Source organism: Eptesicus fuscus, chromosome 8, assembly GCF_027574615.1.
Source record: "Eptesicus fuscus isolate TK198812 chromosome 8, DD_ASM_mEF_20220401, whole genome shotgun sequence".
Classification (NCBI taxonomy): domain Eukaryota; kingdom Metazoa; phylum Chordata; class Mammalia; order Chiroptera; family Vespertilionidae; genus Eptesicus; species Eptesicus fuscus.
Window position 1 is genome coordinate 27020077 of NC_072480.1, and position 60948 is coordinate 27081024.

General features: G+C 37.7%; 1 long non-coding RNA gene and 1 pseudogene across 1 annotated transcript; both read right to left on the reverse strand.

Moving 5' to 3' along the window:
* Positions 1-16705: 16705 nt before the first annotated feature.
* On the reverse strand, positions 16706-16987 carry LOC103289636 (UPF0450 protein C17orf58-like; annotated as a pseudogene).
* Positions 16988-33750: 16763 nt separating this feature from the next.
* LOC129150115 (uncharacterized) lies at positions 33751-59987 on the reverse strand. The gene is made up of 3 exons (XR_008556844.1): positions 59952-59987; positions 58869-58974; positions 33751-33790 (listed from the first exon to the last, which is right to left on the reverse strand). It is a non-coding gene; the product is annotated as an uncharacterized LOC129150115 (long non-coding RNA).
* Between the last annotated feature and the right edge of the window lie 961 nt (positions 59988-60948).

The following is a 60948-nucleotide window of genomic DNA, read 5'->3' on the forward strand; positions in this document are numbered from 1 at the left end:
TATTCAACTTCAACTTTCATTTGGGAAAGTATGATTTCAGATCAACTTGTGTATCAAGCTATCAATCTCTTCTTTGTTTTCATAAATTCCAACTTACTTGGATGCGTAGTCTAAAATCAGCTTCTATCACTTCATTTGCATTCATTTCCTTTTTAACCATTTGACATTTGATTTTTTAAAAAATGTTTTTTATTGATTTCAGAGAGGAAGGGAGAGGGAGAAAGAGATAGAAACATCAATGATGAGAGAATCACAGATTCTGTCCTGCAAGCCACACACTGGGGATTGAGCCCACAACCCAGGCCTGTGCCCTGACCCAGAATCAAACAGTGACCTCCTGGTTCATAAATCGCTGCTCAACCATTGAGCCACATGGGCCAGGCTAATCTTTATTTCAAAACTCTGATCAAGCTGCCTTCTCAAATGTTTGGTCTCTCCCAAACATTTATCATGAGCCACCTTTAGTTTCTTCCTTGGTTTCTGTACTACAGCTTTCTACTAGTATTTCTCTGAACTTATGTTCTATTCCTTCAATTAAATCTCTCTCTCCACCACGATTTTAAGTTAGCTATGTCCACTTTCACTCCTTAAGCCACACACCTCCCATGTCACTTTCATCCCCTCACATGACTTTATGTCTTTGTGACTTCCAAATAGATGTGGTTCCCCTCTGAAGTTCCATACTCCAATTACACAAAGAGTATGCAGTTACCCCAATCTCAACATGTCCCAAAGAAAACAGCATTTCCCCCTGCAGACCTGAGTACCATTGCTCAGTTAATGGTTTTACAATATTCTCAACTGCTTACATTTGAATAATTTGCATCATCAGTAAATATTTCCCTTCTTATAACCCCAATTCCTAACACCTTAAATATCGTGCTTGTAACCTCTGTTCTGGATTGTACAATAATTCCATAGCTAGATTCTACAATTCCCAACAATTCTTTGTGATTTTTTTATCAATTCTTCCTAAAGCGTAAGTCAGAAAGTGTCATACCTCTATTAGAAAACTAAATTCAGTGCAGGATAAAGATGAAATGTCCCAGATTTCCATCACCTGACTTCAATTTATCTCCTCAAGGCAATGATCTCAATCAGCATAGTTATGCTAAATAGTGCCTTTTCTGGTGGCTTTTGCTTCCTCCAACACCTTTGATTTCATCCTATATAATAAAAGCCTAATATGCAAATTGTCCCCTCAACTGGGAGTTCAACCACTCGCTCTGACGTGTGCTGAACACCAGGAGGCAGTGTGGAACATGGCGGGCGTCTGCGATGCATTGCTGGCAGCGGGTGGCAATGGAGGCACTGCTGGTCCCGATGGGCCCTGACAAGAGCGGGACTGTGGTGGGATGGTGGAGCAGATGAGCGGGCAGTGCCAGGCCAAGGCAGGTGATTGCCCTGCCAATCACCCCACAGATGGTGACCAGCGGCATGCAAGCCCTGGCATCCCAGGGGAGGGTAGCAGGGGGAGTGAGAGCAAGCTCAGTGAACACCCCGCATTCTCACCGCACCTCCGTCCCTGTCACCCCCATCCCCAGGTGGGTGGAGAGAGGTTGTAGCTCCCGACACGGTTGCCATGGGAAGTTGGTTGCCGCTACCCACCCCCAATTCCCCATCCCAGTCCAGAGCCTGGGCTGGGTTAGCAGGTGCAGGTTTTTCTTTATTCTTCCAGGTGAGCTGGGCTGCAGCTGCGGGACCACAGGGGCCGGTTGGACTCCCCATGGGTTTGCACAAGAGCCGGTCTGGGAGGCTGGCTGGGAGAGAGCATGCTGCCTGCCCAGCTTCTGTGCAGTGCCACTGGGTGGCCCAGAGGCCCATGCTATGCCCAGGACTGCAGTGTCCAGCCATGCCACTGCATCTCTTTATGGGGACTCAGGTTCTGTGACTCAGGCGGAGGGGGCACATGGGGATCCAGGGGCCCAGGTGCTGCCCAGGGCCCAGAGGTCAGCTGGGACCTGCCCTTCCATGCCAGACCTGCCCTTTGATTGCAGGCCAGGCTTAGGACTGCATCCATGCATGAATTTCGTGCACCAGGCGTCTAGTATATATATATATATATATATATATATATATATATATATATATAATTTGTTTGCTGCAACTTCTCTGCTTGTAAATTATCTCCCCCAAAACATCTTTGTACCTTGCTCTGTGGCAACAGTGGTGTGTGTCAGGGACCCCAATTCTTTATACAATAATATCATATACATATATGAAGTTTTTCCCAAAGCTCAGCTTTCAAGACTCAGCTAATTAATATTGCTAAGGAAATCTCTGCTGAGATGACTGATTATATTAAGTCCCTCCATTCCTGTTTTTATATATCCCTTTCTTTATATCTGATTTGCACCCTCAGTAAAACTATAGTATTGCTATATACAAATCTTATGGATTTAAATTCTAAGTTGTGACCTCCTCAAAGACCATATTGATATTTGAACTCTTATCATTTATTAACTAATTATGAGCAGCAGATAATCAATATTTTAATTGTATATGAAAATAAATTAGTTCAAGTGTTAGTGGCAGTTAAGAAACTATTAAGTGTTTCTTCAATGATTGATTATTCGATGTCTGTCAAGTGTCTAGTATTTAGCTCAATCGCCTAACCCTGTTGTTAACATGTGTGAAGAGGCAAAGGACAATAGTATTACTAGCATGAATTTAATAAAATGTAAACTCACTTAAACATCTAACATTCAAATGAACACACTTAAGACTATTATTAAGTGGAAATTTGGAAAAAAGATAATATTATTTCTAGTATGTCAAAGATAAGAAAAAATTTTACTTGTAATGCTATGTAACCAGATTTAAATAATCCTATCTAATAAAAGAGTAATATGCAAATAAACCATCACTATGCTACACCCTCAAGCCACGCCCACCAGCCAATCAGGAGCGAGTATGAAAATTAACCCAAACAAGATGGCTGCGGCCACCGAGCGAGCAGGAGGCTTGGGTTTCCCCAGCAATGGAGGAAGCCTAGCTTTCAGCACACCCTGGCCATCCTAGGCCTCCACTCAAGGCTACAAAGTTTCAATGATAGAGGATAAATAAATCCCAACAAAAATGGCGGCAGTCATAGAGCTGGAGAGAGCAGGAGGCTTGAGTTGCCCCTGGCAATGGAGGAAGCCAAGCTTCCTTCACTCAAGGCTACAAAGTTTCAATTATAGAAGATAAATAAAACCCAACAAAAATGGCTGTGGCCACGGAGCAAGCAGGAGGCTTGGCTCTACTGAAGGCTACAAAGTTTCAATTATAGAAGATAAATAAATCCCAGATACCAGGGCCTCTGCTTGGGTCACCAGGGGGTGTGGCCAGCCTGCAAACTACCACAGGCCCTTCGTCCAGGCCACCCCACACCCCAAGGGAACCCCCACCCTGATCTGGGACACCCTTCAGGGCAAACCAGCTGGCCCCCACCCCTGTACCAGGCCTCTATCCTATCTAATAAAAGAGTAATATGCAAATTGACCATCACTCCAACACACAAGATGGCTGCCCCCATGTGGACACAAGATGGCCACTACAAGATGGTCAGCAGGGGAGGGCAGTTGGGAGGGACCAGGCCTGCAAGGGAGGGCAGTTGTGGGCAATTAATCCTGCAGGAGAGGGCAGTTAGGGGTGACCAGGCCGGCAGAGGAGGGAAGTTGGAGATGACTGGGCCTGGAGGGAAGGGCAGTTGAGGGGTGTCCCAGGCCTGTAGGGGAGAGCAGTTAGGGGTGACCAGGCCTGCAGGGGAGGGAAGTTAGGGGCAAGCAGTCTGGCAGGGGAGCAATTAGGCATCAATCATGCTGGCAGAGGAGTGGTTAGGGGGTGATCAGGCAGGCAGGCAGAAGCAGTTAGGGGCAGTCAGAAAAGGAGGCAGGCGAGCAGTTGGGAGCCAGCAGTCCTGGATTGTGACAGGGATGTCTGACTGCCCATTTAGTCGGACATCCCTCGAGGGGTGCCAGTTGGACATCCCTCGAGGGGTCCCAGATTGGAGAGGGTGCAGGCTAGGCTGAGGGACACACACCCCCGTGCACGAATTTCGTGCATTGGGCCTCTAGTATTTAATAATATTGCCTAGAAGTACAAATTCCTTCCAAAATAAATATATAGCTTATTCACTAACTGGTATTTTAGGTACCTGTGCAGAAAAAATAGAACTGTCATAGTGAATGGTTTATCATACAACAATTCTCCTTAGTGTTATCTATTCATATACTACTTTTATCCACAATGCATTGTTTATTCTTCTTTAATTGTTCAGCATTTCAGCATATGAGTCTGGGGTGTGGGAAAACATCATAATTTGAAAGTGTGGCTGTCTCTGTACATTAAAAATCTGCAATTATTACGCAGATGCCAACCATGCTGTAATCCCACAAAGGCATGTCAACTGGAAATTTTCCTGTGTTTTAGCTTCATGTAAAAAAAATGTATTATGCAAAATTGGCAGCCAAGAAATAAATGCTTCTAAATGTCAATTGATCATATCATGAGCCCTTGCACATGGGAAACTATATATTTTTACTGGATGACAGTATATTAACTGGAAGAACAACCTGTACTCTGATTTCTTGGAAGCAAGATTCTTTAGAGAACAAAAATTGATTCGATGAAAATTTTTCTCACACCTGTTAGGGGAAGTTGTCTAAGTTTTAATGATATAAACCAAGATTGTTACTAAATAATTGCATTAATACATTTTGGAAGAAACATTTGTATTTAGAAGAAAGTATGACATTTTTTATGAAAACTATTAAACTGTGATAATCACTGTAAGAGACTAAAAATGACAAACATATAATTTCTGCCCACAAATAATTTGAAGCTTAGAAAGTTAAAATGCATGAATAAATATGTTTTTTAAATAATTATAAAAATTCCATGCTAATACTCAGCCACATTTTATTCTAGTTCTTATGGGGTTTCAGTTTTATTCAATTTAGAAATGTATTTCGCAAACATAGTGCTATTCAGGATACTTCATGAAAGAATTATTTACTGATGACATATATTTCATAAACTCACTGATATAACCTGAAATCTCTTTCATTATTTTTGGTTTAATTCTATTGTCCTGGGTATTTTTTATAGCACCAGTATCAACCTCTCCTAAATTATTTAAAGTTTAGAACACATTATATGTGGCCTTGTAGTTCGTCATTGATATCCTACCTAATAAAACAGTAATATGCAAATTGACCGCACCTTCACTATGCCCAAGCCACGCCCACCAGCCAATCAGGGTGAGTATTCAAATTATCCAACAAAGATGGTGGTTAATTTGCATACACTGAGGGAGGGAGGAGTGAAGACTGAAGACAACTTAGAAGGAAGAGGGAGGAAAAGCGGAAAGCAAGGTGGCTGCCAGAGGGAAAGCCCGGGCAGGGTGGGGTGGGGCGGGGCGGAGCGGGGTGGAGCGGGGAGGGAGGCAGCAGCGTGTGGGTGCAGGCATGGCAGCCTCAATGACGGCGGCAGCGGCTGTGCATGCGGCTGCAGTGGCCGCTTGCAGGATTCTTCCTGCAAATGGGCTACTAGTTCTTTTATAATATTGTATTTTTTTTAATTTCACATTTCTTCCATGTGACACTGCTATTCATACAAAAACACAAATAAACAAAAAATTTGGATTTTATTGAAATTGTATGAAAATGTGATATTCATTTGAAGATAATTTTGTTCTGGTTATCAATTAATGTATAATAAACTATCCCAAAATTTGGTGAACTAAAACTTTGTATCATATCCTATGATTTTTGCAGGTCAAGAATTTGAACAGGGTTTGTTAGGTAATTCTGCTCCATGTAGGTTTGACTAGGTGCCCTTGGTGATTGTGATGGTCTGAAGGTTCCAAGACCGTTTCATGAACATACCCATGATTCAAACTCAGATGGCTGAAAGCTCCCTCTTCATTTAGTGTCTGGGCCTCTCCCTATCATTTCTTTGGTGGGGTTTTCAAACTTCATACATGGCATACCAAGATCCAAGAGACTGAGGCTGAAGCTTGCAGCTTCTCAAAGGCCAGAATGGGATTCACTTTTTCTTTACTCTATTGGTCAAAGAGGCCATGTGCCAGCCAAGAGTCATGGGGAAGAGAACTAGATCCCACTCCCAGAAAGAAAAGTGGCAAGGAATTTATAACTATCTTTGATCCACCACAGTTGGCCCTCTGCCCACAAGTTATTTGCATTCTTCCAACATATCAAATACAATTATACCCCCCCCCCCGCCCAAGACTGCCAAACTCTGATTCCACTACAGCTTCAGATGAAATTAATTAAAAAGGGAATTTTCTAACATGAGATATGGTACATAATCCTACCTTGACTTTTCCAAACAAGTCTGAACCCCCAGGTGTTCACTGGAATCTTTCAGATGTCCTTACTTAAAGAACACTACAGACACATGTGTCTTCTCAAATATGTTTATCCTGTTGATAGTATCTAATAGTTAATTTTAGTTCAAGCTGTTGCTACAATAAAAGCCTAAGGAGGCAGGTGAATGGGGCTGCCTGGTTCCTTTAGCCAGGCAGTCCCTTAGCCCTGTCTTTTACAAAAATGTGTGTCTGAGTAATCATTCATCCATTGCTCAGGGTCTGCTGATCAGCTTTCATGTGAGGACCAAAGAATGCAATGAAAAGCAATGGAACCCCCAAAAACAAAGAGGGAAAAAATGAAAGTAACTGCGTAGTAAGTCATTGGAGCCCAATTGGGATTTCCAAATTTGAGGTAATTGTTTCTCAGCTAAAGAATTTACTATCTCTGTTATGCTTCATAAAAATGTAAGTATATTTTCCATTGGAAAAATAAGCATATTTCTAAAAATAAGGAAAAAAAGGTTTTTCCTGTATTTGCCTAGGAAGAAAAAGGTTTTTTATATATATTATTAAAATGATTATGTTATGTTAATCAGGAAGTTGATTACTTTAAAAGAATAGATTATTTAATACTGTTTAATAATAATAATAATAGTAATAGTAATATAATCTTTTAGTTTAATGTATTTGACTACCTTCCCAGGGTTTGAATTTTAAGAAACTTTTCCTTGACCTAGAATTGGCTTTAGGTCATTCCAATGGGCCCTGGAATGCATCAAGGATTTGCTTTCTCCCCTTATGAAGGAAAATTTTATACTTAAGGTCGATGGGAAGCTCTGTCAAATAAGAAAATAATAATTATATTCTATTTATATATGCATATTAAATAGATTCTGATATACTTTCATTTATAATTGCTATAAGTTATAATTTTGTGGAATATTGTGTTTTGCAGATAGGACAAGATTCTATGTCATGTATATTTCCCTATAAACTATCTAAATTTATAGACATACTAGCAAGAAAAATCAGGAGAAAAATAATTTAATTATAGGACTAAATGAACTAAAAATAATTATAGTTTTGGTAATTATTGTTTGCATGAATCCAATAAAAATCTGATTTCTTCATAACAGGACATAAGTCAGTTTCCAATTGTAGTTTTATTAACCAAAACTTTACTGGAATATCATGTCTGAAAGAGAGACATGCCAGGACTCTGGATGTCACCAGAAAGCGCTAAGGAATGAAGATGGACTTTGAAGCCTATAAGCCCTTGATAAGTAGCCTAGTACCTTGCTTAGTCTCATGGTTCATGGCAGTCTTTCCAGGTAAGGAACGAAGGTTGCTTTCCTGAGAGATGTCATGAAAGAAAATTCAAGACACCTGTAGGGACCTCAACTTGAGGAATGCACCCCAATTCTGTAGGTATTGAGGGCAAAGCCTGATAGCAACTGTGTGGCTTGGCTTCTTTGCCCTGGGAGTAAACTTTCTCATGAGATTCCAACAAAGCATATTTTTTAAAAAAATAGCCTATGTAATCAACTGTGATTCTTGTTATGTTCATGCAAACAATCAGGCTAGATTATAACTAGACTTAATACAGTAAGTAAATTGGTCTTTAATAAAAATGAGGGTGATTTTAGGGAGAAAAATTGTTTCAACAGGAAATTATTAGAAACTGTTCTAACTTGTGCTCAATAATACTAAATTTTATAACACAGTTTGTTTCCACCAGATTATAAGCCCTACTTACACCTAGGGAATAATACCACCTCTAGGCACCATTGCCACCTCCTTCTGTGCCCATGCCTCATTGTCCCTCTGACAGAGGGCAAGATTTCTCTTGGCTCTGAGAAAAACCTCTGACCCTCATTATCATGAAGCAGTTTCAGAAGAAACTGGCATCCTTTCTCCCTGAAACAATTAGAAGCCAAGATCCTTGAGGGGGATAAAGTAGGCAGTTAGACAGACATGAGCAGAGCAAGGACAATAGGCCAACTAGAAGAGAGATAGACTCTGAGACATACTTTTCAACTGCTCTGAAGATGGGAATAAAGAAACCTGTGTAGAACTAACCTTTAATCATAACTAATTAGAAGGAATTTATAGTTTTTGTCTAAAGAAAGTATAGAGATAAAGGAAAAAGAAAATGAGGTAGACAAACTGAAAGGATATGGGTAAGTTACAGAAGGTATATGTAAGTTGCAGAAGTTATATATAAATTGTAATAGGTATACTAGTATATAAGTTACAGAGGGTCTGTACAAATAAAGAAGAACTAGAGTTAAGGAAGTAAAAATTGTGAAAAGGGATATAAAGAAAGGAATATAACAGAAAGAAAGGAAATTAGAGTAGGAAGACTTAAGAATAACTGTGAGAGTTATAAGAATGTTTATAAAAGTCATACAAGGTTTATAAAGAGAAATATTTAAAGGAATTATAAGTATACTGAATAATAAATCTGATAGAGCACCTGAATTAATCTGAAAAGTAATCATATTATTTTAAATCTTAGAACACATCTATATATATAAAAGGCTAATATGCTAAGTGTCTGACCATCTGACCAGTCACTATGATGCTCACTGACCACCAGTGGCAGACACTCAACACAGGAGCTGCTGGGATGCGCACTGGCCATTTACAGAGAAACAGCACCACAGACCTGGAGCCCACAAAGCAACACTCAGCTTCCCCCAAGTGGGACACAGGCCCTGCCCCACCCCGTAGCAACAGCCCACCAAATCACAGCTGACACTACCGAGACCCCATGGTGCAAAATGCGGCCCACAGCCCATCCCAACCAAGAAATGGTCGCTGTGGACACCAGGTAATAACGTCACATGGCAATGCCTGGCTTCCTTTCCCTAGCGACAGACCATTTAACAATAAACTGCACTGTTGCCGAAACTGGTTTGGCTCAGTGGATAGAGCATCGGTCTGCAGACTGAAAGGTCCCAGGTTCGATTCCGGTCAAGGGCATGTGCCTTGGTTGCAGGCACATCCCCGGTAGGGGGTTGTGCAGGAGGCAGCTGGTTGATGTTTCTCTCTCATCGATGTTTCTAGCTCTCTATCCCTCTCCCTTTCTCTCTGTAAAAAATCAATAAAATATATTTAAAACAAAAAACAATAAAATGCACTGTGGACCTGGTGCCCATAAAGCAACACTCAGCTTCCCCCAAGTGGGACACAGGCCCTGCCACCACCCCGGAGCGACACCCCATGAAATCGCAGCTGATGCTGCCGAGATCCCACGTGCAAAATGCAGCCCACAGCCCAATCTAGCTCAGAAATGGTAGCTGTGGGGAGCCGGGTAATGATGTCATGTAGCAACACCCAGCTTCCTCTCCCTAGTGACTTGCCTCCTTGGAGTTTCTTCAGTCCAGGAACACAACTTGCTTTATAGCCAGGTGGAAACATTTTGCACTTTAACCAAATGTCTGTGAAACGTTTTCCCATGTCTCACCTCATTTAATCCTCGCAGAAGTCCTGGAGTAGGTGGATAGAAGACTCGGTGGAATCCTATTTTCTTTTCATTACCTGGAAGATGGAGATTTAGAAAGTTTAGATAATTGACCTGACTGAAAAGAAGTAAGAAATGGTGGACCTTGAATATGACTTCAGGTTTTCTCACTGTACAGAGTATAGTCAAACACTGCCGCAGTTAAATATTTTACCCTTTGTTCTCCCTGTGTGATCTACAATAATAAACTGCTTCATATTGATATTTACTGCTGTGTTGCTGACAATTACCTGAAAGAGAAGTTGGGTTGCTTCACTGGGCTGGAAAAGGTTTAGCTAAATCAGAAAGCAGGTCTAATTAAGCAAGTTTATTATATATATATATATATATATATATATATATATATATATATATATAAAGCTAAGTTGATTCGCGCATGCATGATACATATAAAGCTCTCATTGGCACCAATCGCATGCATATGTTTTGATCTGTCATTGTCAACCATGAATTTGGTTGACACTTCTATTATAGAGAAAGGGCGAATAGTGATATTAAAATATTTCTTCTAATTAATTTCCTTTCAATGTGCACGAATTCGTGCACTGGGCCACTAGTATAATTATATGTGAATAGAGGGCTAAGTTTTTCTTAAAGTTTTCTTTTCAAGGCCTGTAAAGCTATTGGGGAGGTAACTCAGCTGTAATTCCAGCAAGCAGAACCGATGAACATGGTCAGACTGACCCACCAGGAGTCAAAACATCAACTCATCAACATCATCTCTTCGCCTGACAATAGCTGATGTCTACAGACCCCCAGCCTGCATGTAGCTACATTCCTCCCCCTAGCCCCTCCCCCTTTATAATCCTGTCCCCTATACCTTGCTAGAAGACAAGATTTAATGCTTGTAAGCACCCTGTTTTCTTAATTGATTAGACTAACCATTGCTGTCATTGTAATTCTCTTTGTTTTTCTTATAGTCTTCAAAATCAGAACTTGAGCAGTAAACACACTTCTCAGACCCCAACATTCCAAAGCAGAAAGTTCACTGCCTCCCTCTGTCTTCTACAGCCAGCAAAACAAAAAAGGAGGAGAGATGTGGGGAAGCATGAACTTGATTGGAAAGTCTATAAGGAGGAATCTCTGAAAGATCTGGGGGGACCTTGCCAAAGGTGGGAGACCCTGCCTTGACTTTTCCAAACAAGTCTGAACCCCCGGGTGTTCACTGGAATCTTTCAGATGTCCTTGCTTAAAGGACACTATAGACGCATGTGTCTTCTCAAGGATGCTTACCCTGCTGATAGTATCTAATAGTTAATTTTAGTTCAAGCTATTGCTACAATAAAAGCCTAAGGAGGCAGGTGAATGGGGCTGTCTGGTTCCTTTAGCCAGGAAGTCCCTTAGCCCTCTCTTTCACAGAAACGTGTGTCAGAGTAATCATTCATCCATCGCTCAGGGTCTGCTGGTCAGCCCCAACACTATATAATGTAGAACTAAGTGCTGTTTGTGCAAAGAATATCAGTGACAGAGACCTGGGTCAAGTCCCTGTGCTGGTACTTAATAGCCATGGATCTTCAGGCAAATAAGGTTTAAAATTTTGCATATCTCAGGGTTGTCTGAAAATTATCTGAATTACTATATTTAAGCCATATTCCAAGTGTTGAATTAATGTTAATCATTATTATTAAAATCTGGTTATGTCAGTTAGGTAGTATGTAGTATTCTGAAAGACAGCATTAATATTAGTAGAATTACTTTGCAATAAGTTGTCATTAGAGAAGAATTGAATTTTTTGTTCATCGATGACTCAATTCTAGTAATTAATATTAAGCGAGATTTAGAAAAAGATCACTCGTAGATTTAGATGATACAACCATAAGATTTTAAACTCCTAGTGCTTTGTAGTGAGAAAACTTAATAGCTCATTAAAGTACATTAGCAGTTTCACATGTTTGTAAGGAGACTATCGTTATCTGGGTGTCTATTACTCTACCGATGTTTACAACTCGATTTAGTACATCTCCTTAGGCTATCATTTTATCATTAAATCTCCCATACTGGGTACAATGTTGGCAGATAATAGACACTGAATAGCTACATGTAGGAAAAAAATATGCTTCTTTAAAACAATGATCTGCTTATCAAAAACTCAATTTACTAAGAACCACGCAACACTTACTATAAACAGGGAAAGTTTGTGTACTTAATATTCTTTGATTTACATTAATTAAAATAAAGATAAATTTCTCAAACTGCTTTTATAGTTGTTGTTACCTTGGTTTTTCTTAAGCATTCCTATGAATTTCATGAAGAATAATGGAAGTGAGAATAAAATCATGAAAGAGGATCTTTTAATTATATTTCACCAAAAGTATTTTAAAATTGTTTTTAAACTTCCTGATTAAAAATGTAGAAATATGTTTAATCATGAGAATTAAGGAGAGGATACATTTTGGATTTCAATAATTATAAACAAATATATGTATTACCCAATAAAGTATCTTAATTTAAGAAAATATCTTTCAGAATATTGTTATGCTTGCAAAAATGTGAAATAAAATTTAAAAAGTTAATGAATATAGTCATTAAAAGAAGAGAATGTCATTGGTTAAGAAAATACAAATTGCAAGATAGCCTGCCTCTTTTTTTATTGAAAGAGATAAAATATTTTTACTTTTTAGCTTCTCAATCATTAACAGGTTTTTCTTAAACTGTAAAGTAATCCCTGTAAGAAGATGATATTGGTGCATATTCTATTGTATTAGATACCTAGAACATGTTAGAATATCCATGTACAGATTGGCATGCAAATATGTACCAGGTAAATTAAGTAATTTATACTGGAAACATTCATTTTATCATATAATAATTTAATCTGCATTTATTTGGATGAGTGATCATAAATTCTGCTCTAGATGGTTGAGATTTGAAAATTAAATTATATAACTGAACAAGGAGTCATGCTTTAGAAATGATCTGTTGTAAGTAAAAATTAGAATACAAAAATATCATTGATGCTTATTAAGGGTTAAGGTCTACATTTTCTCAAGAAATCTCATTTTTAACTAGATCCCTAGCACTTATTATAATGCTTGACATATTATGAACATTTGATACACATTTATTAAGTGGATTCATTTATTGAAACAATTTTAAGCAAATAAACAATTTAATTAAGCTGAATTATAGGTCATCGTCATAATCATTATTATTATAGGTCATTATTATTATTAAATGATTAATTAATTAATTAGAAGTTTATGTTTTGCTTCACTGGCAAGGACTTATCAAGATTGGTAAGATAAACTGGAATCAGTCACTATTTACCAGATAACATCGTATAGAGGGGGATAATTATTTTTGGAATGATGGAATATTGTGAAAAATCTTAATTTCCCTGATGTGAAAATAAGCATAGGTAACTAACTATACCTGTGTTAGTGTAGCTAGTTATTAATAAACAAAGGGAGCAAATGGAATTAGACAGTGAGCCTGATTAACTAGGGATCTGTGGCTTTCCCAGACTCCCCAGGGGGCAGCTGCATCCTTTGCTACACTGATGTTACTCCCCAACGGGGCAGGAAGAACTGGCTTTCCATCTCCCAGGAGCAATCAGCCCTTTAGGGGGATTACTTGGGTGGGGTATAAAAGAGAAAGGGAAATTCCTCTGGTGAGGCATGGACTGTAGAAGCCAAAATAGCAACTATAAAGGGGAGGAGTCTAGCCTAGGAAAATTGGAAAAAGACTGGATAGGATAAGGGGACAGAAGATCTTGGAAAGGGATTGGCTAGGGCCGTGGTCGGCAAACTGAGGCTCACGAGCCACATGCGGCACTTTGGCCCCTTGAGTGTGGCTCTTCCACAAAATACCACGGCCTGGGCGAGTCTATTTTGAAGAAGTGGCATTAGAAGAAGTTTAAGTTTAAAAAATTTGGCTCTCAAAAGAAATTTCAATCATTGTACTGTAGATATTTGGCTCTGTTGACTAATGAGTTTGCCGACCACTGGGTTAGGGGGAAGGCCTAGCACAAGCCCAGATGAATTAGGAACAAGATTGCTGACTTTGAAAGAAAGCTTACCCCTTTCCAAACCCAGGGAGATATACTAGTAATCAAAGCTTAACAAAGGCTCAGGGCTCTTTGATTCATGCTTCTCTCTCCAGGTAGCAGCTGTGAAAAATCTGGAAGCTGCAGGGGGCCCAAGTGCCAGCCAAAATATGGGCTGAAGCCTGGCACCATTGGGCTGGAGGGCAGTCAGGAACAGAGACTATGCTGGACTATCAGAGCCTCCTGGTGGGCACTTGTGCTCACCAGGCCCATGACTTCTGCTGCAGCAAGCAGAGCTGAGCCACCTGATCGTGGGTGAGACATAAGGCCCCTGGGGCAGGCCTTCATTTTTGCTCCAATGAATCTTACCACTATGCCTCAAGTCCTCCTGTGCACGGATCCCCAAAATGCAATTCTCCTGACTCCATGGAAGAATCCTGTTTCCACTGGTGTTAACGAAAAAAAAAACCCATTGAAACCTGTAAAGAATTTTAGTGAGTTTATTTGAGCCAAACTGCCGACATATGCCAGGAAGCAGAACTTCAATGAATTGAGATAATGCTCCAAAGAATGGAGGGTTACATTTCTATTTATACATTGCAATCAAAGGAGGGACATAGGTGGGTTACATGAAATTCATTGGTGACGGATTAAGGAGGTGGGATAAAGCAAAGCAGTGGGAAACCCCTGGGATTGGATAAAAAGTAAAATGATGGACACATACTTAGGTGGGTGCAGGAACAATTAACATGATAATGAAAGAATTTGAGGCATCTGTCCTGGCGCCCACAACATTTGGTTGTGCCCCAGGGGCTCCAGAAAAAAGGGAAGTTACAAGTTACCCAGACATCTCACAGATATGTTATCTTAGAGGCAAAAAGGCAAAGGGGCTCAGGAAAGATCTAAGTTGATCTTTGTCAGGGAAAATATCAGCCTAGGACATGACTGCCCACTATAACCTGTTTGTGGTTAAATATTTAATTTTCAGACCATCTTTTGTGGTTATTTTAGGTCTCTGAGTTTTCAAGACTGCCACACAGGCCTCCCCTGAGCTTGTCAGGTTAGCATGTGGCTCCTTTTGTCCACACTGGCAACACCTGGGAGTCTCAGAGAAAACTTCATAGTAGACACTGATGGATGAATATACTTCAAAGTATAAGCATGGAAGAGGGTGAAGGATATTTTAGGCAAAAAGTGCTATTAAAAAACTATTATGCTGGTAAAAAGGAATATGATGTATTCAGAAAAAATAATCAAAACAAAAGAAAACTATAAATTGTTTTTATATGAGGAATTGAAACCAGAAAAGTTGGTGTTTCTGCTACCTGTCAATACCAGAACCAGTAAGTTGAGACAAGGACTGAATTTTTTTTTTTTAATCCTCACCCAAGGACTTTCCACCCCCCCCCCCAACTACTTTTAAGACAGAGTGGAAGGGAGGGAGGGGAAGAGAGAAAGAGAGAAACATCAATGTGAGAGAGACACCCCAATTAGTTGCCACCCCCACAAGCCCTGCCAAGGGCCAGGTATGGAGCCTGTACACTAAGTACATGCTCTTGACCAGAAATGAAACCCATGACCCTTCAGTGTGCGGGCTGACACTCTAACCACTGAGCAACACCTGCCAGAGCAGGATTGAATCTTTATAAGCGCTTTATTCAGATGGCCAGTGATCTGAGAATATGGCAGTTTATGTACCCTAAAAAGGCTGTCTCACATCTCATCTCAAGCTGATCCTTTTTATAAGGAGAAGAAAAGAATAGGTAAGAGGTTTAGAATTCAGGGACAAAGGTTAATCAGATAAAATCTGCAATCTGGTGATTTTCTGAGTATCAATTCATCTGCTGACTGGTGATTTTATATATATATATATATACATATATATATATATGTATATATATATATATGCTTTTTTTTTTTTAAATTGATTCCAGAGAGGAAGGAAGAGGGAGCGAGAGATAGAAACATCAATGATGAGAATCATTGATTGGACTGTCTCTTGCACGCCCCCTACTGGGGATCGAGCTCACAATCAGGGCATGTGCCCTGACTAGGAATTGAACCATTGACACTCTACCTACCACTGAACCACATCAGCCAGGCTGAATGGTGACTTTTTTTTTCTGATTTCTAGCCAAGATTTACTACTTTACAAACACAAACTTGATCCTTTGTCTTAATATAAAAATGACATCAGATACACCCTGAATATGTTTAGCATTAGGATAGCTGCCAGTTCAGTACAAAACATACCTTTGTAGGAGCAAGGGGGAATGGAAATAAGCTATCTTACATGTTGGTACATCAGAGACACTTGTTTGAATAGTTTGCTTGAATTAAGCTATTTGGTGTTCTTTAAGTGTAAAACTTTACAACTTGTCTTAGGCTCTGACCCATCTGTTTGATCTATGTGACATCATACATGTCTTTGACTAGAGCACTTACTGTTATGTACAGAACTTAAAATGTGATGGTGTATGTATAAAATTTGGTTTGATACATGACATAAACTATTCAAAATTGCATATAAAATAAAAATGTTTTTTTGTGAATTATTTCTATTAAGAATGTATTTAAATTAAAGTAATTAAAAATAAATAGCATGAAGCAGTGACCTGTTAATGGGACAGGTCAGTAGCTGTGTGCATAACTGGCATTAGAATAACTTTGCCACCGAGCTCAGAAGCATACCATTTAAGATGCATCTTGTAAATAAGAAGGTGACAACTTCAGGATTAGAGCTGGAACTAGGCAACTAGTTCATATAAAGGAACCATGTGCCCTATTCTAAAGGAAGATCCCATTACATGAAGATAGACCTTTCCTGTCCTGTTGATCAATTCCAAGTCTCTTATGATCCAGAAATACTGGGATGGGAAATTCAAATGCATTGGCTGTGAACTGCACCTTGAACTTCCACATCCCTTTTTCCGATAAACCTTTTCACATAGCTGCTGCACGCAGTCCATCTCCGGGTCGGAGGCACCTTCTTAGGACCTGGAGCAGAGCTGTAGGGAGCTGCCGTTTCTTATGGTCGATGTGGCCCATATATCTGCTGCCAGGTTTCAATTCTGGTCATGTCTTATTGCAACTGGAGGAGTCTAGGGCTAACGTGTGGACTCAGAAGAAAAAAGCCATCCGAAGTGATGTACAGGCATTTCATCTTGTACAGCCCCACCTGGTCCGCCAGCAGTCACCAGCTGGATCCCTGGGCCGACCAAGTCCACATCATGCAAGATTGTCTTCATTGCGAATTCGCTGGCGCGGTAGGATTCCTGCTCGTCCAGGTCCACCCTACAGGCGTGCCTGCAGGACTCAGCGCGAGCTCCGTGTCCCGCCACAGGCGGGTGGAGGTGCGGCAGTGGTGGCCTGGGTCCCTGGACGGTGATTCTTTATCTGCATCCTGGGCGGTGGACAGTCTCTCCCTGGAGCACAATGGCTCAGATACCATCTTGGTCGCTTGCAGTCCTTCTTGGGCACAAGGTCGAATTGCCTGTGGATCTCCTAAAGTCAGGGCAGTCCACTCAGACAGTTCCTGGAACAGTAGCTTTCTACATGCATTAATTACCAAGCCTATTAAGTATACTATAACTTAAGCAAAAAATTTAACTTTTTGAGTTCCCCATGAAGATTATTACGGATGTAAGAAATGGTTCTGGATTGATCATCTAGAGCCAGACTACAAAAAACTTTGAATGTTAGCCTTTGTAAAGGGCAAATAATAAATATTTTAAGCTTTGTGGGACATGTGATCGCAGTCACAACTACTCAGTTTTACTATTGTAGTCTGAGGCAGCCAATACAATAAAGTTAAGTGCTTACCTAATGCTGTTGATAGTTTCTTGGAAACTGCGACTTTAAGTAAAACAACATATAAGGAAACCAATTTTATAATAGGCCAATTGATGTAAACAAGAGAAAGTTCCCATGGCATATCTCTAGTCATAAAAATATCACCAAACTTATAAAGTCTCAAAACACTTCTAATATTAAACATTGAAATAAATGTTAGCTATACATACATTTAAAAAAGATTAACAAAAACAAGAAAGATAATGATTTTCCAACCTCCTGATTACAATTCAGGCTCACTGGTGGCTGTGAGGAGTTAGATGGGATCAGGCAGTTTAGGGTAGGGGCCACAGGGAGGAAAGATCATACATAAAGAGGAAATAACCCAGATGGTCAGGATGTGAGCAAGATGGGCAGGATATATCAGTCAAAAGTAGAGTTGCCCTTCCCCCCTGAACCCAAGATTGGGAACTAAAAGCAGGGAGATGAGGGCAAAAGGAGATTGGCTGGTGTTTTTTTTTTTTTTTTTGAAAGAGCCAATAGAGGGCAAGAGCAGGAAAATATAAACCCCTAGACTAGTGAACCTCTGTGGAAACCCACTTGGGGACCCCTCTCGTGTGCCAAGAGCTTTGTTATTTTCGCTGTAACAGACTTCACTTCCTTTTGCTTACCCCTTCCTTATCAGTGAATTCCTTCCTCGACTTCTCCAAACAATGAACCCAACAGCTCAGACTTGTGTCTCAACTGGCAGCACAAGGTAGGACCCAAACCCAGACAGGGCACCCTTTGATCAGATGGAGTGCTCAAACACACTCAGGATGGGACTATGCAGATGTGCCCATTTGCCTAATGTGCACATGTTGGAGATGTGGGAGGAATCCAGAGAACCAGGAGGAAATCCATGAAGATGTGAGGAAAATGTACAAACTTGGACAGTTGTCCTGGCTGGTAATTAATTTTGTTTTTCTCACTAACATTAGGACAAAATGATAATATTCAAGGACCAGCTGTATGCAAATGTATGGATGTGGTTCTGTTCTAATACAACTTTATTTACAAAAATGGGAATTGGGTTGTAGTATCTTAAGCCCTGATCTAACATCTGGGTTAAAAAAAAAAATCATCACATTTTATTAAGAAAGTGTTATGGAGAAAATAATTTAAAAACATTAACTTGATCTTTTACTTATCTTGTTTTGTGCTGGTCTCAGCCTATAGATAATCAGTGTTGTTATTTGTGTTATTGGATCTACCCTTGTATTTCTTAGGATTGCAAGTCACTCTCAGCAATAACCATCATGAAATTTTGAAAAGAGCAACAATAAGGTTTTATTACTGGTTCTGGAGGGTAGAAAACACACCTGTAAGGAGATAGGCGAAGGCTAGGCAGTCAGGGATAGGACCATGGGGTGGAGGGTGGGAAGGAGTGGAGCATTGCAGACATGGGCAGAATGCAGCTTGCTGACCTCACCCTGTTCTGAGAAAAACTACAGAGGCAGATAAAATGACCTAAAACTGGAACCAGCTGGGCAGGAGTTACTAAGGCAGTCCAGCTGGGTGGGGAAAGAAGGGCCCATGAGCTTTAAAATGTATGGATGTTGCTAAGGCAGAATTCTTTGAAAGAACCAATCAGGAGCTAGCAAAGCATATAGCTACCCCTAGACAAATAAGCACACTCTCTTCTCTCTCTGGCACACTGGGTTCCTGGCTCTCTTGTGGCGCCCTCATGGCTTATGGCTATATGGGGCTCCGCACATGGACTCATAGCCTTTAATTAGCTTCAATGCTGAGCTAAACTGGGGTGCAACATGGAACAGACACTCTGGGGACGCTGGCCTGCTTTCGCTCTCCTGGAACCCCAGCTGCACCTTTTCCAGCACTGGCTTAAGGGACAGGGGATTTTTGGAACCTGAGACAAAGAAGCTTCACCGGTAGCATGCTTTAGGCCCCCTTCTTGCTGCTCCCTGCTATAGGAGTCCATCTATCTCTCAATAAACTTTGCTTCCACTTACCATCTTTGTCCATGAATTCATTCTTCAATTTTGTGAGACAACGAACTTGGACTCGAACAGACATTTTGGCATCACCGGGGCCACACAATGCGGTCACAAGTAGAGATAAAAAGAGCACAAGCCTGGGTTTCTGCTTTTGTTGGGGGTCAAGGGTGGGGGGCTAGGTTTGAGGGGCTCACTCTTTATCAGTGAATTTAAAACATAAGAGTGTGAATTTATAACACAGGAAGAGAAAACACAGGGCTCAAGTGGTCAGTTATTGACATCAACCAAGATTTCTAAAACAAAGGAACATTGGGGACTAAGAGTCAGGGGAAGCTCTTTACCTATTCACATGCCTGGCAACTTGTTTATCAGACATAGCTGTTTCGGAGGTGGAAGCCTGAACAACCGGAGCTTAAGTTGTTCATTTACATTACAAAAAAGAAAAATCAACTGCTGGGGCTTCACTACAACTCTTAAATAACATTCTTTTGCTGGCTTTCACCTCCACCAAACCATGAAATTTATTATCTCAAGGAAGAGAAGGTTAATATCTATGTAACAAAAAATGACTAAGCTAAATTTCATTAGCATTCTTTTTTTTTTTTTTTAATCAAATAATGATTTGAACTGGCAAACTTGATGAGAAACTTTTAGGTAAAGGAAGACCTGATCAGGCAGGAAGTAGAAACTAGAACAGCTAGGCTTCCACTTTGGGGGTTTGTGTTGAAAATAAAGGAGAGAGAAGAAGAGCAAGGTGCTGAAAACACTTTCAGGAATAAATAAATAAAACACATAAAAACCAAAAAACTATACATTGCTTCAGGCTCCAGGATGCCATGAGACACAGTGCGACAAGGACATGTATGAGACTTTAGGAGGCGATCACTTTCTAGGCTGTTCCCCAATGCAGAGGATGGTCCCATTAGAGTACAGCTGTACATACATCACGGTTAACTGGAATCCAGGTTTGATTTTCCTGATTGCCTCAGTGCCCAGATGCAGAAGATAGCCTGCAGAGCCCCCTGGGGCTCCATAGAGGAGACCTAGAAAGTAGTTGAGGTCAAGGCTAGATAGCCTTCCTGGAGCCTGCTGTTTCAAAAGGGAATTTTTACCCAAAAAGTTTTACTAAAGATTGCACAGCAATCAGAAGAGTTGAGGATTCAGGACATGGAAGACACCTTGAGAAATCTATAATGTGGTCAGCTAAAGTTTTTAAGAGATGCATAATTTTTCCCCTAAAAGAATATGTAAAATAGCCTGCTTAAATTATTACACATTTAAATTTTCAAAATTGAATTAAAAATTGTTTTTATTACATATTTAGAAGGGCTTATAATATTGAATCAGTTATAGATCAAATAAAAAAGCTCAATTTTTATGCCTGTGTGAATAGTTTCAGTGTAGTAATCTATTGTGCAATTCTGAGTTTTAGAAAGCTAAACTCAAATGAAATGAGAACAAAAAGCAGGGAGAAAAGATAAAGAAGGAAGATTTCTAGGATAGGGAGAAAAATTAGGAGCTTTGGTACATTTTTATGACAATCTCTACTAAAAAAAAAAAAATCCAGTATATAAAATGAAAAAGAGATGGATTAAAATGAATTCTAATATATTTATTATTTTAATAGTATGGCTTTATGATTTAGTAAAGGATCATACAATAAGGGACTATGATTAATGAAATATTTTTATTTAATCTCATGATCAGTCTTTAAAAGACAAATTCAAATACATCATGACATTTTCCTCAAAGTTTATGATTCTCATTTTGTTTTTTTCTTGACTACATGTTCTACAATCTGAATTGAACTCAATATCTACACAATGTCTAGATGACAATTTTAAGCTATATCCCAAAATCTATTTACTTGATGAAACGGTATGACATTTTGATGGATTGATTGTAAGACAGGTAGTGGAGATTGAGGAGAAAAAAGCAGCTGAGGTCGATTCTACCATGTCTTATTTGTAAAATTAAGTAAATGATGATATTAAGCAAGACAGTGAGTATAGAAGAAGTAGGACTTAGAAGTCAAAGCTAGTTAACTTTGATTGAGTCATATCAATTTTAAGCTGTCTATGACATACACAGACGGTAATGTATCTCAGAACAGAGGGAGAGTATAGATATGGCAATCATCCATAGACTGGAAATCATAAAAATAGATTATTGTGAAGGTGATTCCACTCAGGAAAAGGATTGGAGCCAGAGGTTGGCCACTGAATGACAGAGAGCACAAAAATTTATTAAGTGTACAGAAGAAGGGAGATGTGTTAAGAATCCTAAGAGGAGTAGTTATATTTATGATAGAAGAACATGGAAGAATCTTACCTAATAATAGACAAACATGTAAATCGACCATACCTCTGCTACACCACCAGCCAATCAGGAGTGATATGCAAATTAACCCAACAAAGATGGCGGTTAATTTGCATATACAGGCACTGAGTGACAGGGGTGGGACACTTGTGTTCTGCCCCACCCCCGGTCTCTCAGGGCCTCTGGGCAGCATGGGAAGGCGGGGCCGGAGCAGAAAGGGGCTGGGCCAGAGTGGAAAGGCAGTGTCAGCAGCCAGGGAAAGGAAAGCCCATTCTAGCACGAATCTTCGTGCATTGGCTTCTAGTAAACTCATGAGATGCAAGAGAGAGGAGAGGTTCACAAACACAGTGGGTGAGCAGCAATGTCAAAAGCTAACAGTAGGTCAGATTAAATGAAAACTTAAGATGGGCCTTTGCATGGATGACTTCAGCAACATTATACTTTTGGAGTGAAAGTCAAAGACGGTGATTCTGATGTGAATTGATTTAAAGAATTGGAAAGTTTCTAGTTTTTTGTTGTTTTTGTTATTTTCAAAAGTCAGGAAGTGAAGAGAAAGAAAAAGAAAAAAATAGACAAGGTTGAGGCAAGAAGAATGTAAAGAAGGATTCAGTTATAATTCAGTTAGGGATAAGTTTGATCTTAGGGCTCTGAGGAAAGTTAAAGGTTTGAGCACTATGTTTGCTCTATTTACCCTGGACCAAGTTGAACAAGGAGAATGTGCAGAGTGAAAATGTGGAATAGTTGCAATAGGAAATATGAAAAAAGACTGATTATGGACAGTACGTATAAGGCAGGAAGGTACTGGTAATATAGGTGATACTTAGAAATCATCATGTTATAATTATTATATTTACATTATTAGTTCACTACAGGCCCAATGCATGAAATTCATGCAAGAGTAGGCCTTCCTTCCCCCAGCTGCCGGCACCAACACCCCTCTGGCATCCGGGACCCGGGCTTCCCAGGCTTCGTTCAGAAGGACTTCTGGTCTAATTAGCATATTATGCTTTTATTATTATAGATAATACTATAAAAGAGTATTCTAAGAAACCAAAAGTGAGAAACAGATTTTTTGGAATTTTCCTTGAGTTGATCTCATTTGCTTGTAAAAGGAATGGTGCACTAAAAGGCTTATCTGCAAACACAGTCAAGAAATCAGGTTTTTTGTTTGTTTGGTTTGGTTTGGTTTATAAGGATCTGTAAGAAAGAACAAGAATTGTATCAAGACCTTAATGAACTTTAGTAAAATTAGTATAAACCAGCTGCATTATTTAGTCAAATTTAAGTTACTTCAAAGCCTCTTTGAATTAAAAATAGTTTTTAATCAACAGTTTCTTATAAAACTGGAAGGGGTTTATTTACCACCTGCAGAGGTGGGTCTCTTAAAATAGCACTCTTGATAAAGAATAGGAACACTCTAATTTAAGAATACTTACAAGGTAACCAAAATTCAATGATATGTTATAATAGCTACAATGTTATCCTTTATGTATTATGGAGTATCAACATGACACAGTTTTTAAAGTTGAACTTAATATGAGAAGATTTGGGTTCAATTGTGATTTAATTCCAACTCTACTTTTTAAATTTGTAATCACTTTAACAGTTAAAATCAATTGTTTGCATGGCTATGGCTGCACTAGACCATACTGAGATGGTGAATTTTGGTTTTGTTCTTTTATCTCTGTTTGAATGAAAGTCAGTACAAAGGAATAGGTAAGTAAAGTGTTTAGAGCCTAGCTGGTGCTAAATAAATGACATTTATTACTGTTGTTGATTGTTTTTGTACATGTTTTTCTAAAAACTTTTAAGGTATCTGTATACACCAAATTCTGTATTTCCCACACTTTTTATTTCTTAATCCTCATTCAAGGATAGTTTTTCTATTGATCTTTAGAGAGAGAGTGGGAGGGTGGGAGGAGGGGGAGAGAAAGAGAGAGGAACATAACATGTGAGAGAGACACATCAACTGGCTGCTTCCCAAACGGTTGCCCCCCAATGTGCCCAATCGGGCAACCCAGGGCGGCTCCCTTGACCAGGAATCGAACCTGCAACCCTTTGTTCTGGGTCCGGGACGATGCTCTACCCTCCGGGCAATACCAGCCAGGGCGTCCACACTTTTAATTTAAAGAGAATTCTCTTCCTACAATAAAAATAATAGCAATCAGTACATTTTTATTTACCCTAAATCGATTTATAAAGTAATCCACATATATTTTTAAAATATATTTTATTGATTTTTTACAGAGAGGAAGGGAGAGGGATAGAGAGTTAAAAACATCAATGAGAGAGAAACATCGATCAGCTGCCTCCTGCACACCCCCTACTGGGGATGTGCCCGCAACCAAGGTACATGCCCTTGACCAGAATCGAACCTGGGACCCTTCAGTCCACAGGCCGACACTCTATCCACTGAGCCAAACAGGTTCGGGCAACGCATATATTATTTTTATGATCTATTCAACTGATCAGCTACTGTGAAGGTGCATGGATTTACTCTTGTAAAAACCATGACCTCCATTTGCAGCTAGGAAGTTAAGAGAATGACATGATTTAACAAAGAGAGTGGTGTTGCTGTGAAAAGTAATGCCATTACAGACATTTCAAATCTTTAGAGAATGCTTCCAATCCTTTTCAAGCTGCACACAAGCTTTTCTTTCCTCAGAACAAATTAATTAAAATTAAATGAAAAAGCAAACCAAAGCAAAGTTTTGCTTTTCATATTGATGTGGTATACCTAATGAGGAATTTATTATGTTATTATAGTACATGTGAATCTCTTTGCCTAAAATAAGCTTAATTTTTCTTCTTGACAGGAAAGTATATTCACAAATTTTTAACATGATTTTCTTAGATAAAAGAGCAATAAGATGCCTACATAAGATTCTCTCTACATTATATTGAAACATAAAGTACCAAACACACATAGCACTTTAGAGTTGTATTTATTAAATTTCATTTTTGGAACAAGATATAGTTGAAAACTCTGTTACAGCAATATTGCAATTACAGTTGTGTTCACACCACAACAGGGGAATTATAATTCTCAATATAAATGGTTACATGTACAATTGGTAGTACAGATGTTTATCCTCTAGTTAGTGGTTCTCACAAAAGCTTCTCCCAGAGTGGCTCCGACCTCCTCAAAGGAAACAACAGCAAAAACAAAAGCAAATGCTGCCTGTGGCCTGGAACACAAAATTAATCTCATTTACTTGTGAATGGAACGTTGACCCATGGTAGATTGTCAGTTGCTAACATTTTAAAAAGCCATGTCAGGACAACCATTATCAAGTGGATGTAGCAATCCAAAGCAAAACTTCTTTGCTTATTCTGCCTTGCTATATGTGGAAAGAGAGGTATAAACACCATGCAAACCTGGAGATATTTCAGGAGACAGATTATTGATCAAGCACCGGGGAGCCTACCTCAGATTAGACCCCTTGAGGATTCTGAAAGTATTTTCAGTAGAGCAATTCTAATGCCTCTGGCATTTGAAGGGTTTTGGTATGTTAAACACCACTGCAATCATCACTGAGTGAGTAAAATGGATGTGCTGGAATGCTTAATGTCACAGTCCGTAGCTGCTAAGAAGGCATGGATTCTGTTGTTTATTCCTACATCTACTTTACCTGACCAAATCCTACTTATGTCCTAGGGTTTTAGAGTCATGAAACACAATGGAAATTATTTATTTATTTATTTATTTATTTATTTATTTATTTATTTATTTATTTATTTTTGGCAGCTAGACAGATCTTATATTTACAAATGGAACTGAAAATAAAAGACAACCAAAAGATGGTACAGTTCTCACATTATCTTTTGGTACAACAACCTTGTATTTCGTCTAATGTGAGATGACTAAGCATAAAGTGATTACTAGTACTTTTCCTTCTATCATTTAAACTTTTTTAGATTTCTTGAAACAATTTATCCCATTTAATAATATTAACTACTTCCATTACTATATGAAATCCCTCCACTACAGATATATCTTTCTAAGAAATCACTGATACTGACAACTGAAATAGAATAACTTCCTGACCTTGAGTTATCTGCATTGGAGACTTAAAGATAAATAAGATAATTTACCCAAGAAGTTAGGAATATAAAAAACCCTAATATGCAAATTGACTGAATGGCAGAACAACCGAACAACCAAACAACTGGTCGCTATGAAGTGCGCTGACCACCAGGGAGCGAGCACAGAACTTGGTGGGCATAGGCCACGGCAGGATGGTGGAGCAGGTGAGTGGGGGGCACCAGACCAAGGCAGAGTGCTGGTCGCTGTCATTGGAGCGAGTCTCTGGTGGTTACTGAAAATTCTTTGCTCCGGCATGCTGCAGTACCACTAGGTGCTCGCACCTGTTGCTGGTGCTGGACCCACTCGCACCTGCTGCTGGTTCCAGAGCTGCCACTTGCACCTGCTGCCAGCGCTCGGCACCGTCAGCTGGTGTGAGTGATGGCTGCCAGCCCCGATCACCCCTCAGGGCTTCTCCACCTCCCCCTGCTCCTGAGGGGCAATCAGGGACAGCAGCCACCTCTCGCACCTGCTGCTGATGATAGCCCTGCTCTAACTCGCTGCTGGCACCAGCCCCAGTCGCTCCACACCGTCAGCAGTGTGAGCAGGGCCGGCACTGTCAGTGCTGGGGAGCTGCAGTGGCGAGAGTGGGGCTGCCGACAGACAGAAGACCAGGGGCCAAGGTGGAAGGGGCTGGGCAGGGGCACAGAGGATGGCCAGAGACACACCTCTGTGCCCACCACAGCCTCGCGGCCCACAGTTCCTTTCAAGGTGCACGAATCCATGCACTGGACCCCTAGTGATAAATAAACAAATAAACCAATAGTATTCTCTACCAGTTTGTTCATATGCATGGCATTCATTGCTTACTGCCAACTAATTTAAGGTGTGAGGATGGGGTGAAGAATTAGAATGGGAGTAAAAGAGAGAGCAGAATGAGAACACATTACTCATTTATAGAGAAACAGTTACAATGTAATTAAAATGCACCAGAGTTAACCTGACTACCAACTGAGCTCTTTCTAGTACCTGCCCGTCAAAATTATTTAACATCAATATTCTGTAAAATGTAGGAATGTTACAGTCATACACAGAATAATAAGCAAATAATAGATACTTATTATGTAACTAGAAGCCCAACAGGCAAAATTGAGTGGCCCCGCCCACCCGTGCATGCCTCGCAGCACTCACAGCCCCGCCCACCTGCACTGGTCTTTGGTCATTATGGCCTTAGGGCCACGAGGCTTTTATAATATAGACTAGTAGCCCATTTGCAGGAAGAATCCTGCAAGTGGCCGCTGCCACTGCCATTGAGGCCACCTCGCCTGCACCCGTGCGCCGCTGCCGCCCGCCCCGCTCTGCCCCGCTCCGCCCCGCCCGGGCTTTCCCTCTGGCAGCCACCTTGCTTTCTGCTTTTCCTCCCTCTTCCTTCTAAGTTGTCTTCAGTCTTCACTCCTCCCTCCCTCAGTGTATGCAAATTAACCTCCATCTTTGTTGGGTAATTTGCATACTCGCCCTGATTGGCCAGTGGGCGTGGCTTTGACTGGTAGGCGTGGCTTGGCCGTAGCGAAGGTGTGGTCAATTTGCATATTACTATTTTATTAGGTAGGATTGTTAAATGCCATTTGCTGCTGCTGGTGGTTTTTCTTTTTAATATTCCTAAATTAATATTTTCTTCTTCTTACCAATGGTTGGCTTAAGAAGCTTGTCTCTGTCCATTTGCAGGAAATGTTTGAACACAGCTATTTTAACAGTATTTTTTCTGAGGATTGCCAAATCTTGATACAACTTCTGACCTTTCTTTACAGATGCTTTTATAACACAAGCATAAAATATTTTTTTGTGTTTGTTGCTAACCCTATCAATACATATTATAAATGTTCTCATGTTTAAAGAGATTTTATTTTGCCCCCAGACACAATTTTTCTGATGCAGAATTTGATGTCATTATTATTTTTGTAGTATTATAACTAACTTGACTTTTGTCTCTGGATTCTTTTAGAATTTTTCTATTTCTTTAGTGTTCTAGAATTTCTCCGGGGTATATTTAAGAGTGAGTCTTCAAAACTTTTCTGCTGCTTTTATTCAATGAAACCTTTTGATATAAAGACATATATTATTTCCAGTCAGGAATGTTTTTGTATTGTTGCTCTGATTGAATTAATAATAGACCATCTTGGTACCTTCTCCACATTTTTTGTACTTTTAAATTCCATACTTTTTTTCTTTTGTATTTTCAAGTTCTTTCTAATTTTATAATTATAAATCTTTGAACATTTTTAAAGAGTTCTTTCAAACTCCTTATAGTAACATTATATTTTCCCTTAACTTGGTTTTTAAGATCATTGAAACCTAATTGGCTCATTTCTAGTTGTATAGTCTTAGTCTAGTTAGCCTCTTTCTGCCTCAGGTTCTTCATCTGGGGACTGTAAATGACAAGAGTATCAAATTTATAGCTTTGTTATAAGAGTTAGATGAGTTAAAAAATATCAAGTTTGAAGAACAGTATTTAACTCATATAATAGCTAAATAAACATCATTTATTTGATCCAGAAATTGTTTTTTAGCCCTGCTAATTCAGTTAATTCACTGATTTTTCCTATTTCAAAAATTAAGCAATATTTGTTTGTTTTTTACAGTTAGGTCTGTTTTTCAATTATATTTTAGCCTATCAAATCTCCTCATAAAAATGTATTAAAAGGTAGTGTTATTTTTTTAAAGTAGTGTTCTGGCTGTTTTTAAAATGTTTCTTCCTGAATTATTTGGTTTCAACATTATGTATATATAGTCTATGTAAGTCTGGTAACCTTTATCTTTGTTTTTTTTTTTTTTTTTTTTATGAAAATAAGCCATGTTGTTTGACATAAGGCATTCATCTAGGTTCCTTTTCCGTTCCCTGGGTCTCGTTCCACAGGAGATCACTTTCACAGGAAGGCTGACGAGGGGCTCCATAAAAGAGGATGCCATGGGGCAGGATGCTTCCCTGCAGAATACGTGAACGTAGCACAGCTGTCAAAGGAAGAAAGATTTTACTGTTTGCGATATTTTCTTAAATTTTATTTCTAGGCAAAGGTGGTCTTGTGGGCTTTTTAAAAATTTCTCCTCAGCAGCTCTGAGTCCTTTCTCTGTGGGCCCTGACTCCCAGATTTGGAGCTCCCTGTGGCATGTCTGTCATTTAATTTACCTGGCCACACTTGCTCCCTGAGCTTTGTATGTAGGGCAAAGGGATGGGAGAAGGGAAACTCGGGCTTGCTCAGAAATTTTAATTAAAGTTCTGTAATAAATTACTCAGACAATTTTTTCTTCTCATCTTTTGTTCTTTGGATTTATTGACCATGAACGTAAACTTGTCTGAGGGGCTTGGGAAGGAAGGTTTATCTCTGATGTTTGCAGGTGTTGGTTGCTTTCCAATTTTATCTTCCTAAATCCAAGCCCAATTTTATTTTCCATATTTAAGGAACTTTCTAATCAACTGCTGTACACATTTTTTAGCATGTTATAATCAAAATTTTTATTTTCTTTAAATATAAGAACTTATTATAAAATCAGTTCCAGAATATGTTAAAAAGTCACTCAAAATAAATCCACTTAAAGCAAAACCCAAAATGTTACATGGAGAGTGGACAAGCCATGGTTTGGGAGATTAACTTAAAAATAAATAAATAAATTGTTAAGTATCTTGTTAAGATACTTAACAATTTTTTTTTTTTTATCATTGCTTAACTATTTTAGAACTGGAATGTTTTGTTACTTTCAATTTGATTCCAGCAGGTGTAGTTCTGTACTATCACCTCCTTGGCTTTCATTAAATTCTCCATCTTTCTTCAGAGTTTCAGTTTTGAATGTTAAAAATATGCATTTCATTTATATTGTATTGCAGGATGTTTAAAATATATGATTGTGAAAGAGAAAATGGCTGACAAAATGTTGAGGCAATAGACCAAAGAACTGCTGATATTAAATGGGAAAAATATTTGTTATAAATGACCTTTGTAATGACAATTTAGCTTTCATATGCAGCCTCTTAGGGGCTTCACCAATGAAGACTCAGAAGGAGAAGCCCTGCCTATATAGCTCATTAATTCAATAGAATCAAAGGGCTTTAAAGTTCTTAATACATTTTATTTTTCATTTTAATTTTTTGATGAAATTTTTCTCCTTTTCATATCACAAATTCTGTTTTCTGGGTTCTGCAAAAAATAATGATCTCAAATAGTTACTAGGTAAGTAGATAATAATATACAAATCTTATTGAATGTTTTTTTCACAATCATTTTTGTAATGCTATTTTAAATTAAACAAACGATGAAGTTTTCAAGATGTAGATAAACTCTTAAGATAGTGGTTCCTAATTTTAATGAATGAATTAATCATCAATGTTTTTTCTATACTATTTCTGTATATTATTTACATATATACACATATTCCTTTTTTTAATTGTTGACACTATTGCAGATGTCCCCTTTGTTATACACATATTCTTTATTGTATACTTAACATAAACCACCCTGAAAGGCACACTAAGATAATTCTTTTATTAAAAAGAATTCAGAAACATTTCCTCATTATCAGTTCTTATTAATAGCATAAGACCTGAAGATTGCTGTTTTCCTTGTAAAAGCCTCCTATCCATGATAAGACTTTCTAACTCCATCCCACCAACATTAACAAAGGTCCAATACCTTACCAGTCTGTTACTTTCTTTAAGCTGATTTCTTGGACATTTTTAGGAGGCGTGAGACACAACTGCATACCATTTCTTTTTCTCAAAATATTTTAGCTCTTCCTTGATTGAAGTACATGTTGTTGAAGAATACGTATCCACAGGTATTCTCTGATCTTATATTTACAAGAGTGCCATAGGATCTCAATTTGGCCACTTTATTTTCATAACCTACTTTTATACAAATGGATTTGTTATATATTTGTTCCATACATAATCTTTCTATAGCATAGGCCCATAGTCAAGTGGTAACAAAGATTGTTATTTCATGGTTTGAAACAGTAAAATTTCTCTGATACTTGATTATTTATGAAAATCAGTATCTCATGAGCCCTGAAAGAAACCTGCCATGTTAATAAAATACATTCAAATGATTTAAACTATATGCTTTGATCATGTTAATAGCTTCAGTAAATATTGCCAATGATGACTAAAGCTAAAATAATATTTTCAAGTTCCAATCGCCATTGATCTTTTTAATATTATTTCTAAGTAATTCTAGCCTATGATAATCACATATGAATATGGAGTATGTTAATTTGCTTCATTTTCTATAAAAATCCAATTTGATTATTATGTTCTTCCCTTCAGTTAGGAAGAAACAACTGAAGTAATAGTCTTATTCATTAACTAGGATGATAGAATGATTGATTGATTGCTTAATATTTAAAGTGTTCTTCCATGTGCATTGAATTAACTTCTCTGTTGATAGGGTAGCTGTCATGCATAATACTTAGACAGCTTAAATAACAAATCGTTTCATTAAAAGAACTGCAGTATCATTGTTATTTGTTATTCATGCAAATTATGCTAATGATTTCCACATCATATTTTGAGAAGCTTAAATGAAGTCCCTTACAATTAAGCAATAATTTTAGGACAATAAAATAATATCTAGAACATCCTATTTGCAAAAGAAAGGTTGTGTGAGCCATGATTTCAGAAATGGTTCTCAATGATAACTGTACATATCATTTGTTTATGTATTTTATAATTTTATCCTATCTAATAAAAGAGTAATATGCAAATTGACCATCACTCCAACACACAAGATGGTTGTCCCATGTGGTCAAATATGGCTGCCCCCATGTGGACACAAGATGGCCACCACAAGATGGCCAACAGGGGAGGGCAGTTGGGAGGGACCAACTGCAAGGGAGGACAGCTGGGGGCAATCAATCCTGCAGGGGAGAGCAGTTAGGGGTGACCAAGCCAGCAGAGGAGGGAAGTTGGAGGCGACCGGGCCTGCAGGGAAGGGCAGTTGGGGTGACCAGGCCTACAGGGGAGGGCAGTTAGGGGCAAAAAGGCTGGCAGGGGAATAGTTAGGAATCAATCAGGCTGGCAGGGGAGTGGTTAGGGGGTGATTAGGCTGGCAGGCAGAAGCGGTTAGGTGCAATCAGGAAGGCAGGCAGGCGAGCAGTTGGGAGCCAGCAGTCCTGGATTGTGAGAGGGATGTCCGACTGCCCGTTAGGTAGGATCTGCCCTAAAAGGGCAGTTGGGCATCCCTCGAGGGGTTCCGGATTGGAGAGGGTACAGGTTGGGCTGAGGGACACACCTCCCCCGTGCACGAATTTCATGCATTGGGCCTCTAGTGTATATATAAACATACATAACTCATACATATATGTGTGTGTGTGTGTGTGTATATATATATATATATATATATATATATATATATATATATATATATATATATATACTGGTTGTATTTATTTGATACCATTTATGTATGATGATTTATAAATAACAAGATTTGCATACTTTTTTCTTTCTTAATTTATAGGCTTAAATCTTACATAGCACTATTAAATATGTTTTCATCAGTCCATTGTTAACTCAGCTATACTAATGTTATTTAGACCTGGTTTCTGGGCTAGCTAAAGTCAGTTGAGAGTCAGTAATTGCATAGCTCTCCTCTTGTATTTATTGTATGCTAAGCTAACTAGAGCCAAGTTCCTGCTTATTCAGATGGTCAACTAAGTATTCTGTCAGAAGGACCATAACACTGTTACAGGCACTATCAAGAAAGGGATTAAGTTAATGCTCATTGAGGGAATGCTATTTGCAAACATTGTGCTAGATACTGGGGTACACAGGGATGGGAAAATTATCTTTATCCCCTAAGTCTTTATAATTTTCAAATGAAGAAGAGTGATAAAACAATTAAACAGAAATAATGATACAGAACAAAATAAAATTGTGTCATAAGAAATTATAAATAAATTTCCATAGATTTAGGAAAACATAAGTCATATCTAAAGAATGACAACTAGTGTAGAGTCAGAAATATATGATTGTATCTGATTTCAACATGTATCTGATTATCACTATTGCCTCTACAGGAACAAATTTCCATCTGAGAAGCAAAACCTGGGGAAGATGGGCCAAGTACATAGTCCTTTCTCAGTTGTATGACAACAATCCAGTAGGGCGTGTGTGTGTGTGTGGGTGGGTGTGTGCATGCGTGTGTGTGTAAAAGCCTCTTTTATGTCAATCCTAAATGAATATATACTTTTCTGATAAAGCTTCCATGTTAAAACGGTAATGTGATATAGCAGTTTATCAACTCTTCTCACGAATTCTCCAAAAAAAACCCAAAAACCCACAAGCAATAAATTATATAAATGTATTTCCCAACTGCTTTCTAGAAACCTCCATGGGTATCTGCTGGATTGAGTGTGTGAGGAATATTACTGAAGGGCAGCGTCTTTGCCTGTCCCACTCCATCACCCCTGCCTAGGAGAGGAATTTTTCTGGTAATTAAGGGAAGGGACTTAGCACTCTACTATTATTCTTATTCCTGATTAAGTAGTGGCCAAAATTAATTGTAGGATTATTTAGAGATCATTAAGGTGTTCAAGTCTTGAGGCTCTGTTACTTCTATAGGGTCCAAAAATTTGGTTACATCAAAGAGTTTCAATTTGCCCCTGTACTTGCTTCTGTATGCAGTCAAATCCAGGATGGAAAATGGCAACAGATGGGGGGGGGTGAAGGGACAGACCTTACTTACTATAACTACCACCATTCCACATGCATTTGTCCACTTCTCACTTCCTAAAGACCACTGGATTCTGAAATTGGTCTTGGTTTGAGTGGCTTTCTTTGAAAGATCTGAGACAAATAGGTTTGAATAAAAATTAAATGTTACTTGAATATAAACTAATGTATTGCTAAGCTAATGTTTATATTACTTTAGGGAAAATAGTTCTATTGAAGAATTTATACTCATTTGTAAAATTAATAACCATATTTCACTAATAACGAAGATAGAAAAGTTTTCATTCTCTATTCAAACCCTGGCTTTGCTACTTACTAGTTATTGACCAGATATTTATCAGTTCACACTAGTTATTTCATTTCAGCTAAACTATATCAACTGTATAAGTTGGCTTTCTTTTTTATCAAGTGGGTAGCAAGAATTGCCATTTTCATTATTGTTTATGTTAATATCCATACTTTATAGATGAGAAATCTAAGTCAGGATTAGAGGTTAAATAACTTCCCCAAGATCACATAGCTAGCAAGTTGTAGACACATATTTGGACTGAGGCAGTATCTCCAGAGTCCCTGTGCATACCACTATGGCAAGGGGAGAAATATGCCAGGGAAACTGGGAAAGAGCATCATCATGGTAGACAGTAAGATGGAATATTTAACATTTCTAGACTCACTTCCAAGATTAAATTTACCATACTGTGTTTATAAATAGAACAACAAACACCTAGTATAGTCTGTTATCACCATAGCAAGATTATGAAAGTGATTTTGAAGAAAAAATTTAATATATGTAGCATGGGTCTGTAACACTAAAATACATATTAGAAATTATCAATTCATACAACAAAAGGATCAAAGGGCAAAGATTTTGAAGACAATATTTATTTCCTTAGTTCTCAGTTATAACTGCCTTAGGTTGGAAGAAGCAAGAAAATCCATGTGGATCAACTCCAGCTACCACTGTTCCACATACACCTTTTTAAGGTAACTGTTCAGAGGCAGGCATTTACGTAGTGGTTCTTTCCATCAGATGAGTCAATGTCTTCTGTACAAGGTGCTTCATGTCTCTCATTATAAAGACAGTTTAAAAAGTTGTTTTTCTTAAATTATTGCTTATTGTACATATTTTCAGATAATTAATGTTCAAAACATTATGAAAATGCTACTTCTGGAAACAGCACATTTTAATGTATAACATAATCCTTTCCATTCTTGAAGTCACAGAACACTAAAAAAAGAAATCAAATTACTGACTTTTTTGAGTAGTGTTAAGTCAATATAAAAAAATGGGACTCAGAATCTAAATATATTTACACAGTAGAGTTTTGATCCATTAGTATTTCTGTTCCTGATCCTACTATTATTGGATGCCATGACCTTTTTTATTTTCTATGCACCACATGCATTGTATTTAATATACTATGACTTAATTTGGAATTCACTTAATCATACAATTAGCTGTATAGATGAATATGTTTGGCCTGCCTTTTTCCCCAAAAATGATTCTAAGAGATTTACACATTAAAAGCAAATTAAATGTCCTTGAGGAAGGTTCTGGAACTGGGCATTAGTAAACATTGTAAAAATAATAATTTCTTCATCAGTATGGGGAATCAGTTTCAAAAAGCCTGAAGAATATAAATTAAATGCTCTCTGTGAGAAATGGAAAAGGTTAAAATTTATCATTTTAACTGATAGGTTTTCTGGTGGAAAATATGTAATGCAAAAACTTCCAAATATAGTTTTAATTTTACAGTCTTCCCAAAATAAAACTTTCTCAGGGGAAAATAATTTAATTATATGATACTATTGATCAGGGGTCCTCAAACTTTTTAAACAGGGGGCCAGTTCACTGTCCCTCAGACCGTTGGAGGGCCGGACTATAGTTTAAAAAAAAATATGAACAAATTCCTATGCACACTGCACATATCTTATTTTGAAGTAAAAAACCAAAACGGCAAAAACACCCGCATGTGGCCCGCGTTTGAGGACGCCTGCTATTGATATTATATTTATTTGTCCTTAATGAGGTATATTTTGAGTTTAAAAAACATTAAATGAAAAATGTTAGTGCCTTTTTTCTTTTATATGTAGTGCAACCTGTGAGTTGTAAGTTTAACTCTTTTATGCTTGATGTGGTGAATCTTGTGCTTGGATTAGGTTTGAGACTGTTTCATGGATGCAAGGAATAGAATTAACTTTAATTACAACTTAAAACATCAAGGTCTTCTCAGTCATATGAAATTAGATTTAAAAACAAACAAACAAACTTCTATTGCTCTTAACTTCCAGCTTTTCTCCATTTGTTGAGCAGTGATGTAAGAAAAAGTTCGAGGTCAACATCACTCTCCTAGTTTGATTAGAAAAAAGAAAAATAGAAAAGTATGATACCATGATGAGAATTTTTTTCTTAGGCTCCAACCTTGGTCTGATGAATGCCATGCCAAAGATTGCTCCTGTCATAATGAAGCTCTGACATGATTCCCTTCACTTAAGCAGAAATGAGAATGGTCCTCACCCCACTACTAAATATCAAATTATAGATTATCAATAGACAACAGGAGTCAGAGAATTGGTATATTGCATGGACATTGTTGTTGAAAGTTTGTTTCTCTTGTCACCTAGTTTCTTAATATAGAGGCCAAAAAGCCCATAAGAAGGCCCACAAACTGTTTCTAGCACAGAGAAAGAGCACCAAATTCCGGAAAATAATTATTGAAGGGAGCATGACCTTCAGGGACATTAATGTAAAAGCCGTGGTTTTGTTTCAACAAAGAAGAACTTGCATAAGTGATCACAAAGGGAACTTGTAATACTTGGAGGAGGAGTCTAGACCTCAGGATGGAAAGAAGGAACCAAGAACATAGAATTCCTTTCATATGGGGTCTATATTTATAACCAAACTAGAGGCCCGGTGCACGAAATTCGTGCACAGAGGGGAGTTGTCCCTCAGCCCAGCCTGTACCCTCTCCAATCTGGGACATCCCTCTCACAATCCAGGACTGCTGGCTCCCAACTGCTTGCCTGCCTGCCTTCCTGATTGCCCCTAAACGCTTCTGCCTGCCAGCCTGATCACCCCCTAACCACTCCGCTGACAGCCTGTTTGCTCCCAACTTCCCTCCTCTGCTGGCCTGGTCACCCCTAACTGCCCTCTCCTGCAGGGATGATCACCTCCAACTGCCCTCCCTTGCAGGCCTGGTCCTTATCAACAGCCCTTCCTTGCAGGCCTGGTGCCTCCCAACTGCCATCTCCTGCTGGCCATCTTGTGGTGGCCATCTTGTGTTCACATGGGGGCAAGATCTTTGACCACATGGGGGCAGCTATATTGTGTGTTGCAGTGATGATCAATCTGCATATTACTCTTTTATTAGATAGGATAGAGGCCTGGTACAGGGGTGGGGGCCAGCTGGTTTGCCCTGAAGGGCGTCCTGGATCAGGTGGGGTTTCCCTTGGGATGTGGGGCGGCCTGAGCGAGGGGCCTGTGGTGGTTTGCAGGCCGGCCATGCCCCCTGGTAACCCAAGCAGAGGCCCTGGTATCTGGAATTTATTTTCCTTCTACAGTTGAAACTTTGTAGCCTGGAGCGAAGCCAAGCCAAGCCTGGGGCTCCCTCCGAGGCCCGCAGCCATTTCGGTTGGGGTTATAATTGAAACTTTGTTGCCTTAAGTGGGTGGGCCCTGCCAGGGTGTGCAGAAAGCTTTGCTTCCCCTGTTGCTGGCAGCAACTCTGGCCTGCTCTCTCAAGCTCCATTCTGCCGCCATTTGTTTGAATTTGTTTACCTTCTATAATTGAAACTTTGTAGCTTGAGTGGAGGCTTAGGGCTGGCAAGGGCAGGCGGAAAGCTTGGCTTCCTCTGTTACCTAGGAAACCTTGCTCTCTGTGGCTGTAGCCATCTCGGTTTGGGTTAATTTGCATGCTCACTCTGATTGGATGGTGGGTGTGGCTTGTGGGTGTGTCGGAGGTATGGTCAATTTGCATATTTGTCTATTATTATATAGGATGGAGTTGTGGGATTCTTTTTTAAAGGTGAAAGAAGAATTGGAGGCTTGATTTTTTTTTCCCAAATGAATTTTTGTTCATATGAGTGGGAGAGAGATTTGAAAGAGTACATACTTGATTTTGATAGCAGCCCAAAAACCCCAGCACTAAGGATGATCAGAAAGTACTGAAGGAAAGGTTGGGCTGGACAGACTGTGATTAAATATACAGATAAATCCTCAGGAGGGAAATTCCCAGTCTGTACTTGTGGAACTTCAATACCTGTTTTAAACCACATTCCTCTTCTCCCCCACATTTTTTTATCTAGTTTTCTATACCTTCTGTGATACCACAACATTTAAAATAAATGGACTCCATTTATTAAAATATCAAATGGAGCACTTAAAACTAATATTTTTCTAATCTTACTTTTAATTTTAGATTTGTTTTCCAAATATAGCCATAATGTAAAATATTAACTAGGCTATTACTAACTAACTGGATCATCTTGGAAACTTTTAACCTCTCTGAATTTCTCATTTGTAAAATGGGGATAATCATACATGAAAATGCTGTTGAGAGGATTAAATGCCATGATGCATGTAAATTGGTAATTAGCCAGCAATACATAAATGATAATTATTATCATTAATGGTAAAGTTCTGTCTAGTCTTTTGGTTTTTGCATTTCTTTACTTCTGCAACTTGCTAGGAAACCCAAGATATAAGATCAGTTTTAGTGATATTTTGAGCTTATAAACTTGATACAGCCCATTTTCCTAGTTATCTTGGAAAATTGGCACTGTTGTGGTCCTTTGTTGTGGAGCCAGTTTATTTTATCCCAGTGCCGGAGAAGAGAGGATCGAGGTCAATAATGTCTTCTTAATGCCCTCAAGCTATTCACCATAATGAGCAATTAATTTCCACTTTTGGGTGTTTTCATATTAAGTCTCCACTGGACATGAAAATAGCCTAAACCATTAACTTGAAATATTAGCTACTAAAATGTCTAAATAAATCAACATAGATGATCTCCTCTTATAAATTTATATTTATAATTTTTATTTTAATAGAGATTAAAGTGGCTTTATTGATACCATTGAAGTAGTTTTTGCTGTTGTGAGAGATTATCTTTAAGATACTTAAGTACAGTTATGCTGAACACATTTTAGCTGACTAGCTTTTATGCATCGTCTACTAAAGGCAAAATTAATCACATGTTCTGTTCGCAGTACTGCTCATCCTTTGTTCACACAACCATTTTTAAAGTTCTGTTTTAGTACTACCGTGTCCATTTAACTCAGTTGGTTGGCGCATGCTGCTAATGAAGCCGAGTGATATCCCTTTTCAGGCCAATTAGTTTTACTTCATCCACAGACCATAACCCTAACCTAAGGCAAATTGTACTAAAATTGAATACCCTCCATTACAAAGCAGCTAGCACAGAGAAAATGTGATGTTTTTATCACAATTGGAAAAACAATTTGGGGTGTAAGTCTATAGAATTCAAGTCACTATATTCTTACATAAACAGTACATTATTATTTTTTTCAATTACCTTTACCTGTATATGTTCTTACTTTTTTTCTAAGATTCTTTTGAAACAAATTAGTTTATTGAGTTTTAAATCCTTTTGTTGTTTTTTAACCCTTGAATGTATATCTGAATCACAAAGAGACAAATTGGTGGTTCTTTTTATGGGTATTCTATCTGGATGTAGAGTTACAATCTTGCAAAAAATAGTTTCAACTTACATTGTATCCTCCATGGGTCCACAAATAAAATATTTAAACTTTTAGGTCAGTTTCTGTTTTACTATTGTGTCATTGAAGACCTCTTTTTCATAGCAGTGGCAGGAGTTAGGTTTATGATTTTCATAGAGGTGTTGAGCCTTTGAACTGCACATATACCTCTTACCATTACCTAAAAATGTGGCTAAACATTTTAAAATAGCTTATAAATCATTACAATTAACATTGTTCAAACTGTCCATCCAAAGCAACTGGCTTGACATGCCATCTGTTATTTTTTCCTTTAAAAGCTTCTAGTCTGTTTGTCTAAGACAGCCATTTAACATTTAAAATGATGTTCCTTTTAAGGAGTGTGATGGGCTGATGAAGACAAGCTTTTGCTTTAATTATCAACAATTTCTGTGATGTGATATAATTTTTGCAGTACTCATGGCCCTTTACAAATCAAAAGGAATTTGACTAAAACAGTAATTAATGTCAAATGACTAGTCACAAAAGGCCCTATTTAATTAAAAGGTTCTAATCTTTGATTAAACCTCATCACACATTCTCCTGATGGTAAACTGTTGTCTGAAAAAAGAATGTAATTGGGTACATAGTTTATTGTCTCTCTAAAGCAGCATCTTCAAATGATTATGGTCTGCTTAAAAGTTTAAAATGATTATGGTCTGCTTAAAAGTTAAAAATCATTCTTAAGTCATATTTTTGTATTGATTGTTTTTCTATTTTTTTCACTATAATTAAAAGCTTTGTTTTTCATTAAGTAATATACTCACTAAAAAATAGAAAGGGTCAAATAAATGTACCTATAATTTATTAAAAATCTGTTAATAAGGATATTTTGGAACAACTATATTTTTGAAGTTGAAATTAAAGAGATTAATCTTATTCTTATAAAACCAATAGAAAAGCTGTGAGAACAACGCAGTGTTTGGTCAAATCACTATGACAATTTTTTTTTGGTTAATATTTAGAAATATTTCAAATTCTAAATGATTAAAAAATTTCTACATCTTTTTTATATTTCTCATGTTCTAAGGCATATTGTCTGTTATTGCATATTGAAATCACTAATTGTTAATTCAGTTTTCTTCTATATATTTTTTTCTATTGCACTTATTTTGTGATTATAGTTTATATTTATTTATGGTTTTTCTAAGTTTGAACATAGATAAAGTATTATTTTAATTAAGTAATTAAAATAATTATAATACTAAATGGACTGAAAGACAAAAACTTATTGGCTTATTCTGGGAGGTAATTATTGTCATGTTTTTTTTATCTATTTCAATGACAAGAAACAAAACCATATTCAGGCCAATAACGTGTTCATTTAAGATTTATGATAGGTTCACAAATTCATTTGTAATACAGTGAGTGTTTTATTGTCACTGTTCAATTCATATTGTCATTGTGTTTATCTATATCCAACCCACTTTTTGGCAATATTATGTACCATTCTAATCTAACTTGTGTCATTCTGTTTCTATTTTTCCAAATGAATGAATAAATTAAGAAAAGCTAAGGCAATGGAGAGCAAAGCCATTCACTCTATGCCTACTACTGCCCTATGTATGGCATTTAATGTATACCATTTCATTTAACCTACCAACCAAATCATTCACCATTTACTAGTATACTTTAAATTTAAAATATCCTTTCATATATTTAGCAATTGGACTGTGTGCAAAAGTAGAAGAATATGTAAACCTTTTTCATTATATTAAAACCATATGAAATTAACTAAAACTTTAATAGCAAGCTGGTGTGCTTATGACAATTTGGTATCTCATAAATTATTTTTAATCCTAAGATCAAGCTAATGACCAAAGGAATGAAAGTGTTTTCTGGGTGACTTCATCTTAAAGTAGAATTAAGTCCTTGATTAATTATCATAATACATCTTAAACTATAACATCAAGTCATTTATATGTATGTCATATGAGTGAAGCACTTTGCTAAAATTTGTGAATCTGACACTTGAGTAAAATATGGAATTAATTTTATGTGGATAATTGGAACAATAAAGCAAGTTAAAATATATCATAAAGTGATTCCAAAATTAATCCTGTCAAGTATTTAACATACAGAGTCAAAATTGATAATTTTCTACCTAAATAAAAGTATAAACATGAATTCTTACTGAATTTTGATGACTCTCTTTGAAAACTTAACAGACTTTAATTCTTTTATACACAATAATATGGTAAATTCTCTAATTCTGGAGACAATTTCTGTGATAAGATGTATAAAGGAAAAATTCCACTAGATCAGTTGAACAGCAATGAGGACTTTAGTAATGACTATTGCAATAGGGGAGAAAAATTAACCTGAATTTCATTGAAACAAAAGGCAGGAGACTTTTTAAACCCTGGGGTGTGCTAGTACAAAATTACTAGAGGGCATTAGTGAGGAGATTTGTTCAATGTGGTTATCTGTATTTGCTAATTGTCACTTATGCAAGATAGGTTCTGAACTCCCTCAGAAACTGGGAGATGGGCCCCATCTTTCTAGATGATTACATTTCGAAGAGATGACTCCCAGGTCCTTGAGGAAGCTATTCCTCGGTGGAGAAGATTACATCTCTAAGTTGGCAGAAAAAGAATTTACAGTTGCAAGTTTCCTCAAGTAAATTCTCTAAGAAAACAGAGGTTAGGGGCCTAGAATCAGTAAAAAGCCTTTCTGAACATTAGTCAAGCTGAGGGGAATGTTAAGACCGCCTTGTCAGATGAAGTTTCACAAAAAGAACATTTTGTGAAGAGGTGTGTCATGATACGAACAATAGTTTGTTAACTTCTCTACTGCTGACTTTGAATTCCAATGAGTCCCTCTTCATTATTAATGCATCTTAAACAACAGGATTTTAAAAATATGACACAAACACTGAACTGGCGCATGTATTGTAATAACTTGTCAAAGACACTTTAATGTACATAACACCCACCAAAATTAGACCTTTTCTATCATGTCCAATTTATACTTGAGGAAATAGATGTATAGAAATGTTTAAGTATCTTGCCCAAGTTCCCAAACATTTAGCATTTACATGAGCTGGTAACACAAACCCAGGTAATACAAGTATCAAATGCAATTCTGGGCTTAATTGTAAAAGCATCATTCAAATGATGGACTTAGCATAGACTATGAAAAGCATAGAAGAGATCTAAATTTGCATGTAGAGTTTTACTTTGTATTAATTTTACATGTTGCTTTAGGCCAGGTCATATAACTTTTCTTTATAAGATGAAAATAGATAATGATGAAGATAAGATGATGATGATGATGATGATGATGATGATGACGATGATAAAACCTGAACTTTTTTCGTCGGTTAAAAGTTATACACTTCCTGGGGTAGATGATTTACATTCAATAGCTGATTTAACATTGAAATATCATCATAAGCTATTTTCTCCAATGATGTTGATTTAAGATATTTCATGAGATCAATGCCATTTACTTTTATTTTAAATCATAATAATACACTCATGAAATATTTATTGGGTATTCATTACTTGTGAAGATTTGGATCACGGCTTTTGCATCTTTAAGGCCAGTAACTACATACAGAGCACACAGACAGAATAAGAAAATAGCCTACAGTGACACAGCAAGTAAATGTGGAAGCAGGATTTGGACTGAAGAAATCTAGCTTTGTAACTTCACTCTGAAATGCAAAGTTCAGCTGCCTTGTCAAGTATTCCCAGTTTTTCATTATTAATACATATTAAAGAAAAATAAAATAGATTCAAAAGACCATGAATGCTTTGGTTACACTAACTGAATCATAGTCAGGCCTATCTCTGCCATCTATAGATACTATCTAATAGCTCTGTGACCCTGGGAAAGTTATTTGATCTCTGTGATGCTTAGTTTTTTATTTGAAACAGGAGAATAATTTCTGACATACATGTTTCGGAAGGGTATTTATTGCATAATTAAAATAAAATAAATACAGTGTTTTATAAATTGCAAGATGGTATACAAGTTCTATTTAAGTATCTAAATAACTTAGACAACTAGATCCAGAAAATTGCAACTGAACCCCACATTTTCTTTTGGAGAAGAAATGCTTTATTTTGGCTATAAAAAGTTAATAAGTGCACTTAAATATATTTAATTTAAATTAAACCACCTGTTTTTGAACCCTTTAAAGTTTTGCTACATTTATATTATATTTTTAAACTTAATATATTATTATTTAATTTAATAACTTTACTGGTATATAAGCAAACATATTATTTAGACTGCTTTTCTACTTTATCAAGATATTCAGTCTTACATAGATCAAAATTTTAATAAACAAAAAACAAACTTTCTAAAAATCAAGCATATAATTGATTTTTAGAAATGCTTCCCTTTGTAAACAAAAATGTAAATTGCTAATAATCAAATTATAAGCTTTCATTTGTTACTTTGGCAATGAAGAAAAATATTTTATAATATCCCTAATGGAACAATATGCAGAAATAGACAGTGAATACATTGTGGTGAGGTTCTAATCTGGTCCTGCTTTATTTCTATAAATTGTATTTTGACAGTTTCAGATATAAAAAGTAATTTCAAGAATAGTGAAAAATTACCATGTGTCCTTTATTCAGCAGACCTAGGTTTCTCAGTCAAGTCCTTTGTCATAAAAGTTTCAACTCGGAATCACCATTGCACCCAGTTCTTTGTTGCAGTCATTTAATTTGGAAGAGTCCTTCCGTTTTTCCTTGACTTCCTACAATTTAACATGTTTGACTATACTAGTAAATCAAACATTTTTTAGAATGCCCTTATATCATTTCTTATTGCTGCTATAACAAATTACCATAAACTAAGTGGCTGAAAGCAACACAAATTTAGTGTTTTACAGTTCTGGAGGCCAGAACCCAATGGGTCTCACTGCATTAAAATCAAGGTGCCAACCAGACTGTAGTTCTTCCTGAAGACTCTAAGAGAGAATCTGTTTCCTTTCCCTTTTGAGCTAGAAGCCACTCTCATTCCGTGGCCTGTGGTCCCTTCCCTTCCCTTGGTGTAGTGTGAAACAGTGCTCTTGTCATCTCAAGCTTCTTGAGTGTAGCCAACCCTCCCTTCGCTGCCGGACTGCTGTACCCTCACAAGGCAGCACTGACTGGAGTCTGCTTAGCCCAACACTGCCGACCTCATTCGAGTTTCCTAATGAATTTTTGACAATGGAAGCCAGGAAGGAAAGAAGGAAAATGGAAGATAAAGGGAGGAAAGTGATAAATTATGTTTAAAGAAAAGAGAAGGATGGGGGAAGAGGAACGGGAATAGTCTGCGTTTGTGAGAGCAATTTGTAAATGTCTATTAATTCTTATGTTTTACTTAGAAATAACTTCAAACATACAGAGCACTTGCAACAATAAAAATGGTACAAAGAACACCTATAAGATCTTTACAAGATTTAACTTTTGTAAACACTTTGTCATATTTGCTTTCTCTTTCTCTCTCTCTCATTTCTCTTTATAGCACTTGTGTACATTCACATGCTCCGTAAAAGCATATATGTATAGATATACATATGAAACCATTCATATGCTCAAACAGGGTTTTTTTTCTGAATAATTTGAAAGTAAATTTTATATACCATTAGAGGCCTGGTTCAAGAAATTCGTTCACTGGGTGGGGGGTGGGGGGCTGTCCCTCAGGCTGGCTTGTGTCCTCTTGCAGTCCAGGAGCTCTCAGGGGATGTCTGACTGCTGGCTGTGCCTAAGCTGGCAGTCTGACATCCTTAGCGCTGCCGTGGAGGCGGGAGAGGCTCCCGCCACCACCACTGCATTCGCCAGCCGTGAGTCTGCCTGCTGGTTGAGCGGCGTTCCGCCTGTGGAAGTGCACTGACCACCAGGAGGCAGCTCCTGCATTGAGCACCTGCCCCCTGGTGGTCAGTGCGCATCATGGCAACTGGTTATTCTGCTGTTTGGTCGATTTGCATATTAGCTTTTTATTATATAGGACTAGGGGCCCAGTGCACAAATTCGTGCACCTGAAAGGAATTATGGGCCACAAGGCTGTGGTGGGCACAGGGGTGGGTCTCGGCCCATCCTCCACGCCCTTGCTGGCCCCTCCCGCCATGGGCCCTGGTCCCCTGTCTGCCGGCAGCCCTGCTCCTGCTGCCACTGCTCCCATATGCTGACAGCACCGGCCCTGCTCGCACCCGCTGACGGCATGGAGCAATTGGGGCCAGTGCAAGCAGTGGGTGTGAGTGGGGCCAGCACCATCAGCAGGTGCGAGCAGCAGCTCCGGCTCCAGAAGCAGGTGCAAGTGTCAGGCGGGAGCAAAGAATTTTCAGTAACCGCCAGAGGCTCACCCCGATGACAGTGACCGGCACCCCGCTGTGGTCTGGTGCTCCTGCTCACCTGCTCCACCATCCCACTGTGGCCGATGCCCACCATGTTCCGCGCTTGGCTACCTGCTGCCCATGCCGGCCGTGTTCCGCGTGTGCCCCCTGGTGATCGGTGCATGTCATAGCGACTGATTGTTCAGTTGTTCCACCGTTTGGTCAATTTGCATATTAGCCTTTTATTATATAGGATGGCTATTTACTTCTAAATAGTTTGCTGTATATTTCTCATAAAGAACATTGCCGTACATAATTCCAGCACAGTTATTGACATAAAAAAGTAACAGTGATACTTTTTCTCTAATAACTATGTGTATTTTAATGTTTTTACTTTGTCCAATTATGTACTTTTATAGCATTTTTAAAATTCAGCACAGAATTCTGTCCAGGATCAAGTATTACACTTAATTGTTATATAATTGTCTTTTAATCTGAAGTATTTCCAAAGTCTTTCTTTGTCTTTTATGACATGGACATTTATAAAGAATATAGTTTCCTTAGCCTTTAGTAGAATATAGCTAATTGCTATTAAAATATTCATTTCTTTTGATATAGCTAGTTAATTTCTCATAAATTAATTTTACGTGAAAAAATGTCCACACATATATAAAAGTATGTTAATAACTGTGTCAGCTTCAACACTTTAAAAATAAAACATCAGAACAGATCAATATACCTATTAAAAGTGAATTCGTTATATATGTGATTATTTGTCTACACCATAAAATCTTACATATTTGTTCAAAAGCATAATGTTCTAGTATGGAAAGATGCGCTTAATTTATTAATACTAGGAGAAAAATAAATTATATTAAGTGTGATTAGAACTCCAATCGCATACATTCATACCTTACCTATAATGGTATACCTACCAATGTGATAGAGTATTGCTGCATCTATGACTGGACCACATTTTGAAAATTTTATATTAATATTATCTTGTACTAAATATTATTTCATAACAAACACAAATTTAGAATTTTATTCAAGTTATATTTAATAATAATCTAAATAATTAAAACCTCTCATATTAAAAAAATTAGAAATTTAATTATTTAGTAGTTTTCCCACATTAGATTTCCCACTTAAGAATTTTAGTGACTCTAAAAATATTATTATAGCCTCAAGTAGTTTATTCAATGTAAGATTTCTAATAGAAAATTCTCTTTACAAACCACTAGTGGTTTGAAATATGTATGATTATTAGTAACTAATTTAACTGACAATTTTTGGTAATATGTTTAGCATGTAGTCAAATTACATGTTGCAGCCAAATGTGTATGTATCAGATAACTATCTAAATAATGTGCAGAGGTTATTTTTTGAATCAACTTGTAGGTACTCAGCAGAAAAATCCCCACATAAAAATGCCCTCTATATATTCAACAAGCATGTCAGTTTCCCTCCAAAATCATGCCAGAGGCAGCAGAATATTGCTGCTAATTGGTATGTTTTTCTTCTAGAAGTGAAAATTCTAACCTTTTACTTGACAGATGTTTTGGTAAAATGCCATGTAACATTTTGAGAGCTTATCTGTGCTCTTTACAGTTGTGTTTATGCTGCCACACATTCAGGAGCAAACAAATGGAAAAGCAAACAAAACCAAAACTTGACCTTGTTAGCTATTTACACGTAAACATATAAATCAAAGCCAGGTTAAGTTCAACTATGTAGAATAATGGATTAATGAAACAAAATTTTAAAATTGTACATTTCTAAACATTTGGAACATTTGATAAGAAATTAAATGGCATGTAGGGTGGTCAAGAGGTAGTAATTATCCTATCTAATAAAAATGTAATATGCAAATTAACCATCACTCCATCACAAAGATGGAAGCCCCCATAGTGGCCAGGGCAGGATGCTGGCAACATTGCCCCAGCGTCCCGCACCTCGGCCGCGCGGAGAGATGGAGGGGCCTCTGGGGGTGATGCGAGCCCAGCATTCCGTGCCCCAGCCAAGCGGAGGGAGGGGCCTCTGGACAGAGGCTGGGGTGTGGGACACTGGCATTGCAGTCTGGGCTGAGGGACCACCCGCCCCCACCCCTCCACCTCACCTCTTGGGCATGAATTTCGTGCACCGGGCCTCTAGTAAATAAATAAATACAATTATTATATTTAAAGACAAATTTATACTTCTCACTATGTCCATTTTTGTCATAATTTATAGTATTTTGACTAATAGTATAAAAATAGTGATGACAATTGTTTTTGTAGAGTTAACAAAACCCATCTCATATGTCATCTGGTCCCCACAAATTTGGGAGGAAGGATCATCAGATATTTTATTAGAATTTTTGAGATGATAAAATTTAGTCTCTGGAAAGGCAACTAACTTGCCTACTGAACCAAATGAAACCAAGGTCTTTCAATAACATTTTCACATCATTAATAGTACACCCTATCCTGAACAGCCCACCACTGCCCCACAAGACTGTAAGAAACTTTTAGGCACAATTAAGACTGTCAGTGAACCCATGTATTTTATTATATACTGTGATTATATTTATGAATGTTTTGTTGAATACATTCATTGTTGCTTTTGTTGAAAATGCTCACTAAGTCCATATAAACCAATGAGTTTTGTTTAGTTCATAGGTATTTAAAACCCATTGGAATGAATAATAAGTGTATTCAATTGTATAGAAATGTAGACAACTATGAGTTTCAATTAGTCAATCTATACTTTTATAAGAAAAACAGTATTTTACTAATATGGTACTAATCTAATTGATTCACTAAGGAAACCTTTCAGGTATTGGACTTTACATATACTATATAATAGAGAGGTAATATGCAAATTGACCATTACTCCAACACACAAGATGGCCGTCCCCATGTGGTCAAAATGGCTGTCCCTATGTGGACACAAGATGGCCACCACAAGATGTCCTGCAGGGAGGGCAGTTGTGAGTGATCAGGCCAGCAAGGGAGGGCAGTTAGGGGTGACCGGGCCTGCAGGGGAGGACAGTTAGGTGTGACCAGGCCTGCAGGAGAGGGCATTTGGGAGGGACAAGGCCTGCAGGGAAGGGCAGTTGGGGGGCCAGCCAAGCCTGCAGGGGAGGGCAGTTGGGAGGGACAAGGCCTGCAGGGGAAGGCAGTTGGGGGGGACCAGGCCTGCAGGGAAGGGCAGTTAGGGGTGATGGGGCCAGCAGGGGAGTGCAATTGGGGAGTACCTACAGAGGAGGGCAGTTGGGGGTGACCAGGCTGGCAGGTGAGGGCAGTTGGGGGTGATCAGGCTGGCAGGCAGAAGTGGTTAGGGGCAATCAGGCAGTCAGGCAGGTGAGCGGTTGGGAGCCAGCTGTCCTGGATTTTGAGAGGGATTGGGCCTAAATGGGCAGTAGGACATCCCTCTAGGGGTCCCAGATTGGAGAGGGTGCAGGCTGGGCTGAGGGACACCCCCCCCCCCACCGTGCAAAAATTTTGTGCACAAAGTCTCTAGTTCAACAATATTGAAACAGAAATTTAGTATGCCTTATTTAAAGATTTAAGTCATATAAATAAAAGTGGGATGTACCAATAATTTTTTTAATTTGAGATGTCACGTTATGGCATACCAAGTCAATAGATTCTTATTTCATTTACCTATATAATGGGTATAGTGAGCATTTCCTATCTTAAGCATTGACTGGCTTCCCAACAATGCAATAGAAAGGAAAAAAAAAAGAGAATGTTAGTCATGGACCTACAGCAAGGATGCTGCTATTCTATTTGAAGGATAAAGTATGTACGATGAATGTATCACTGGAAAAAAGAGAAAGCATTTATAAGTAACCAATTGTTTCTTATTGAACTCTAGAGTTTTGAAAAACTGAGTAATTTCTCTTAAAAAAAAAGACTTATTTATGGGGAAGTAGCACAGAAGCAAAATTAATATGCTTACATGAGAAATAGTGAAGTGATTAAAATTAACTTATTGGTAAGGGGAAATAGTGTTCTTAGGTTATTTATGTTTTCTTTAACATAAATTATTATGTGCTCATAATAGAAAATTTATAAAATCGAAGATATTAAAAGTCATCTATCACTCATTCATAAGTGTTTATGGTTTATCCTTATAAATGCTTGATGCTTATTTGGCCACTCAATTTTTATGTATAAATGTGTATACACAAGTTTATAAAAAGTTCTAATATTGTATACTCTGCTTTTATTAAATGATGTTTAATGTAAATTTTAAGCATTGTTCCATTTTGTTAATTTTTGTGAATAGAATGCTAACATATAGCTAGCTGTTCTACAATGTATTTACCCAATCCCTTTGTGGCAGGCCGAATGCTCCCTGAAGAAATGTCCATACCCTAATCTCTGTAATCTGCAAATATGTTACAGTTCATTGAAAAAGTCACTTCTTGGTGTAAATAAGGTTAAATAATTTAATTTAGGGAGATTGTCTGAGCTGTCTGATTGGACCGCATCTAATAACATAAACCCATAAAAGCAGAGAATTTTACCCAGCTGGAGGTAAAAGAGATGCAGCAGAAGGAAAAGTCAGAGAGATTCAAAGTTTGAGAAGTCTGCTTTGCTAGTTTTGAAAGGGGGAGGAGTACATAATAGGTCCAAGGTACCAGTTGGAAGATGGCAGGACAACTTAAAAAGGAATGTAAATAGCCTTAAGGAGCTGAGAAAATCTGGCTGACAAAGAGCAAAGAAATGAGACCTCATTCCTATAGTCACAGAGTGAATTTGACCAACAATCTTGGGTCATGGACAAAAGTCTGTTTTGGTCTTCCCTTTTCACTATAATAATTCCAAAACCTAAAATGTACATTTCATTTGCTGAGTGAATTAATGACTAAATGGATGAATCATATTTCTGCTTTATTAATTGATTTTTAATATCAATTGTAAAGGTGTTTTTTTTTTTCTTGAGAGATAATTCTAATTTTCTTGATGTGTAGGAGCTAGAAGTTGTATATTAAATATATACTATTGTTGCGGGGCATTTATACAATGGAATACTATGCAGCTATAAAAAGAGGGATCTCTTACCCTTTGGGACAGCATGGATGGACCTGGAGAATATTATGCTCAGTGAAATAAGGCAATCTGAGAAAATATCACATGATTTCACTTATTTGTGGAATCTAATGAACAAAATGAATTGACCAATACAATAAAACCCAAAGCATGGAGGCTTGGAACAGACTGATAAGCCTGTGGTGGTGGTGGGTGGGGGGGGGCGGGGAGAAAGACGAGAAGAGATAAACAGAAGAAATTATATACCTATAGGCATAGCCCATGGACACGGGCAACAGGGTGGTGAAGATCTGGGGGTGGTGGTGGGTAAGGGCTGGGTTGAGGGGAGTAAAGGGGTAGTAAATGGGAGACATCTGTAATACTATCAATAATGAAAAAATATACAAATAAATATATAATATTGTTTGGATGAGACATTTAGAAGAGAAATCTATTTGATAGGAGAATGGAAATGCACCAAAGTGAGTTACCAGAAATAAAAAATTAATTCAGTAAAATCAGAAAAATATTATATTGTTTAGTGAATCATAAAAAAAGAAGAAACATAGGAAGAAAAAACAGGCAGAACTGTGGAAATTGCCCATTTATTCTCGTGCAGGGGTGGACAAAACAAAGAATGCCAAAGGACTTTGAGTACATGGGGTCAAGGTTGTATTAAAACTGAAGCACCACTCCTCATTCCAGAGAGGACTGTAGAATGATTTTGTTCAATAAGTAAAGTCACAAAGAAAGAAATGTATATTATTTATAAAAACCTTAAATTGAGTCCAAATGCTGAAGAGCAGCTGAGATACTGTAGAACCCGGGCTTCTTCCATGGTTTGCCTACAAGTCAAGTAATGAACTTTTCATGCTGTCTTGCTCTTCTCAGCAGCTTGCTCCATAAAAATGTCACTTATCCTAGAAATGGTAGATGCCCACTCTTTTGCTGACCAGTGGGTTTGAGACTTGGGTAAATGTAGCAGGTTGCAGTTTATCTTGCTCTCTCTGCTCACAGGTGCAGCCCACCCACAGCAGCACTAGGGAGCATAATTGGGAATTAACGGAACAGTAATTGTTTCACTATCCTTGAAATTCAAAAATCAAGGAACTATTTCTTTCTTTTTTTAAAATATATTTTATTTATTTTTTACAGAGAGGAAGAGAGAGGGATAGAGAGTTAGAAACATCGATGAGAGAGAAACATCGATCAGCTGCCTCCTGCACACCCCCTACTGAGGATGTGCCCACAACCAAGGTACATGCCCTTGACCGGAATCGAACCTGGGACCCTTGAGTCCGCAAGCCGACGCTCTATCCACTGAGCCAAACTGGTTTCGGCAAGGAACTATTTCTGTGTTGGTTTTTACTTTTTGCCTGGTAGTCAATGAAGCCATTTTAATTAATAAATAAACCAGGGACTTTTTTTTTTTTACCCTCAAAACCTTTTTTCCTATATTTTTATGGTCATAGATTTTCCTCATTTTTCCCATTTATTTTGCCCTCTCTTTTATAGTTTCTGTTTTATTATTTATTATTGTGTTCTCTTAACAGACATTCTGTACCTGTCATTATATTTATTTTTCTTTGATTTTATTTATCTCTTCATTGGCCCCTATTCTCTGAGTTATAGAAAAAATAGTTGAACTATTTCCATACATTTCACTAAGTTTTCTGCAATATTCTTTCTGCTATTGACTGCACCTACTGTTGTTTCACATTCCACAATCATGACTTTTAAAATTCTACATGATTTCCCATTCGGGGCCACCTCTTCAAGTTTCTTGGATTCACTACCTCCAAAAATATTTTTGAGCATACGAACTGGAATTTTGGAAAGACTTTCTTCTACTTCTGCATTAATTCCACTTCACAAGAGAATACATGTTTTGATTCCTCAGTGTGACCCTGAAACTCTCACTGCAGAACCTATTTTTTCAGAATGATCCATGTACCCTGTTCATCTTCACAGGGGGAGGTCACTGGAGGTAAAGACACTTTCTTTGAGAGATTGTACAGATTTTGATCAGATTCAGATTAAAGTAAAGGCTCTGTCACTTGGTGCAATTCCAAAAACAACTGATAAAACAAAATATGCAACTCCTTTCTCCCCACGATCCCACTCTTTTGACTTCACTAGGGTACATGATATTTCTCCAGGTTTCTTACATTTATTTACAGGGAAGTGGCTCTGGGGAGTTAAGATTTGAAAAGTGTCCTTCAATCTGGTTCCATCTCAACCATATCTATAAAACACCATTAGTTATTCAAATATGCCATTTGCACACTATTTGTCTTTATTTTTCTAGTGATATTGTTAATAACAATATAGTAACGTTTGAGGCAAGAGAGGGAGGGGTAAGTGATATCTGCACATGTCACCAATTCACTTTCACACTAGGACAATGTTTTAGAGTGATTAACTGTAGACACTTTTTTCTTCTTTTAATGTTTGCATGCATTTAAAACCAAGTACTTTGGTTTGCCTTTCTTAAAGGTTTTTATTCTTAACTAAACATCTTGGAGTGATACTCTATGCTGCCCCAAATGCTCAGGGTTCTTGTAATCTGGAGTTCATGAGGCACCAGCAACACTATGAGCTGTTTCTTCTTAAATGCTCCCTTAAGATAATGTAATCTTTTAAATTTACTTTCTTATAAGCACATGTATTAGAAATAAGTTTCAAAACATTCAGTAGATATTGGCAGTGTCCATGGCTCAAGAATCTACCATTTTTTTTGGAAATTGTTTAATTTATACTTCTTGAAATGGCTGAGCCATAAAATAAACTTTTAAACCCTCACCATTTTTATGCCCTTTGCCAACTGTTCTTGCCTGTTCACATCAGCAGAGCCCTTTACCTCTAACTAGACAGAATTATATGTCCATCTTTCAGCAGTCAGTGAAAAAGATCTCTATATCTCAATGGACTTATTGCCGCTAAACCTGAACAGTACAGTGGAAAGCCTGCTCCTTCGGCAATCTTTTACTTCCCTGCTGCTCATGAGATTCACTTGTATCACAATAGTTACAATCAATTACACTTCCCACTGCAAATCAAGCTTCTGCTCAAAGCACAGGAGGGTTTTCTTTTTCTTTTTAAAAAACATATTTTTCAATTATTAAATTATAGCTTATATATTGCAGTGCATCAAGCAAATTCATCTCACATCTCTTAAAATTTAACACTACCAGAGCAAAGCTGATTTTAGATAATTTTCCAAACAGTTACTTCAATGTTTGTACACAATGGGTATGCTAATCAGTATGTACAATTCCCACAAATGTTCATGAAAGTATTTGTACAAATGGAATTTGTAGATTACCATCAAATTTATTGGAAAGGGTTTCTGTAGCATTCAGCAGATTCTTGAAAGGATCCTTGTCACAAGAGCTTAATTAACTCAGTTCCTTATTGATATACCTTCAGAATATTGTTAATTTATGTTTGTATAAATGGGCAAACAGTGCAATACATATTAAATTATTTTCTAGGTTTTTCTCTGATTCCTATGCCCCAAACAAACCATTTAGAAGGGAAAAATAGATCATCTCAACTCATCTAGTTATTATAGCCAATATGTTTCAGAATTTAAGATGTGATTTTCTAAGATGAGTTGGCCAATATTTAAATAAGCACTCAAGCTTATGGATTATTTTTGTGTAGTGTTATGCTTATGGTTATCATATATCAAACATACTACAATGATTTTGGCGAGAAACAAATATAATCATTTACTACTAGAGAAGTATTTCTTTAAAATTCTTCAATGTTTAATTAAAATATTATAAATCATCTATCCCTATTTTAGAATTTGCAATTTGTAAATGACTGTGGCCTTTTTTCTGCATATTCTGCTCTCATCTTTCCTGGAACAGGTGACACTGACTCAGAAAGCTGTGGATACGCTAAGAATCTGAGGTTAGAAATCAGGTTTCAGGAGCTACACAGATCATTCTGGCTTCGGTAATTTTAAAAATGATCCATTCCAGTGATTCCTTCTATTTAACATTTTCCTTGATTTCAGAAACATCACTTGAGTAAAAACAGAAATAATTTTATTGGATGTGTACTTGTTTAGATATGTATGGGAGGGGAAAACTAAACAAAGTTGCTTTACCTAAAACAAACGTGTGCTATATCCAGGGTGACAGACAGTACTGTGTAACAGTGCTTGGTTTTCAACTGAACTGCTCCGGATTTTTAAAGATAAGAGGAAATAATATGCCTCGCTCACTGAAAAGAGGGATTTACATAAGTAGGACATAATTATCCAAGTAAGACCTTGTGGCTGAGGCTTGGGATGGTTAATGATTATGATGATAATTAAAATGCAGAGAATTTGTAGAGCAGTTATTTCTTTCTGAATTGCTCAGTGTACTTCCTGTATATCCTTTTCATTGATCTCTGTGCAAAAGCTACATAACAGGAAGTTTTAACTGCCTCAGAATAATGGAAAGAAATGTGTGATCTGTTATAACCAGAAGTGATTATAAGCTGTCGGGTTTTTCCTCACCTGAAAGATAGGACCTCCAGTGACACAGCTTTTTGAAATATAATTTCAGGTCAACATTGCAAAACTGACTCTGAGGAAAGAGTGCCACCTACTGAATCAAATTTCCTGGGATCTCTCCAATGGCTAGTCTCTCAGTTTTAGAATTGTCCTAACATGGGCACTATAAGAAACTATGGGATTGCTGCACCATGCATGAAATACTTATTTTTGTTTCCAACTTCTGCTCTGCCACTTTGTTTTAGCGATCTAGCAGTCACACCTATAAATTAATTATTTCACTCACAAGCTTTTCATTTGTTTTAAAAAGTAGTATGCAAGTTAAACAAACTTAATTGTCTTATGAAGGAAATTTCTAAAATGAATGTTTCTGTTTACTATGAAAGTGACCACAAGGAGGAGCTAGCATGTAACTTCTTACGGGGCAGAAGAGTGGAGGTTTCATAATTAATTGAACCCTTTTATTTCTAGCTAACTCAGAAAAAGACATAAATATGTCACTTGGAATTTATAAAGTTTAAGATAAGTTTCTCATTTTGCACAGTAATCCAACTCCTCTTTAACATATGCTAATATATTTATCATTCGATATAATGTGACAGATTCATTTTTGCTCTGACAATTTTTGTTTTGATATGTTCTCTCTCTCTCTCTGAAGTAAGAGTTTGCACACAAGTATACAAACACACAATTTATTTAAACCACACCAAGTATCCTTCAATTGTCAAAATTGAGATATGCAAATCTTAAATTAACTTTTAAATATGTCTCATACTTTAAAATAATTGTCTTGAAATATGTCACTGTTCCATTTAGAAATTCAGTTCATTTATTGTGTGAGTTGCAGATTAATAGAAGTTGCCTGTTTTTGTAGGGTTATTCCTGTAACTTTATTTTTGACTGTTCATTGGGAACACACGCCCTATGCATGGAAGGAGAGCATGTACATATGTATATGTTATCAAATTGTAACATAACATATACATGAATATAGAAAAATTAAAATGTATTTAATATTTCTTGACAAATATTTTCTAATAGCAAGATTTAATAATTTAAATAAAATTAGTAAAATAATATTCTATTAAAATAGTGATTATTTTTGGAGATATTTTACACTTTTTCTATTTTGTTGTAATATAGGAGTTCTCAAAAACCTTTAAATTTATAAACATTTCCCCTGGAACTTAAAAGTGTTAATTAATTTGTGTTGCTTTATTAGAATTCATTTTTATCATAAAGACAAAAGGTATGTTTTAGTAATTATTCAATTAGAAGTGTGAATTTGTTATTTGTTATAAAGTTCATTTTTTATTTCACATCAGCAAGTAGACAGTAGTGGTGTGTTAGAGGTGAGCTACTGAAATCTGTAAAAGACAATGAAAAGTAGGAGAACTAGCTGCAAATGAAATCCTATCATACACTTGAGGATTTAAATATGATGTGGAAACTTTTGGTACTTATTATATTTAAAACAGCTTAGTTATTAAATTTATCTTTAAAAATTATCTGTTAAAAATATGAAATCATGTAATAAAATAATGGTAAAAATGATGGAGAAGGAAAGAATGAAGAATTTTCTATTCATAGAAACAGTGGCTGTGTTTAAATAGCATCAAAAATCTCTTAAGAATTGCATTTGGTTGAACTCCAGAACATGGCAAGCAGGACAAGTTTTAGAAAAATATTATAACTGCTGCCATTATAGCTCTAAGCATAAACTCTCTGAACTATAACTGCAGCTAGTGAATATGAATTTAAAATAATCTATCAGAGACTAAGTTAAATAACTTCAATAACATAAGATTTCATTTGAAAGGCATCTTTAAGATTATTCCTTAATAATATTAATTCAATTATTGATTCAGTGTAGCAATATTAATCAGTTTTTATCAGTCTATAAAAATAGGCATTAATACTTCTGTTTGAAACTATTTCAATAACCAATTTATTTTAAAACTCACTTAGACAGCATAATATTTTATTAACTAAAATTTTTAGGTTCATAGAAATCTTTCCAAATAATTTTTCTCAGTGAGTGTGTATACTTATATATCTTTATTAAACCATACAAGATCTTTAGCTATTCAATATATGTGTAAATAAAAAGGAATAACACATTTTGATTTAATGTTAAGACTAATATTTATAATAATAAATCATGATTATGAACCAGTTTCTTCTTGAGAAATGTGAGGTTGTAGGTATCATTAGCTATGAAAAGCACTACATTCTTCTATATTCCTTAACTAGATCTTACTATTATATGTCCATAGCCTATGTACTACAGTACAAAAACCAATAGGATTTTTGAACTGTTTGACCATATTTACATCATTTCTGTTTTGAAAAAATGACCTCAATATTTTATGCATAGTCTAAAAGAAACACCTCAATAACTATGTTGTAAACAGAAAAAAATATATAGTTGGTGAAAAGAGGTAGAATTTATGAGATGGTTAGAAATTAGGACTGATTATAATTTTAAAAATTGTGTCTGGTTAAAGGGAAGCCGAAGAATTAGAAGTATTAGTTGATTCCATTTCCTTTAAGAATAAAATAAGGATGAGACATAATGATAAAAATAAATTATTTTGGGTATACTAGTATGTTAGTCTTTAACAACAGAACTCAATACTACAGATTATATAAAATGTAAGTCAGTTATCTGCTACAGTTCTATTTTACTCCTTGGGCAGAAGCCCTGTGGTATGCAACATAAGCGTGGTAGTTCTCTTTCTATACACTAGAGGGAGGTGTGACATAATTACTCTGGAAGGGAGGTGGGCAGATTCATGTCTAGGAGGATATGTTTCCTATCACTGGCCTCAGAAACCTTGTCTCTCCCCTTATTTGCACAAGAGAACAGATAATTAAGGCTGATCAATAAACCATATTACCCTTTCCTTGGAATTTTTTTGTTCTCTTGTTTTTGATTTCTCCTAAACCTCATGTAAACATATTTTATGACTTTCCTTGAATTAGTATGCAATGCAAAAAAGCCATAGATTTGTTGTATTAAAAAAGTAATGATTAATAAGTGAGTGTATAATCACTACTCTTTATTTAAGTTAACTGCAACTTTTAAAGCTTCAAAGCCTCACCTTTCAAGGTATATAAGTTGGGACAGAGGTACCAACATCAAAGAGATGTAAAGATCAGGTTTCACAGGAAGCATGGTTAAACACCCACTGAGCACAAAACAATCCAGATTTCTACAAAGCTCTAGCTCCCTTGGTTAGCAAAGGTATAGGCATGGCAAACTACTTATTAGAGAAAATACAAAGCCATTTTAGGATTTGGAGGTCTGGCTGTTAAAAGCTCCTCCTTAAAACTTTCAGCTGTTAAAAATAGTCTCTTAAAAGAATGGTGAATTTTGGATACAGATCTGATTGCAAATTCAGACTGTAGGTTTATATCATTGAATTCACTGGGGAATAAATAACTTTTCTTTTTTAAACCTGAGTGTTCAAGCAATTACCCAAACAGTAATCATCAGAACTTTCTTGTAAGTCTGGATTTGATTTTCTTTGAATCTTGAATGATTCATGTTACAGACTTGTACTTTAGTCATTCACAATTTATAAATGGCAACTTAACTTTAGTATTTATGAATTGCGATCAATACGATAGCAATCAAAACACTCACCTTTTCTATTTCAATACTTCAATTTCTTTTTTCTTCTTAACTCTTTCCAAGAACTGCTGGATCACTAGCAAACCAGTCCTCACTTGTGCGTGTTTGTGATAATAGTCTGGGAAGAAAGAGTCTCTGAGATTAGGCATTGAAGCTGGAGAAGAAAATGAATCAGGAGCCTCTTTCCCTCTCTCTTTCTTTCTCTCTTTCCAGCCCCTCCCCCTAAACCTCCTGTGTGTGCCTGTGCACGTGTGGTCCTGGTGATGGTGGTGTTATTTACAAATCAGGAGTCTCAACAGATCCCCCATTGATCTGCCTTCATGTTTATGACTCAGCTTCTATGCATAAGAGTTTTGGCAAATGTGGTTATTAACACTGAAATTTGGTCTTAAGGAGATAAAATTCAAATTGCCTTATGGGACTTTAATAGCAAGCTTGAGGCTAACAAAACATACAACCTACTGCCTGTCCGTGGGCGCGTGTCCGCTCTACCTTGAATCTGGACTGAGAGGGGGTGACTGGAAAAGGTAGAGCCCTAAACATTATTTAGCCAGATTTGGGTTAACAAGCCACAAAGCTTGAATTGACAGCGAGGCTTTCTCCTTCAAGGAGAGACTCCTTTTTCTCAGGGGAGAGGCGACCTCACTTTCACTGGGCTCCTACTAGTCTTCTGAAACACTTTCGTAATCAAGGGACTTTGCTTGCATGGGTGCCTGGGGACAGCTGATTTTTCTCAGAGGATAAAGTTACACATTGATTGCTGTTGCTCGTGGTGTGTTTGCAGCAGCGCTGGCAGAAGCGGGCGCGCGAGCGCCCTCACATTCACACACACTCACTGAAATACACATCATACCCCCCAGAAACACACACACACACACACACACACACACACACACACACACACACACACACACACACATCCCTCTGCACCTCATTCAGACGGGTTCACACGCAGCCAGAGATCCACGCCTCCCTTGCTATGGGTGTGTCCGTGGTGCCAGTGTGTGCATGTGGTGTGTGTGTGTGTGTGTGTGTGTGTGTGTGTGTGTGTGTGTGCGTGCGTGTGCAGAAACCCACCAGGAAGACCGCAGCTACCTTATTTTTGCAAGCAAGCCGCGATCCGGGTTCCTGTATACATCCCGCTGCCTAACTTTTTTCCCCCCCTGTGACTTCTCTCTTTTCCAGGGGAAGACGGCGAAGGACCTTCCCCCGCAGTCCAATACTTGGGGACCCGGCGGCGAGGCTGGGGCGCCACCGCCACAGCGGAGCGCAGGGCTGGGCTAGCCCCGCCGGTCTCCCTTCTAACTGATCTAATCAATGACTCCGAGGCGCTGGGGTTCCTGGCTCCGCCCCCCGCCAGTCTCCTCTCCGCCTCCCATTGGGCGCGGGCCTAGGGGGCGGGGCTTTGCTCCTCGCGCGGATTGGCTGGCAGGGAATCAGTATCAATGTTTAAGCGGCGGCGTGAGGTGAATAGTCAGTCAGCAAGAGGCGCTGGGGAGAGAGCTGGGACTGCGAGCCGGGGGCTGCGGCAGCGGCGGAGGGCGGCTGGGGAGACGTTACTCCAACTGTTGAATTCTCGCCTTTCCTCTCCTTCGATGCGTTGCCTTCGGAGATGGCTTCATTTGCTTTGAAATCCGCACGTCTTTTGCAGGCTGTGAGCTGATCCTGACAGACACCAGATTGAAAGAAACCACCCGTGACAGAAAAGGAGGAGAAAGAAAAAAAAACCCTCCACAACGGACTGCACAATTAACTCTGCAACACCGGGGCTGGACTTGGTGAATAGAGAACATTGGGAGGAAAATCCTGAGCTGTGACGCGGGGCTAAGCTGTGAACACTCACTGGAATCCTGATTTCCCCAAAAAGACTCTGAAATATTCTGTGGTTCCTCACGCCTAAGCAAAAGGAAAGGCTTTTTTCTTCTTCTTTTTTTCCTAAATAAACAAATAAATACACCTAGCCAAACAGACGCCTTGTTTTTCCGAGCCTTGGACTCCGGCAGAGAGAGGTAGAGTAAAAGTGCTGCTGGGTTCAGCTTCCCCCTCCCTCTCCCCTCCCTCCCTTGCTCTCTCGCTTTTTCCTCTTTCTCCA